The sequence below is a fragment of the Zingiber officinale genome, chromosome 8B (genome assembly GCF_018446385.1).
Source record: "Zingiber officinale cultivar Zhangliang chromosome 8B, Zo_v1.1, whole genome shotgun sequence".
In the NCBI taxonomy this organism is placed as follows: domain Eukaryota; kingdom Viridiplantae; phylum Streptophyta; class Magnoliopsida; order Zingiberales; family Zingiberaceae; genus Zingiber; species Zingiber officinale.
This window is the reverse complement of record NC_056001.1, coordinates 57,332,790-57,404,878: the sequence shown is the minus strand read 5'-3', so window position 1 is coordinate 57,404,878 and position 72,089 is coordinate 57,332,790. Positions and strand designations below refer to the sequence as shown.

Sequence of the window (72,089 nt, the reverse complement as noted above, 5' to 3'; positions counted from 1 at the left end):
CGACCGAACCTCTTTTTCGGTCGACCAAACAAGCTTTTTCCTTGTTCGTCAGAATTTGCCGTGATCTTGATTTAATGCAGCTTTAATGTTAATTAGATCAGTCGACCGATCCCTGGGTTCGGTCGACCGATCAGCCCATCTTTCCTTTGCTGCTGATCGGTGCTGATGAACTGGCTAGGCTGAGTCATCATGGTTCGGTCGACCAATCTTACGGTTCGGTCGACCGATCAGGCTTTGATCCGATTCTGGCTCAGTTTTGATCTGGACTGACTTATGTGCTGATCTTACTTGGTTCGGTCGACCGATCCTCTAGTTCGGTCGACCGATCCAACTTAACCTGCAAGACAGTGTTAGACTAAAATAACCTACAACACAGATGTTAGACCAAACCAACCTGCAACACAGATATTAGCACAATAGTATAATAATGAGAAATAAAAGAACATTAGAACTGTTCTTGATCTCAACTTGGAAACCTTCCCGGTTTCTTCAGTTGGATCAGCGACCTAAGATTGTTTCCTTTTGGAACCCGACCTCATTGTCACTCCTCCAGTTTGTTTACCTCAACCTACCTGCCAAACTTTGATCCTCCAGATCTAGTTTGGACTTTTCACTCAGTCTTGATCGGCTAACTAGGACTTTTCCTTCGATCTTCGGTCCTCTAGACCTCTCGATCACTCTGCCAAGTTTCGGGTCCCCTCGACCCACTTGGACTTGCACCTGGGTTCCACGATCTGCTAAGATTTCTCCGCCTAGCCTCCAGCTAGGACTTTCCCGGTTGAGTAAACATCCTGCACACTCAGTCAACTTGTTAGATCATAACAAGACTTAACTTGAACCTTTGACAACATCAAAACTCAGGTTTGATTCTGGTGCAGCTTGCACCAACAATCTCCCCCTTTTTGATGTTTGGCAACTAAGGTTCAAAGTTAAGTTAAAAATATGCAACAAGTAAATAAACAAGCAGTTTTAATTTTCCCTTGAATTAACTAACTCCCCCTGAATTCACTATTTCTCCCCCTTTGACACACATCAAAAATAGGGACAGAACAAAAAACCAAGTAAATTTTGAATAGACTTATCAAATAATTTACTAATATTTGGAAAAACATTACTAAAAATATACTAAGTCAAGAAATATTTTGAAAATTCTAAAAATTATATGTTGAAAAGAATAAAATTTGGAAGATATTTTGAAAATTAAAACATTTGAAATTTTATATTTTGAAAAGAATAAATTTTTAAACAACATTATGAAAAATATACTTTGAAATTTGAAAAACATTTTGAAAAAGAATGAATTTTGAAAAACATAAAAAACTCTTGAATTTTGAAAAACATGAGTTTAAAAGAATGAATTTTAAAAAATATTTTGAAAATAATGAATTTTTTAAAAAATAATTTTAATTAAGTTTAAAATAAGTTTAAATAATTTTTAAAATAATTTTAATTAAATTTTAAAATAATTTTAATTTTAATTAAGTTTTAAAAATAATTTTAATTAAGTTTTTTTAAAAAAATAATTTTAATTAATTTTTTTTTCAAATAATTTTAATTAAGTTTTTTTTAAATAATTTTAATTAAGTTTTAAAATAAGTTTAATTAAGTTTTAAAATAATTTTAATTAAGTTTTAAATAATTTTAATTAAGTTTTAAAATAATTAAAAATAATTTAATTTGATTTTAAAAATAATTTTAAATAATTTAATTTGTTTTTTTTTTAAATAATTTTAATTAAGTTTTAAAATAATTTTAATTAAGTTTTAAAATAATTTTAATTAAAAATAATTTTAATAATTTTTAAAATAAGTTTAATTAAGTTTTAAAATAATTTTTTTAATTTTTTAAAAATAATTTTAATTAAGTCTTAAAATAATTTTAATTAATTTTTTTAAAAATAATTTTAATTAAGTTTTAAAATAATTTTAATTAAGTTTTAAAATAATTTTAATTAAGTTTTTTTTAAAAAAATAATTTTAATTAAGTTTTTTTTAAAATAATTTTAATTAAGTTTTAAAATAATTTTAATTAAGTTTTAAAATAACTTTAATTAAGTTTTAAAATAATTTAAATTTAGTTTTTTTTTTAAAAAAATAATTTTAATTAAGTTTTTTAAAAATAATTTTAATTAAGTTTTAAAATAATTTTTAAGTTCGAATTAGATTTGAATTAGATTTTAATTAATTTTGAATTTTTTGAAAGAGATTATTGAACCCATGTTAAATTCAAACTTAGCTTTGGGTTAATCAAGCAGGCGTCCTAAGGATAAGCTTTCAGTTCAGTGGTGAGGCGTACGACCTACTTGAATATCATTAGACCACTTGCTGAAGGCTTTCCAAATTGTTCCCACTCAAAAAACTTAATACTAAATTTTGGTCTAACTAGCCCATGTTTGACTGGGATAGCTTCGGTCAGATCCACTAAGTGTAGTGCACTAGATGGAATTCCATATTCAGCCTAGACATGCCTTCGACAAAGTTTCCTCGACGTGCTATCATCTCAATCCATTCCGGTGCTATGTTGTAGGGTTTGGTAAACCTTTTTCATCTAACCGTTCTAAGCAGAAAAATAATCCTAATCCTAAGTATTGAGTTTGGTTTAATCAAGTTGGTTGGATTGTTTTTCTAATTGCTCCCCCTGAGTCATAGCTTAGATAAGGTCTATCTAAGTAATGGATTTGACTCTTAGGGACCAAGTAGTGGTTTGGTTTAATTGGTTTGGTTAACTGTTTTGTTTGAACCCATGCTTGGACTTGACTTCTAACATTTTGACTGATTAGAGACATGTATGATTTGTTTGTTTTGTTCAGTTTATAGCCAAGCCCCGATTTGTTGTACACGGCTCGTTGCGATCCAAGTACCATATGTAGACACTTGGATCCCATTTCGAACCTTTCAAAAGTTTTCTTGAGTCGCTCGACTTAACCTTTTAAATCGGAATTTTCTTCCTCAAGTTTTTCAACTTGAGTCGAAGTTCCGACTTGAACTTGGTTAGTTGAGTCACTCAAGTTAACTTGTTACTTAAGGTGGTCTATTTCCTTAAGTAACAAGTCATTTTGTTTTTCCGATTTTGCTAATTTTTTAAACAAATATTTAACTACTTTAAGCAAATTAGACTTGGAATCAATTGTTACCATATTTGGATCTTCCGATCCGGGGCTTCTCTTGGAATCGAGGTCGATCTCGAACTCGTATTCTTCTTCGGACTCGGAGTCGGAATCTTCGTTTCTTTCCATAAATGCAAGATGACTCGAGTGCTTCGTTTGTTCCGCATCGGATTCGTCGGAAGAGGTTTCGTCCCATGTCGCTTGAAGAGCCTTCTTCCGTCTTGTCGATTTGGGTCTTTCTTCTTTTCGATTTGGGCATTCATTTTTGAAATGCCCCTTCTTGTTGCATCCATAACAAATCATTTCTGATTTGTTTTGGATCTGGTTCGGTGGAGTCTTTTTAGTGCTTCTTCTAAACTTTTTCTTAGTCAACAGTCCTCGGACCATGTTGACTAATTATTCTTCGTTAGTTGAGTCAGAGTCTGACTCGCTTTCTAACTCGATCTTCATTTTTGATTTTGTCTCCTTGCTCGGCCCTACATACAAAGCAACACCTTTCTCGCCATGGCTCATGTTAGATTGCTCGTGTAGTTCTAATTCACAGAATAACTCGTCTAACTTAAGAATTGAAAGATTCTTAGAAACTTTGTAAGCATCTACAATTGATGCCCACAAAGCATTCCTCGGAAAGGCGTTTAGAGCGTACCTTATTGTGTCATGATTTTCGAGATTGTGTCCGATCAGGTGAAGACCGTTGAGGATATCCTTCAGTCGAGCGTGTAGTTGCGAGGCCGTCTTTCCAGGAAACATTTTTATATTTAACAAATTGTTTAAAAGTAGATCTCGTTTGTTTACCTTCGAGTCGTCCGTTCCTTTGTGTAGTTTGACTATCGAGTCCCACAATTCTTTGGCGTTGTCGTAGGGACCAACTCTATTCAACTCCTCCATCGTGAGCCCGCACTGAATGGTATTGATTGCTTTGTAGTTCAGTTGTGCCTTCTTGATCATCTGAGGAGTCCATTCTTCTGGTTCTAGAGTTGTTCCGTCCTTCATTGGGGGAGTATAGCCTTTCAGAACTGTGAACCAGAGCTCAATGTCGGACTTTAAGTAGCACTCCATCCTATTCTTCCAGTAACTGAAATTCTCTCATTTGAATAGTGGAGGTCGGACCGTACTATAGCCTTCTTGATATGAGTTCAACATCCTTGCAAGAAAAAATTAAGAAAAATATTTCCAAGACTCTCGTCTTGGGATTAGTAGTGCTTGAAGAAAAAAATATTCTAAAAGGAAAAGAAAGAGTTTTAAAAATGTTTTGAAAATCGGTTAAGAAATTTCAGAGCTAACCTGCTTTGATACCAATTGATAGATCGTTTGGAGCGATAAAGGGGGGGTGAATATCGCGCTTTTTAAAACTATTCTTTTCTTTCAAATCAAAGTCATGCACAACGGAAAGTAAATAGAGATAGTTTGTTTACTTTGTTCGGAGTCTAGCTCGACTCCTACTTGAAGGCTCGCGGTTCTTGACCGCACCGGTGAGCAAACCACTATAACTCTTCTTTCCGAAATTCTTCGGAAAGAAGCAGATCGTACAATGGAGTAAGATAGTAACACCCTACTATCTTGCTTAAATGAATTACAAATGCAAGCTTAAAATAAATTTTACCAACAACTTAAAATGAAGATATAGCTTAGGTCGGCACTTCCGGATGGTGTAGCTTGCTGCACGGATGAGGACGAGTTGCTTGCAGAGTAAGAATTTTTTAACAGAAAGTTGTTCTTCCGGCCTCTGTCTTCGAGCCTGATTTTATAGATGTACTGAAGGTTCGGTCGACCGATCCCACTGTTCGGTCGACCGAACCTGCTCCCTTCCTTCTTGGCTGAAGTTCGAAGCTAGCTCGATCTTTTGCATTTACTGGTCTTTAATGATTCGATCGACCGAACCCCTTTTTCGGTCGACCGAACAAGCTTTTTCCTTGTTCGTCAGAATCTGCCATGATCTTGATTTAATGCAGCTTTAATGTTGATTGGATCGGTCGACCGATCCCTGGGTTCGGTCGACCGATCAACCCATCTTTCCTGTACTGCTGATCGGTGCTAATGAACTGGCTAGGCTGAGTCATCATGGTTCGGTCGACCGATCTTACGGTTCGATCGACCGATCAGGCTTTGATCCGATTCTGGCTCAGTTCTGATCTGGATTGACTTATGTGCTGATCTTACTTGGTTCGATCGACCGATCCTCTGGTTCGGTCTGTTAGGATCCTTCGTACGGAGGCTAGAGGGAGGGTGTGAATAGCCGACCCCAAATCGTCGTTTCTTTCTACAAAACGTGTTAGCGCAGCGGAAAATAAACACAGAAACGAAAGGGAAAGAAGATAAACCTCAAACAAACCGATGTAACGAGGTTCGGAGATAAACTCCTACTCCTCGGCGTGTCCGTAAGGTGGACGAAGCCTATCAATCCGTCGGTGGATGAGTCCCCGGAGAACCGGCTAATAAATGTTTCTTGTGGGTGGAGAAACCTCGCCACAATATTTGTAACAACAAGAAAGGAGTACAAGGAAAGCAAGAAGCAAATACAAACAACAATATGAATGCAACACTCGCTTGCCTTCTCTGTCGACCGGAGGCGATGAAGCAGCAACTTCACAACCCAACTGTAGCAGCTGATCGACGACTGGAAGCTCACGCGAAGCTTCGGAAGCGAGCTCAACAAAGCTCAGAACCTCAGAGCACAGAAGCAGAAGCTTCAATCCAAGGAAGAAGAAGAAGAAGTTCTGTAGAAGCTCTCAGCCTCCTTTTATACCTACGGAGAAAGAAGCACAGAAGAAATCTAGCCGTTGCGTCGCAACGGCTAGTGCCCTGATCGGTCTGTGGACCGATCAGGGAACTTCCTGATCGGTCCAGGTGATCGATCAGGCTTTGTGCTGATCGGTCCCCAGACCGATCAGCCCCTCTTGCGCCTCGCTCCTGTTCGGCTTCTGATCGACTCCTGATCGGTCAGTATGCTACTGATGTGTTACTGATCGGTCACCAGACCGATCATAATATTCGTGATATCACTGGATCGATCACCAGATCGATCCAGCTCATGGTTTTCGCCCAAACCAACATCCGGTCAATCTTGACTTGTTGGTACATTGCGCCTAGCATCCAGTCACTCCCTTGACCTGCTAGGACTCCCCGCTAAGTGTCCGGTCAATGCCTTTGACCCACTTAGACTTTTCTCTCCGTACCAAGTATCCGGTCACGCCTATGACCTACTTGGACTCCCCATCACCAGATGTCCGATCACCCTTGATCCATCTGGATTTTCCCTTGCCCGGCTTCACTCACCAGGACTTTCACCTAGCTTCACTCACTAGGGTTTTCACCTGGCTTCACTCACCAGGATTTCCAATCTGCCTGGCTTCACTCACCAGGACTTCCCAACTGCCTGGCTTCACTCACCAGGACTTTTCCAACTGCCTGGCTTCACTCACCAGGACTTTCTAACTGCCTGGCTCCACTCACCAGGACTTTCACTTTCACCTAGCTTCACTCGCTAGGATTTTCACCTGGCTTCACTCACCAGGACTTTCCACATCCGGTCCAGAGAACGAGCTACCGAGCCCTCTCTGACCACAGTCCGGAGAACGAGCTACCGAGCCCTCTCCGTCTTCCCATGTGCCAAGCTTCCATACTTGGACTTCTCCGTGCCAAGTCTCCATACTTAGACTTTCTCCCGTGCCAAGCTCCCTGCTTGGACTTTTCCGAGTTAGGTCAACTCACCTCGGGTCAACCAGGTCAACCTTGACCACGAGTTGCACCCACAATCTCCCAAGCTTGTATCCTTGTCAAACATCAAGATACAACTTTTCTGTTCACGTCAAACATCATCATAACTCGTCAAACATCAAAACATAACTCGAGTCAAGTCAACTCGAGTCTGGTCAACTAGGTCAACCTTGACCTAAGGTTGCACCAACACGGTCGACCGATCCAACTTAACCTGCAAGACAGTGTTAGACTAAAATAACCTGCAATACAGATGTTAGACCAAAACAACCTGCAACACAGATATTAGCACAATAGTATAATAATGAGAAATAAAAGAACAATAGAACTGTTCTTGATCTCAACTTAGAAACCTTCCCGGTTTCATCAGTTGGATGAGCGATCTAACATTGTTCCCTTTGGGAACCCGACCTTACTGTCGCTCCTCCAGTTTGTTTACCTCAACTTACCTGCCAAACTTTGATCCTCCAGATCTAGTTTGGACTTTTCACTCAGCCTTGATCGGCTCCCCAGGACTTTGCCTTCGATCTTCGGTCCTCCAGACCTCTCGATCACTCTGCCAAGCTTCGGGTCCCCTCGACCCACTTGAACTTGCACCTGGGTTCCACGATCTGCTAAGATTTCTCCGCCTAGCCTCCAGCTAGGACTTTCCCGGTTGAGTAAACATCCTGCACACTCAGTCAACTTGTTAGATCATAACAAGACTTAACTTGAACCTTTGACAATATCAAAACTCAGGTTTGATTCTGGTGCAGCTTGCACCAACATTAACAACCTCCTTGGTTGTAACCAAGTAAATCCTTTTGCCTCTTCCTTTCTTTAGTTTCTGTTCAATTTATTTTATGCAAGTGTTTTGTTGAAAGTTCGTGAAGGGTATTTTTGTTTTTGTTTTACAGGGCTATTCAACCCCCCCTTCTAGCCAGCCGCCAGCGGTCCTACAAGTAGTCTCCCGAGCGGTCCGCAATTGAACCTGAGTAGGTACAGACAGCGCTATATGACAATAGTATTAGAGAATCATAACCGCTTGTCAGAGAATAACTATCATCAGCCAGAGAATATTCCAGTGGTCGGCCATTCCCTGAGAATGGAACATTCTTTCAACCAATGAGAGGGCACCACGTGTCCTTCATCACCCAACAGGCCCTGACACCTGATATTCTCGGACATCGATCAGGCTCCAGAGGTCATATAAAAAGGGAGGTCCTCTCCCTTGAGCAGGTACGCGCACATTCGCACTCGTCTTCTATAGTTCTTTTTTCCTTCGTACATTGTTCTTCGGGGAAAAAGTACCTGACTTAAGAGTCGGAGGGTCTGCGCCGGAGACTTTTTCCCTGGTGTTAACTCCGAACCCGACTCGACCCAACCCGAAACTTTTTTACTCTCCAACCCTCCAACCCGAACCCGAAAATGCCCAACCCCCACCTGATTTTTTTCGGGTCGACTCGGGTTGGGTCGTCGGGTCGGGTTCATTTTTGACACCCCTAAAAGTATCCCAAAAAAGTCGTTTTGAATAGGATTTTCGGGTTATATGGGTCGGGTTCGGGTTGATCGGGTTGGTCGGGTTTGGGTTCGGGTTGAGGTGTTTTGGGTTGAACTCGGGTTCGGGTTGGGTTAAAAAAAAAAAACTCAACCCGACCCAACCCGACCCGACTCACCCGAATTGGCACCCCTAGTTGCAGAGTAGATCTCATTTTGCGAACTTTGTTTCGGATGTTCCTTCGTGCAGCTTAAGGAACTTCTCCCAAAGTTCCTTCGCGGAGTCGTAGTTGCCGATCCGGTTGACTTCTTCTGGCAGAAGAATGGTTAGTAGATGATACTCAGCTTTGCCGTTTGCCATGTAATCGGCTTGCTCTATTTTCGTCCAGTGGTGTTTCTCCTTACCTTATGGTGCTGTAAAACTGAATTCCATAATTAACATTAAATCAAAATCGGTTTTAAAGAATACCTACATTCGCTTTTTCCAGCTAGCGAATTCCCCTTCGAACTTCGGCGGGTAGATAGTTGGTCCAGCCATTATCTTTGCTTTGATTGGCGGTTAGTCCTCTTGAAGCGCCTTGGTTCTGATACCACTTGTAGGACCGATGGCGGCCGGCTAGAAGGGGGGTTGAATAGTCTGAAAAAAAACAAAGCACAAACCCTTCTCGACCTCTTAAACTAACTCTTGCATAAATTAGCTAAAAGAAAATAAATCAAAAAAGACAAGGCACACCAGAATTGACTTGGTTACAACCGGGGAGATTGTTAATCCAAGGAAGATGATCGCACTAAAAACTCCTTCGGGCGGAGAAGCCTCATACAACGATGAAGTGCACAAAAAGAAGCTAAACTACAGACGAAGTACACAAGTGTTGAAAGAATTGCTTGAGTTCTGATTGTTTTAAAAGCTTCTGGACCAAGGCTATATTTATAGCCTTGGTCGGGGCACCCTGGGGGGAATAAACTTTATCCCCAACGTTTAGATCAAGTCAAAACTCGATCTTGTGAAAAAGTCAACTCCGGGCCCCCCGGAGGGGTCCGGGTGCCCCAGAGGGGTCAGGCGCCCCGGACAGCTTCGGGCACTCCGGAGGAAAAAGTCAACCCTATTGACTTTTTCCCGCGGGGGTCTTCTGCTCTGGCTCCGTTCGTCTCAGATTGAGTCTTCTACTCGTTTGGGTGATCTCTGCCATCCGGAATAGGGCTCACCCGATCGAGCCCAACTTCTAGTCTGCTCGAGCAGGCTTCCGCTCTGGCTTCTCATCCATCGGAATCACCCCGTGCTTCCTTCTCGTCTGCCAGCGTACTCATCCGCAGTCTTCGTCCCTCTGTCGCACCCCGTGCTGACCTTCTCACTAGCTGCATCTCTTGCTCCTCGAGTATTCTTCCACTCCAACTTTTCATCCCTTGGAACCACCGCACGCTTCGTTCTCGTCCGCCGGTGTACTCTTCCCCAGCACCTCGTCCCTCGGACGCACCACGTGTCATACTTCTCGCTAGCTACGTCTTCTGCTCAACTACCTGTGCTCCTAAGCTCCTACACACTTAGACACAAGGTTAAAAACACACAGGACCTTAACTTAACTTGTTGATCACACCAAAACAACCTTGGGATTCCAACACATCTTTGCCTGGTTTCCCAAGGAGTTACCGCCTGAGATAGCTGAGCACAAGCTACATCTCCTGCCTGACTCCCGGCTGATCAAGCAGAAGAAGCGAAACTTCTCGGCCGAACAAAATATGATTATTCGTGCTAAAATTGATCAGCTCTTTAAAGAAGGACACGTTAGAGAGGTACAGTTTCTGTCCTGGCTCTCTAACATAATCTTAGTGTCTAAACCTAACAATAAATGGAGGGTCTATATCGACTTTCGAGACCTCAACCGGGTCAACCCTAAAGATTGCTATCCATTACCAATGATCGATCAGATGGTGGACTCAACTTCGGGTTGCGAAAGAATCTGCATGCTCGATGCTTACCAAGGATACCACCAAATCTCTCTCGTTCAAGAAGATCAGGAGAAAGTTAGCTTCATCACGACCGACGATACTTTCTGTTATATAATTATGTCATTTGGGTTATGGAACGCCGGAGCTACTTATTAGAGGATGATGGATAAGATCTTCTGGGAGCAGATAGGGCGAAACGTGGAGGTCTACGTAGACGACAGCCTCATCAAATCAACTGTGGCAATAAATTTGATTTCTGACATAGAAGAGGCCTGTGGCATGCTACGACAATATGGGATAAAATTATATCCATTGAAGTGCCTGTTTGGAGCTCGAGAGGAAAAATTCATGCGATACCTCGTTACCGAGCGGGGGATTGAGGCCAACCCGGAGAAGGTTCAAGCGCTCCGAGATATGCAGGCACTTCAGAATCTGAAAGAAGCCTAGAAGATGGTGGGCAGGATAACTGCACTATCCATGTTTATATCCTAATCAGCAGACCAAGCTCTCCCCTTCTTTAAGGTACTCTAAAGAGCTGCTAAGTTTCAGTGGGATGAAGAATGCAGCAAAGCATTTGAGGATCTGAAGCAACACTTGGAGACATTGCCTTTATTGTTTAAACCTATTGCAGGGGAGCCGTTCTGGGTGTACTTGTCAGCCACCCCTGAGGCCGTGGGGGCGGTTCTGGTGAAAGAGCAAGATGATGCACAACCGTCAGTGTATTTCTTCAGCCATCTATTGAAAGGGGTTGAATCTCGATGCACAACTTTTGAAAAGTTGGTTTACGGGTTGGTTCTCATGGCTCGCCGCAATTAGACCTTATTTTTTTAGCACACCCAATCATTGTTTTGACTAATAGCACCATGGGGAAGACCCTTACCAACATGGAGATAGCCAACCGTCTTATCAAATGGGTGACCAAGTTAGGAGAATATGACAGGCAGTATCAGCCCTGAATATTGATCAAAGCACAAGCCTTGGTCGACAACCTTGGGGTTCCAACACATCTTTGCTTGGTTTCCTAAGGAGTTACCGCCTGAGATAGCTGAGCACAAGCTACATCTCCTGCCTGACTCCCGGCTGATCAAGCAGAAGAAGCGGAACTTCTCAGCCGAACAAAATATGATTATTCGTGCTAAAATTGATCAGCTCTTTAAAGAAGGACATGTTAGAGAGGTACAGTTTCTGTCCTGGCTCTCTAACATAATCTTAGTGTCTAAACCTAACAATAAATGGAGGGTCTATATCGACTTTCGAGACCTCAACCGGGCCAACCCTAAAGATTGCTATCCTTTACCAAGGATTGATCAGATGGTGGACTCAACTTCGGGTTGCGAAAGAATCTGCATGCTCGATGCTTACCAAGGATACCACCAAATCTCTCTCGTTCAAGAAGATCAGGAGAAAGTTAGCTTCATCACGACCGACGATACTTTCTATTATACAATTATGTCATTTGGGTTATGGAACGCCGGAGCTACTTATTAGAGGATGATGGATAAGATCTTCTGGGAGCAGATAGGGCGAAACGTGGAGGTCTACGTAGACGACAGCCTCATCAAATCAACTGTGGCAATAAATTTGATTTCTGACATAGAAGAGGCCTGTGGCATGCTACGATAATATGGGATAAAATTATATCCATTGAAGTGCCTGTTTGGAGCTCGAGAGGAAAAATTCATGCGATACCTCGTTACCGAGCGGGGGATTGAGGCCAACCCGGAGAAGGTTCAAGCGCTCCGAGATATGCAGGCACTTCAGAATCTGAAAGAAGCCTAGAAGATGGTGGGCAGGATAACTGCACTATCCATGTTTATATCCTAATCAGCAGACCAAGCTCTCCCCTTCTTTAAGGTACTCTAAAAAGCTGCTAAGTTTCAGTGGGATGAAGAATGCAACAAAGCATTTGAGGATCTGAAGCAACACTTGGAGACATTGCCTTTATTGTTTAAACCTATTGCAAGGGAGCCGTTCTGGGTGTACTTGTCAGCCACCCCTGAGGCCGTGGGGGAGGTTCTGGTGAAAGAGCAAGATGATGCACAACCGTCAGTATATTTCTTCAGCCATCTATTGAAAGGGGTTGAATCTCGATGCACAACTTTTGAAAAGTTGGTTTACAGGTTGGTTCTCATGGCTCGCCGCAATTAGACCTTATTTTTTTAGCACACCCAATCATTGTTTTGACTAATAGCACCATGGGGAAGACCCTTACCAACATGGAGATAGCCAACCGTCTTATCAAATGGGTGACCAAGTTAGGAGAATATGACAGGCAGTATCAGCCCTGAATATTGATCAAAGCACAAGCCTTGGTCGACTTCCTGACGGAGATCCATCAATGTGATGCTAAGGAAATATGAAAAATATATGTAGATGGGTCGTCTACTCAGCAAGGAAGCGGAGTGGGGATACTCCTTATATCTCCTCAAGAAGACATCATGTAACTAGCCGTTAGGCTAAACTTCCGAGCTACTAACAGCGAGGCAGAGTATGAGGCACTACTGGCTGGATTGCAGGCAGCTCGGCATGTAGGGGCAACCTGGGTAATTATTTACTCAAATTCTCAATTGTTGGCTCAGTAAGTGGCTGGTAACTTTGAAGTCAACAATGAGAAGCTACAGCTATATAGAGAAGTATATGAGAAAATGAAGGAGGGTTTCAAGGAAGTTACAGTGACCAAGATTCCTCGAGAGGACAACCAGAGAGCAGATGAACTAGCCAAAATGGTCAGTTCTTTGACTACTTGGGTGCTGGATAAGTCAATAGCCCAGAGCTTCCTAATAGCTCAGATTGACTTACAGAATAATTTGGAAGAACCAATCGACTATAGAGCCCCAATGATCATTTATCTTCAACAAGGAGCCTTACCTACCGATGCTGAAGAAGCTAGTTCAATTAAGAAGAGAGCTCATGCATATACACTGATCGGGGATCAATTATACAAGTGGATATTCTCTCGACCACTGCTCAAATGCCTAGGTCTGGACGAGGTGGAGTATGCCCTGCAAGAAGTTCACCAGGGATGTTGCGGTAGCTATGTCGGAGAAAGGATGCTAGCCCGAAAAGTACTGCTGGCCGGATATTTTGGCCTACTTTGCAAAGAGATGCCCAACGGTTGGTGGACACTTGCCTCTCTTGCCAAAAGCATCAAAACTTGACCCATCGACCGACTGAGATTTTGAAGACCTCAATAGTCTCTTGTCCCTTTGACCAATGAGGTATGGACTGTTGGTGCGGTTAGCACTAACGGTCTAACTCAAGTTTTGATGAATGACAAAGTAGGTTAAGTTAGTTTCGTTGTTATCTAATACTCTGGTCGAGTGTACAGGAGAAGCCCAGACAGGTCGACGGGCTGACCTGATGTCTAGCATGAAGTCCAGCTAGGTCGACGGATAGACCAGATAGCTGGCACGAAGTCCAAACGGGTTGATGGGCTGATCGGACGTTTGGCACGAAGTCCTACTAGGCCGACGGGCTGACCGAATAGCTGGCACGAAACCTAGACGGGTTGAAGGGCTGACCGAAAGTCTGACAGGTAAGTGGAGGTAAGTCATTGGAGGGGAGTGACTGTGAGGACGCGTTCCCGGGAAGGGAATTTAGGCGCCGATTCAACTTAGAACCATTTCGGAACTCTAAGTCGATATCTTGACTAGATTACGGTCTCGGAGAGACAGAATCTAATTAATATTCTGTTTAATTTTAAACTGTGCTAATACTCTGTGTTGCAGGATATATCTTATATTTGCCTCCAGACTAACGTTTTCTTGCAGGAAGGAATCTGTTAAAAACTAAGGGTCCGGGCGCTCGGGAGGGGTCCGGGTGCCTTGAGGTGAAAAATGATCCTCAACGTCATTTCGCCGCGTGGAGCTCCCTGGTTAGCTCGGCTACGTCATAATCAGGGCGCCCTGGAGGTTCCAGGCGCCCCGAACCTCCTATATAAGGAGGGTCAAGGATGAAGCTCCAACATCAACTCAGAGTTTACTCTTTTATGCTCCTGTGACGCTGCGAAAATATCTCCGACAAAGTTTTTTCTTTCCTGTCTTATTTTCATAATTGTCAGTTTTTCTTTTATACATAATTCCTGTACTTAGTTTGTAATAATTTTTTGAATTATTAGTAATTGCCCATCGAAAGCACCCTTGTGTGCGAGTCTTGGAGTAGGAGTCGCCAAAGGCTCCGAACCAAATAAATCCTTGTGTTCTCTTTGGTTTGTTTACTTTTTCGCTGTGCTTACTCTACGATTTTTTTTTTAAAATCGCTATTTACCCCTGTCTAGCGAACCAAGTAACTTTAAAAATTACTTTAAAAATTATTTTAAAATCTTTTAAAAAATTATTTTAAAAACTTTAAAAATTATTGTAAAAACTTTTAAAAATTATTTTTAAAAAAACTAAAAAAATTATTTTAAAAAATATTTTACAAACTTTTAAAAATTATTTTAAAAACTTTTAAAAAATTCTTTTAAAAACTTTTACAAATTCTTTAAAAAAAATTTTAAAAATTATTTTAAATTATTTTAAAAATTCTTTTAAAAAATTAACTTTAAAAACTTTAAAAATTATTTTAAAAACTTTTAAAAAATTCTTTTAAAAACTTTTACAAATTCTTTAAAAAAAATTTTAAAAATTATTTTAAAAAATTATTTTAATTTTTTTTTAAAATTCTTTTAAAAAATTAACTTTAAAAACTTTAAAAATTATTTTAAAAACTTTTAAAAAATTCTTTTAAAAACTTTTAAAAATTCTTTTTTAAAAAAAACTTTAAAAATTATTTTAAAAACTTTACAAATTATTTTAAAAATTGTTTTAAAAACTTTTAAAAATTATTTTAAAAACTTTTAAAAAATATTTTAAAAACTTTAAAAATTATTTTAAAAACTTTAAAAAATTATTTTAAAAACTTTAAAAAATTATTTTAAAAACTTTTAAAAAATTGTTTTAAAAACTTTAAAAATTATTTTAAAAAAACTTTAAAAATTATTTTAAAAACTTTTAAAAATTATTTTAAAAAACTTTAAAAATTATTTTAAAAAACTTTAAAAATTATTTTAAAAATTCTTTCTAACTTAAAAATTTATTAAAATTAATTTTAAAATTAACTTAAATTTGTTTTAAGATTTATTTTAAAACTAACCTAAAAATTTTATCAGCTTGAATTTAGACTAATTTTAGTTCCTACCTATTGTAGGAAACCATGTGGATTTTGGACAGTGGTTGCTCCAAACTTATGACTGGAGATTACACCAAATTCACCCAACTTACTTACAAAAGCTTAGGAACGGTTGCCTTTTGAAACAATGGTAAACTCAAGGTAATTGGTATAGATAACATTGAGCGAAAATTTGACTTCATTATTACAAATGTCTTACTTGTTGAAAATTTCAAGTATAATCTCTTAAGTATCAGCCAATTGTGTGACATTAGGTATAAGGTTAGGTTCTTGTCTACAGAATGCTTAATCAAACACCTAGATAACCCTACTATAAGTCTAAAGGGGTTTAGAAAAGACAATATCTATGCAATCAACTTAACCACTTCTTCAATCAAGTGTTATTTAACACAAAAAGAAGAAACTTGGTTATGACATAGAAGAATGTCACACACAAATTTAAGAAATATAAGCAAATTAAATGGATTAGTTAGAGGCTTACCAAAATTACCTAACTTAGTCTCAACAATATGTAATGCGTGTCAACAAGGCAAACAAACAAAATCTACCCACAAACCAATTAATCAATCTCAAACTAATTCAATACTAGAACTTTTACATCTAGACCTGTTTGACTCCCATGGGGTCAAATCAATAAACGGTAGTTTATATTGTCTAGTAATAGTAGATGACTACTCTAGATTCACTTGGATAAAATTCTTAAAAAATAAGGATGAAACCCTTGAAATTTTTACAAACTTTTATAAAAAAGTTGAAAACGAAAAAGATCTTAAAATTAAGAGAATTAGAAGTGATAATGGGGGAGAATTTAAAAATCATAACTTTAATAAATTTTGTCTTGAAAAATGACTATCATCATGAATTTTCGTGCCCTAAAACTCCTAAACAAAATAAGATTGTAGAAAAAAAAATAGAACTTTACTTGAAGCCTCTAGAACTATGTTAAATGAATATAATCTTCCCAAATATTTTTTGACAGAAGCTGTTAGTACGACCTACTACGTACAAAATAGAACAACCCTAAATAAAGTACATAATAAAACATTTTTCGAAGTTTATTATAATAAACAATCCAATATAAAGTATTTTAAAGTATTTGGGTACCCAGCCTTCATCTTGAACACTGGGGAACATTTAGGAAAATTTACTTCTAAAGTAGAAAATGACATTTTTGTGGGATATTCACTCAACAGTAGGGGATACAGAATATATAATAAGGTTACATTAAAAATTGAAGAAACCACTAATGTAAAATTTGAGGAATCCAAACCAAACCTAGATCAAACCCAACTTCAGCCAATTGAGTTCATTCAAAGCAATAGTAATCAAGAAGAAACCAATCAAGACTTAAATCATGAAGAGGAAGAAAGAACTCAAGAAAATCAACTTTTGAGAACCATAAGAGTCAACCCAAACCATCCAACTGATCAAATAATTGGTGATCCAGACCTAAGGGTTCAAACTAGGTCATCCTTTAGAAACCTAAGTCAAATTTCTTTAATTTAAAAAATCGAACCTAAAACCATAGCTGCATCCTTACTTGACCCAGACTGGGTCATAGCTATGCAGGAGGAACTAGCTCAATTTGAGCGAAATGAAGTTTTGGGATTTAGTACCACCGCCTAAAAATAAAAAAGTAATAGAAACAAAATGGGTATTTAGAAATAAACTAAGTGAAACTGGGGAAATTACTAGAAATAAAGCTAGGGTAGTTGCTAAAGGGTTTAGTCAAGTAGAAGGACTTGACTATGATGAAACTTATGCTACAGTAGCTAGATTAGAGTTCATTAGAATGTTACTTAGTTATGCAGCCCATAAAGGGTTCAGATTATATCAAATGGACGTTAAATCTGCCTTCCTAAATGGATTAATAAAAGAAGAAGTTTATGTAGGACAACCACCTGAGTTTGAAAGTTTAGAACATCCTGACTATGTATTCAAATTAAAGAAAGCTTTATATGGACTTAAGCAAGCACCTAGAGTATGGTATGAAAGGCTAACTTCTTACCTAATATCCAAAGGGTTCAACCAAGGTCAAATTGACCCAACCCTATTCGTTAAGTTAATAAACGAGGATATCTTTATAGTCCAAATCTATGTAGACGATATAATTTTTGGTTCAACTAACTCAGAATTTTTAGATGAATTTACAACTCTAATAGAGCAAGAATTTGAAATGAGTCTAGTAGGCAAATTAACTTACTTTTTAGGATTACAAATCAAACAAACAAATGAAGGTAATTATATTTATCAACAAAAATACACAAAAGAATTACTTAAAAAATTTGGAATGTAAAATACTAAAGAAATAAAAACACCTATTGTAATAAACACAATCCTAGATGAAGATGTCAATAGAAAACTAGTTGACTTAAAATACTATAGGAGTGTCATAGGTAGCCTACTGTATTTAATTGCAAGTCGACCCGATATCTTATTTGTAGTCAATATGTGTGATAGATACCAAACCTGTACTAAAGAATCATATTTGACTCAAGTCAAAAGAATCTTTAGATACCTTAAAGGAACAACAAATGTAGGTATTTGGTATCATAAAATTAATAATTTTGAATTAATAGGGTATTTTGACTCAGATTATGCTGGGTGCAAATTAGACCGCAAGAGCACAAGCGGTGGATGCCAACTACTAGGTCCATCACTTAGCTGATTTAGTAGAAAGCAACACTGTGTTGCTCTATCTACAATTGAGTTAGAATATATAGCCATAGGAGAATGCGTATCACAACTATTATGGATGATGCACACTTTAAAAGATTTTAACTTAAACCTTACAAATATAAAAGTATTAATTGACAATATTAGTTCAATTAATTTAACAAAAAATTCAGTGCATCATTCCAGAACCAAACACATTGAAATTAGACATCACTTTATCAGGGATCATGTCACTAAAGGAGACATTGAACTCAAGTACATTGAGTTAAAATCTAATTTAGCTGACATATTTACTAAACCCCTCCCTGAAAGTGAGTTTAGCAATCTACGTAGAAAATTAGGGATGTGTCTAATAGATTAGGAATTTTAAAATTGTTTTCTAAAATGATTATTTTCAAATTTTAAGGTAAAATGCTTTTATGTTTTCAAAATTTCCTATTTTGAGAATTTCGAAATCAATTTTAATCTTAAACTAGGACAATCCCTTAGAAAGCATGTTCCCCTAGGGATAGTACTTGAGTATCTCACCAACACCTTAGGATTCCCTTGTTTGTGATTGCCAAACATAGAAAGGGGTGAGATGCATAGGCAAATTGCCTGGACTTAAGATGCTTATGTCAGTGCATCGATATAAGTTTGGGCGTTAAATACCAAATAAATATTAATCAAATTAAGTCATTCAGTGTAGTCAAACATTAACTAATGCTTAGACTTAACTTGACTAACCAAGTGAAAGCTGTTATCCTCTAATAGTCAATGAGTAACTAACTGGTTAGACAGATTTTTGTAATGTCAGGTTCAGGGGGAGGTTAATCATTTTTATACTTATTTTAAATTTAATTTTTGAAAAATACCTCTTTTAAAAATTTCTTTACATTTTTCAAAATTAGTTTTGAAAGTTAAAATCATTTTTGAAAATTAGTTTTATGTTTTTAAACTTTTCAAATTCAATTTTGAAAATGACAACTTCGAAACTTAATTTTGAAAATTGATTTTGAAAATTCGATGTTACTTAGTTTTGAAAATTAGATTTTTTTAAGTTCAAACTTATTTTTAAAATTAAATTAATTTTGAAATTTGGAACTTATACACTTATGTTTGAAAATTAGAATTTCTAAACTTGGCTTTTATGAAGTTAGCTTTAATAAATTTATACTTTAAAATTAGCTTTTATAAATTTATGGTTGCAAAAATTATCTTTTGAAAATTAATCTGCAAACTTATTACTAAGTTATTTTGCTAAATCAACTATTTTTTCAAAACTTAGCTATTTTACAAAGGTTAAGAGGTAAATGGAAAATTGTCTAAATTTAAACTCCCCCAAGACAATCCGACTTACATTTCTAGATTATTTTTACTTTGCATTTTTTTTTCTCTATGCTAATTTTTTGATGAATACCAAAAGGGGGGGGGGGTTAGGTGGTTAAGTCAGTTAAAATAGAAAAAATAATAAAACAACAAAAATAATAAAATTTAAAAGATAACTTAACAACCTATGTTTGTTTTTACTTGCATATTTTTTCACAAACTTAACCAGGTTGTCATTGCATCAAAAAAGGGGAGATTGTTGGTGCGGTTAGCACTAACGGTCTAACTCAAGTTTTGATGAATGACAAAGTAGGTTAAGTTAGTTTCGTTGTTATCTAACACTCTGGTCGAGTGTGCAGGAGAAGCCCAGACAGGTCGACGGGCTGACCTAATGTCTGGCACGAAGTCTAGCTAGGTTGACGGGCAGACTGGATAGTTGGCACGAAGTCCAAACGGGTCGATGGGCTGACCGGACGTTTGACATGAAGTCCAGCTAGGTCGACAACCTGACCGGATAGCTGGCACGAAGCCCAGACGGGTCGAAGGGTTGACCGGACGTCTGGCAAGTAAGTGGAGGTAAGTCACTGGAGGGGAGTGACTGTGAAGACGTGCTCCCGGGAAGGGAACTTAGGCGCCGATCCGACTTAGAATCATTTCGGAACTCTAAGTCGAAATCTTGACTAGATTCCGATCTCAGAGAGACGAAATCTAATTAATATTCTGTTTAATTTTAAACTGTGCTAATACTCTATGTTGCAGGATATATCTTATATTTGCCTTCGGACTAACGTTTTCTTGCAGGAAGGAATCTGCTGAAAACTAAGGGTCCGGGCACCCGGGCGCCCGGGAGGGATCCGGGTGCATGGAGGTGAAAAATTATCCTCAACGTCATTTCGCCACGTGGAGCTCCCTGGTTGGCTCAGCTACGTCATAATCAGGGCCCCCTGGAGGTTCTAGGCGCCCCGAACCTCCTATATAAGGAGGGTCAAGGCTGAATCTCCAACATCAACTCAGAGTTTACTCTTTTGTGCTCCTGCGACGCTGCGAAAAGATCTGCGACAAAGTTTTTTATTTCCTATCTTATTTTCATAGTTTTTCTTTTTCTACATAATTCCTGTATTTAGTTTGTAATAAGTTTTCGAATTATTAGTGATTGCCCATCGAAAGCACCCTTGTGTGCGGGCCTTGGAGTAGGAGTCGTCAAAGGCTCCGAACCAAGTAAATCTTTGTGTTCTCTTTGGCTTGTTTACTTTTATGTTGTGCTTACTCTATGAATTTTTTTTAAATCGCTATTCACCCCCGTCTAGCGAAACTCTATGATCCAACATGGAAATCGTGGGACCTTTCCCCATAGCTCTCGAGCAAAGGTGATTCTTACTCATCGCAGTGGATTACTTCTCCAAGTGGGTGGAGGCAGAGACCCTAGCCAGGATAATATAGAGAGTCGTTATCTAGTTCCTATGGAAGAATATTTTATGTTGATTCAGAATCCCTCACAAATTAATCTCGGATAATGGTCGACAGTGTTGGAGCAATCCCAATGGTCCGTGTGACCATATGTTTTGGTGTTTGGGCAAAGGGTTTAAGTTAGGTTCACCCTTGTATTTGATATGTGTATTTGAGTTGTGCAGGTTTGCAGGATACACATGTGACTCAGGTTGATGGCTTCGGGTCCGGTGAAGGATGGAGCATCCGAGGGACCGTGGACAAGGCAGCGAGGACAAGGGCCGAGGGAAGCGACTTCGAGGCATACGCAAAGGATGGCATTGGGGACGAGCCGCGGGCTTGAATGCATCCGAGGGACAAGAGCCAAAGGAAGTAGGCTTGAAGGCAAGAGGTCAAAGCTGCAAATGAAGTGTCAAATGAGTCATAAGGGTGAGGGTACGAGTGCATGAGAGATTGTACTCGGAGTAAAATCCTAGTTTTAGGGTTTTACTGTAGCAGCACTGTAGCGTCACTATAGCAGTACTGTAGCGCTACTGTAGCAGTACTGTAGCAGTCGACTGCATGTTTTAGCAGTCGACTGGTGCAGTCGACTGGGGCAGTCGACTGGCAATGAACAGAATGTGTGGAATCGAGCCGTTGGGATGTAATGGTCGAATTTCCACAGAGGGCAGTCGACTGGTAGGCGAGGTTTTCCAACCCGTGACCTATATAACCAAGCCTTGGGAGCTTGGTTGAGGTTGACGAAATAGAGGTGGTTAACCCTTATTAGTTGTCTACCTGTGCCCTAGCTTGTAAAGAGTCCTTGGTGAGAGTTGTGGTGAGGTTTCTCCACCCACAAGGAGCTACGTGAGCTAGCCGGAGGTCTTCCGGGGAGTAATCCACCGACGGATAGGGATCGTCCACCTTACGGACACGCCGTGGAGTAGGAGCTTTATCTTCGAACCACGTAAATGATCGTGTAGCTTGGTTTGCATTCTTTCCTTTAGTATTTAGCTTTCTACTTGCTTTGTTTGCATTTCCGCTTGCGCACTAACGTTGTAGAAAGAAGCGAGTATTTGGGGGTGCCGTCTATCCAACCCCCCTTCAAGCCGGCCGTCCGATCCCCAACAGACAGTTCCTAGGGTGCAGGATCTAAGAATGGTGTTGAGGGTTTGGCATCACCCAAACCTTCACTTCTGTGGCGTATCCACAGAGCAATAGATAAAGTGAAGTCACTAACAGGGAGATAGTTCGCAGGTTGAATGTCAAGCTGGATGATGTGGGTGACAATTGGGTTGAAGAGCTCCTTAGCATCCTGTGGGCATACAAAATGACTACACGGGAAAGTACAGGGCTCACTCACTTTCATCTCATCTATGGCAACGAGGCAGTCGTGCCGATCGAGGTTAGGGTTCCATCCATCTGTCGTTTACTGTATGACCCTGAGAATGCTGAGTGGCAGTTAGCGGCTTCTAGAGTTAGATCTTATTAGTGAAACCCATGAGAGGACGACTGCCAGGTTAATCGCTTATCGATAAAGGATGCGGCAACACTATGATAAGAAGGTAATCCCATGCTTCTTTGGAGAAGGGGACCTAGTATGGAAAAGGATTAGAATAGTAAGAGAGAGGTAACTAAGTTAGCACCTCAGTGGGACGACCCTTATAAGGTTATTAAGAAATTAGAGTTCGATGCCTAACGAGCTCCGCCTCACTTACACACACGGATCTAGCCTAAGGAAATTAGGAAAACTCCAATGGAGAGTAGGAACTAAGGAGTCAGAGACAAGCGTTTATAAACAGGGGAAGTAAAAAAAAAACAAGACAATAAATGTGCTAGATAAGGAGTCATTTAAATTTAAAAAAAAACATCATTGGACATTTCTTTAATGATCCGATGATGGTTTAGGAAATTCTCAGGAGGTTTGGACAACAAGTACCCTCCCTCTTGGAGTTGTCGGACTACTCCTACTCCTCTATAGGTTAGCGATCGGACGAAGCGATTTCCTACTTGAGAGCCAAATTTCAGAGAGCGCAGGTACTCTGCTCGATTGGCTAAGCGACACTCATTCTCCCCCATCTTATAAGTTTCCAAGGCTTGGGCTCAGTGAGACAAGGCAGATCGGGCTTGAGACAGCTCTGCCTGTAAGGAGCCCAACTCTGCAGCTTGAGATTCCATATCCCTTCTATGGTCTATGAGGAGCACGTCCTTGGAGTTAAGTTCCTTGGTCGGGCAGTCCATCTCTTGCTTGTGCATGAGCTTGAAGTTCTCCAGGGCCGTAGTTTATTGAGCCAACTTTGACAAGACCTTCTCCTTAAGGGTCAACTCCTCCTGATACTTAGCATCAGCTGATTGATGGAGGGCCTCAAGCTTCTTCTTGTCATCCCTTAACTGACGAGCCTCTAGTAAGGCCTCACTTAGGAGCTATTCCTGGGAAGCATTCAACTTTTTTAAGGACGTCACCTCCACCTTTAGTTGGAGCACGAATGGAGAGGAGTCAGGAGGATGAGATTCCAGGTCTTCAATGTGCTCCTTCAAGATCTTATTCTGCTGATACATGTCCACGGATGTCTGACTCAAGAACAACATCGTGGCATAGAGCTAGCCATAAAAAAAGACAGTTAGAATCGGAAGGGAGGAACAATAAAAGTCAAGGACTTATCGCAGTAGCATCTTCAGCGAACAAGTCCGCCAGACCATGAACTGGGACATAATCTGTATGATCCGTAGAATCTTTCCAGGTCGTTGCCAACTTCCCCCATAGTAGGACGGTACCAGCATGAGAAGAAGGGTCATAATGTATCCCTCGCTCGGAAGGTACAGTGGAGTGAAAGTGGAACACCCAAGACCTAGACGGGAGTGGTCCCACTGGGGGTAGGATGAGTGGAGGTGGATAGTTGAGGAGAGGAAGACCCGACCGATGCAGCTAGTATGGATCCCTCCTCCGGATCGATCTCTTCTTTAACAACAAGGGGTTTTCCCTCGGTTGAGCATCTGAAGGAATAGAGGCTTGCCTTGGGATTATGGCTTTGGAACAGAGGCTTCCGATGACAGGGGCACCTGTGTTGTAGGGGAGGCCCTGGCCCCATGGCTGGCCTCAGCAGGCCTGTGCCTCGGCCGACGTGAAAGCGGTTGATCGTCTGAGTCTAACCCCTCTTTCGAAGGAAAAGAGCGACAAGCGAAGGAACATGAGGAGTTTGCTGAGCTAGTTTAGGGATAGAGGTACCAGGATGTGTCTCGGGAGGGGCGATAGGACGAGATGAAGTACTATCCGCGACTATCTTGGGAGCGGTTGGATTGGAGGATGAGGGGCGTAACCTGCTTATGATTGTTTGCCCTCGACGATTTATTTCCAGAGCGTTCATTGGAAAAGGCCTGATCAAAAACGCCCTAACAAGAGTGCCTATTGCAACAAAGTAAGGGTCAGGATAAGAAGACAAAAGCAAATTAGGACAAGGGTAATACTTACTAAGGGAATGTGGAAGCTCCGAAGGAACGACACTCAATCTAAATAGGTACAATACATCCTCCGTCAGTAGCACGTGTAGGTCGAAGCGCCAACCTGCCAGTTGTGCCTTTGCTTCCATAAACGTAGGGTATGCACGATAATTGCCTAGGAAAGGCACTGAAGCAGGCGAGGACTTTTGCTCGGTGGGCCAGTCTACGGAAGAGGGAAAGTGAAGGAATAAGTACTTTGCTTTCCACTCGGATCCTAAAGAGGGTAAGAGAGCGCGAAAAGAGTGGTCCTGATGCGGGCTTGGATGAGAAAAAAGCCCTCAATAGGGCATTGAGGGAAAAAGAAGTAGTAGAACAGGCGAGGGGTACAACGGAGGTCACATAATTCATAAACAAGAACGAACTCACATAGAATCCGAATGGAATTAGGGGTAAGCTGACAACGGGGAATGCGGAAATAGCGACTCACTTCAGAGAGGAAAGGGTGAATAGGAAAATGGAGGCCAGCTACAATTTATTCTTTGAAAAATGTCATATAACCCTGAAGAGACAGGGAAAGTTGATGAATCTCAGAGGATATGATGATGTGCATGACTGCAGATACTTCGTAGTTGAAGCGAAGATCGTCCAGATCTACGCCGCTGAAGGTCAACATGCTAGGAATGGGCCTAGGTATTGAAGGATCCATGGAGAGTAAAAGGAGGATGAGAAGGCAAAAACACGAAAGGAAGAATAGAAGGGAGGAGGGCTCAAGCTAGCAGTAAGGAGTCCGAAGGAGATGTAGAATATACTATTTATAGCTGTCAGGAGGGACGCCAGGAGAAATACCTCGATATCAATACCAATCATGTGATCCATAAATGATGAGTGTGGCATCAGGTGTAGGCGCATAAGTGATGTTGGTCATTGGATTGCCTTAGAATACCGTGTAGAAGGGTCTTGCCAGAAAAAGCTGGGTTGAAGGACACGTGGTAAAAAAGGAGTTGGAAGCTTTTGTGACATCGGAGACAGGAGATGCTACAGTAATCCCTACTTGGGCAGGTAGGGAGGACTCTGGAATCACTGTGGCTTGTGACCGATTGAGTAGTTATACTACGTAACTCGCTCGGGGAGATGGAATGACCAATACAGATTAACACCCGATTAGGTAAAATGACCCTTGCTGATGTCTGCTCGGGTGATAAGCCGGACTAGGCATCCACGAATGGGGCAAATACTTAACAGGTTACTTAATTATATAAGGTGAAATGTCTAAGGGTCCTGGACAGACCCAATAGACATTTAAACATCACATTGACACTGATAATATGTTCATTTACACAACACTTACACAACATCTTAAAGAAATTTCAAGTTCAAAGTCACAGAGAGGTTTGAAACCTTATATCATCATTCAAAATGGAAGAAGATAGTTACAAGATAGCACAAACTACTCAAAAAGGGGAAAGACCCCTTTCTTTCAAAATATTTTTTGTATATATTTTTTAGTAAAAACTAATTTAATAATTTCTATATTTATTGGAAAAAATTAAAAAGATATAATTATAAATTTTAAAATATTATGTTTTTTTTTTAAAATTTTGTATCTCCTTCGCAAGTCTTTTCCTATTTATATCTCCCTAAATAATAATGTTCTGAAATCTACTTTTGTTTACCTTCAAACTCTTTACCCATATCGATAGCCATCGTCAAGCGCAATTGTCGTCACCTCACCCACTGATACTACACAGTAATGGATGCGCTTAAACCTTTCGATTTGGATAAATATTTTTTACTTGAATTAAAGGATTTTTTTTATACTAGACTCTTTAAAGTCTACGACCGACCTTGCCAATAGCGAACAAATTGTTATGGTATTAATCGAAAGTTTTGGTATACCGATAACATGATTCGATATATTTTGATATAGTAGTATAGAATATTAAATTTTCAATATTTTTTCATCTTCACTTTATATTCTATATTTCATTCTTCATTTTAGAATTTTTTTTTTCTATCAACAAATGTTTAACAGAAGAATCGAGTAGGGATGCAAAAAGTTGGGATGTTGATAATTAATTGCAAAACAAACAAAATCCAGGAACTAATAAATATTTAAAATTTTATGATTGATCAGTAAATATTACTTAAACAATTGACACACTAAAACTATTTTGTATTAAACTTCTATGAAAAATTCATCGACATACCAATTTAAAGACAAAAAGACATAATGATGGTAAAAGATAATGATGGTAAGAGAAGATAAGAGGCTGTAGTGTTTGGCAATGAACATAAAACATATGTGACTGTGGTGCGATAAACAATCAGACAGTGACAATGAGCACGACCAGCAGATTTGACCTAGAAGGTAGGTGTTTTACCATTAGTACTTAAGTAGATGAATTTAATGCACTAATTTTTCCCTAACGCTTCAAACTCCCAGCAACATGATTCCTCTTGCTTGTACTTCTTTTAATTCAAATATTATTTTTTATTCGTTTTTTTAATTCTAAATTTTTTTCCCTTAATTGTGCCATTAAGTTACTCTAACGCCTAGTGCCAAATTACTCATTTACTCCAATACGGCAACACTACATAAAAAAAACATAGCGCTAACTCCATACATTCTTGTAATTATACGAAACTTGAAGGGTAAATTTCCGGCCGAAGTGGTCCTCTCCTCCTTCCATATAGGCGCAGCTCATATGACCGTTGCCTTTCCCTCTTTTCATCTTCTGCAGCTCTCTCTCTGTGATGAAGCTTCTCGCGTGAGTGACGCAGAAGTGATTCCAATTCCATGCGCAACGGGCTTTGATTCTTCTCGTGTGTTGAGAAGGTGAAGGTAAAATAGAGAGACGAACAATTTGCTAAGTTGAATGCATACCTATTCGCAGAAGTGGGATCTCCCTATCAATATCTTTGCTGCTTTTGTCATATTTCTGCTTGTTGTTTACGCCTGCAGAGTTCGGAGTTCTACTACATTGTCCTTTTTCTTCACCTAGTGATGGTGGAATCCCTCCTCCCAAGCCAGGTTTATCGTTGTTTTGATCGATTTTCTTTCTTAGGTTTGTTCATTTATGTTATTCCAGTCAAGTGATCTACATGGATGTTTTCTTTAGCCTGTTGATGTGTTAAATACATTTGTGTGTGTGTGTGTTTTTGGGGACTTGTCTTCTCTTCACAATTCACATCATCTGATCATTTTTTTTTTCTGCCCTAAAACCATCAGATCACCATCATCATCATCATAATATTTTCTTTTTCGTAATCATTCCAGGGAAGCATCACAAATATCTATGAATCAACCAATATGAGAAAATGATGGGGGATCCATTTAACACTGCATCCATCACAAATAAATCAATCTCAGGGAAGCATTTTCCATGTTTCGAGATATTTGAGATCGGGGGCAAATCCTTCGGTTTCCGTTGAAGAGTTTCCTCAACCATCAGAGACAGTGAGAATCGACACTTATTACCCTACGGAACCTTATGGAAATGATGCATTTTTTTTTTCATCGAAAAACAAAAGACAGTTTTTTTTTTGATAAAAAATTAATACCAAAGTAATTCTTAATTAAAAAAAATTCCAGTCAATTTGTTGCCCTCGTCCTTCTTATTCCTTCATCCCTTTTTCCCCCCTTTCGGCGTTTTGGGCACCGCTCGCTCTCGCGAGGACAAATCCGGCGATTGATCGGAGAACGATCGAGCTTTTACGGCACCTTCCTCGTGTCATTGTCTCTCTTCTGCCACTCTTCTTGGTGATGAATCCCTTCTCTATTTTCGGTTCCTTGGCTTGTCGCAAAAGAATTTGTTCTTCATTAGATGATAAAATGAGATTCTTTGCCTTTTTATATAGTCCTAATATCGGAATCTGGACTTGGTTTGTTGAATGTTTGGGTGAGCTTCCGATCTGGATCGAGCTCCCGAGTGATGCTTGTGTTTTAGGGTTTTAGCCTGCGATTCCGAGGAATGATCCTTGGGATAGTATGCTTGAGCGATCTGGCGCTGTGAGTCATTATTCTATGGAGTGGCCGATTCGTTTCTTCATTAGGTGCTTTATTTTTCTTGTAGTTGTTGTTGTGAAATTTAATCCAGACACTGAGGATTTGACGTGGTTTGACCTAATTAAGACATCCACTTGAAGAGGATTTTTTTTTTTTTTTTATCAAACGGGGAAAAGTATATAAAATCCTTCTTACCACCTCTTGCTTTGTCTTTTATTCGAATCAATCAATTACAAATACAATATCAAGCCCAATTTCTTTCTCAATCTCTACGTAAATTGTCTGTGGAATCCTAGTTGAGACCACTTTTAAATAAAGCCATTCATCAATTAATCTGTGCTTAACAACCCAAATACAAAGGACTATTCTGTTATCCAAGCACAGAAAATATTGTGCTTGTCTAAATATTGATGATGCTGCCCTCACACAAGTGCTTACAGCCACTACACAAAATATTGTTGGTAGGTTGAGGCAGGATATCCACATTAGTCTCATATGAACATATATGGTGGTTATTGGTGTTCAGATAACTAGGTGATATCATCATCCTAAATGGCTAGTAATTTTGAAATGAATAGAGAGTCCCTCCTCATTTATGGGCCACTTGGGTTGTACCAAAGCTGCATTGTACCTCTACTACTATGGAGTGACAACCCAGGCGCAATCATGTGCATGCTAATTTGCGGTGCTTTATCTTACCTGAGTGCTTCATCAAGAACACTAATTCAAACGTGTAATCATATGACCATCCTCTTTGGCTTTCTTTATTCTTCATTTTGTTTCTACTTCCTTTGCAGTGTTCTTTATTTTCTGCTGATATGATGTTTTTTCTATGTCATTTATGTTTTAGTTCTTTTAGATTAAATACCTTCTCTGTTATGCTTTCAAATGAAAATATCAGAAGGTTGCACTCATATTTTTGGTTAAAATGAAAAAAATGAAGCTTCTCCTAATTTGACTAGTTAAAAAGTTAAATGTAGTTAAACTTCATGAGCATAAAGCTAGAGAAATACAAACATCTTTTACTACTATTACTAGGGTAGGGCAAGAAGCACTTGGAAAAGGTTACTACTGTATTCAGTATAAAGCCATATTAAAGTTCATGTAAACATGGATTCTAATTGTATTTCTTAGGCTAGTTTGTGACTTTCAGGAGGTGATGCAAGATATGTTTCACCATTTTGGAAGCAGTGGTATTACCTTAGACGTAGGAGACATGACAAGCTCAATGACATGAAACTGTTCACATTGTCAACTGCAAATAGTTTGAACTTGAATTGCCTGTTTTTTTTGTTGTTGTTTGTTGTTGTACTGCAATATGTCAAGGAAAACCTTGTATATGGTATTATTCATTTAGAGAAGTTGCTTTAACTCATTTTAAATGAAGCATTTTCATTATTCATTATTCTTTGTTCTGAAGTTTTGAATACTGCTAACCTAATGTTATAGTTTTGTTTGTCAATATCATGTTGTCTCTTTCAATATGTTGACATGTGAGTTTTTGGTTTTCCTCTCTTGGAAATGTACCCTTCATATTTTGTATGTATCACCTTGAATTGAAACTGATACAGGTAATGATGATTCAGTGTTGTCTTGGTTGCTATAGATATATGACTTGCAGAAATTTTATATTATTTGACATGTTGGTCCATCATCATTATTTTCCTTTCCTTTTCCTAATCACAATTAAAAAGATGACCTTTAGTGTGATATTTATGTTTTACTGCTCTAGCTAGAAAGACATGAGATTATAATTTATAGGATGTCCGTACTTGTATGTTCTGATAATTCCTTGTTCATAATTGAAATCACAAGGCTAACATGCACTGAATCATCATTTATAGGATGTTTGCGTCCACAAACAAGTTGATGTCTGCATATTAGCTTAATGTAAAGTATAAATAATAGATTATTTTATTTTAAATTTTTTTTCCTGTATAAAAAACATTCTATATAATTTCAATGTTATCAAAATATTCCTTAAACTTATGAACTCTATAATTTCGTCGTCCAAAATCTTAATATTATTAACGGCTAGCCTAAAATCTTGCAGGTATTACTGGGATAAAGTTAGTAGAATTAATTAGTTTTAAAGTAGTTTTTATTACTTTTATGTGGAAAATGACAGATAATAATTTGGAGAGTGTATAATTTATTAGCGATATTTCACTATAAACTAAAAAAATGGAGGGAAGATAAATAATGTAGGATCTTATAGTGAAAATAATTTATTTATTTATTAAAGAAAAAATGAAAGTTAAGTATATGCACTTAAATTACAATAATAATAAAAAAATACAAATATATTTTAAAAAAGAGTATATCAAATGCACGAACACATTTATAATGCATATTTATGGATGGATATATATAGACATCATGAGAAATTAACAGATAGGAGTTGTACGACGAACACATATGTGATGCTTTTTAAACCCATTCATACTTGTAAATTGTGATAACATATAACAACACTTGGCAATTTTCTAAATCCCAAAATCTTCATTGGCAATAAAACTTGATTTCATGTATTGCAATTTATATTGATCTTCTGCTTTAGATATTGTAGAGCTCTTAATGTTCATAATATGTGAGAATACATTACATTTTGGTTTTGTTCTTTGTTTCTTTATTTTTTGTAGTTTTTGGTGATGAAGTTTGGTTTGTTTGGATGTTTACCTGGGAACTACTAGTTTGGTTTGTCACTAACTTGAGAATATTTATGGTTGTGATAAAAAAATCAAGGTTATTATGGAATTTCCAGAACAACCAGGGCTTTCCATAAAACGACCAGTAATTACACCTAAGGCTGTGCTTCATCAGAAATTTGGTAGTTCTGCAAATTATAGGATTGAGGAAGTAAAGGAAGATGTTGAGAATGGCTGCCCTGGATTGACCATTCCACAGCAGGCAAAGATTTTATATCGGTGTCATCTGGATCTACCAGGTCTCTCTGTTACTTCTGAACCATTCAGTAGAAAGAAAGATGCTGAGCAGTCTGCTGCAAGAATTGCTGTTGAAAAAGTATGGCAATTCTCTATGCTCATTTAGATAACTTGCATCATCATTTTATGTTGATAATTTCATTCAATAAAACTACACAGCTATTTGTTAGATTGATGCTTGGAGGAGTCGTAAACAGAGTGACGAGAGAATTAAGCTTATGTGGCTTAGCTCTAAAAACCCATGAATACTTAGAATGTTTTGATTTATTATTTTCCTTGATCATGTGACAGGAGAATACTGGTCGTGAGTTCTTTCTCATGGTTGTATTCTGAGGACGTGACCACTATTTGACAATGAAGTTTTGAGGATCAACTTCGAATAACAATGACTTAAGGGGATGAGAAGAAAAAAACCTATGGTTGCGCAAGGGCTTTTATTAAATCTAACTTCTTTCATTATCTATCTTATTATGAAAAACATGAAAGTTATAGTCCATCATATCAATTTAAAGGATCTTCCATATCATTCCAAGATTGTCTTTAATCACGTTTCTTGTGTTATATTTATTCACATATTTTTTTTCTTGTGCTTAATAATAACATGGATTTATTATGTTAAACCTAAATAGTTTTATTGGGGCACAGTGACATGGCACCTAAGTATTATTATTTTTGATTTGTTTAATTGAAAGATTTGAAGATGCTACTATGTTTAGATAGATTCCACCTTTTCCATATGTTTTTCTTCTCTGCATAGATGCCTTCTTAACTTGAACTACTTCAACAGCTGAGTGCTGCCCTATTTTTATGCCTACCCAACTTGGAACCGATTACATTCCATTTCTGTATGCCCTCTGTTGACAAGATTATGTATACATTTGAAAGTCTAAATTCTCAAATGTTGTTCTTTTGTGTTGGTATTGTGACATCTATAATGAGCAGGACACTTATATGTCATAACCATTTATATAATAATACCCAACGTTTTCTTTCATGCTATATTCTTTCCATTTTGTATGTTCAGTCTTGCTGTTGTTTCCTCCTTTCCTCCAGATATTTTTCTTTTTCCAGACTTACAGCAATAAAAAGACATCTTTCAGTGTGAGAATAAGCATGTTTTATACAGAGTGTATGCCAAGTTAGTAATAGGCCTCAATACACTGAGATGAATTTATAGTTTCTTCATAAAAAAATTGAGTTACCCAATAAACAACTAATGAGAGTCATTTTGGTGATTGAGAATGTTTCATTTAGTGTAGAAATGCCATTCATTGATTACCATAAATAGTGAACTTAAATACCCAATCAAAAACTAATGAGAGTCATTTTGGTGATCTAGAATGTTTCATTTAGCGTAGAAATGTCATTCATTGATTACCATAAATAGTGAACTTAAATCTGTGAATGTTTCATATACTGATTTGGTTGTTTCATTTTATCGCATTTATTCTCCTACATAGGCAGCCTTGGGGGTGAAAACTATGTAAAACCTCATCTTATTCCTGTTCTCTTATGCATGTACCATGCAAATTTATGTGTTATTCTTGATAATTAAATGCGTCCTAAGATTGTGATAGCACTGCTCTATATAATAGTAATAATATATGGTAAAACATTTTACCATAATATGCCTTATGCTGCGTTTCCTTATTTCTGTGAATTCTATTTATTGATGGTTGGAAAAAGGTATTCTTGCATATGTTTTGTGTTATAATTTGTTCTGAAGAGGTTTGTCAGATGATACACAAGCTTCTTTATCTAGCTATTTGATGTTTTTGTGTTTAACTATTGGTTCTTAGCAGCTGCATATTCAGCCTTCAACAAGTGATTCCACTCCAGAGGAAGCATCAAAAGAATTAGTTGAACGTATCTCTGGCTTTTTCACTGATGGGGTAAGCTGTGGACCACATTTTTTTATGTTTGCATTTTTGACAGAACAACCTTGCAATTTCGTAGAACATAATTTATCTAAAAATTGTTCTGGGTTGCAAGAAGTATGCTGATTATGTATGTTAGTATCATACTAAGTATGCTGATTATATATGTTAGTATCATGCTAATTTTGACTCTGTATGAAGCTTATATAGTGGCACATGCACTATCACTTATGTGAAAAATAGCAAACCAATCACATTTCTGAATGATATAGCATAATCCCCGTTCTTCTTTACTTAAAATCACTTTGATTTTTCTCTTTACTGCCTTCTAGAATCCTAATCAAACAATATTTCCATGACCACTATAGGATTAGCACAATTTGTTTTGCCTGGTCATCTTGTGGCAAAAGGTGACTCACTCATTTTGCCCCATCATCCTGATTGTAGTCTTAGTCAGATTGGAGAGTAAGAAATTAATATTGCTGTCATGCCATTATTAGTTCCCTAGTTTAGTCCATCATTTCTCTTGTAGGTTCGATTTCATTTGTTATATTTAAATTTTCTCCTGAATAATGCCTTTTTTTTGGTAATTGCTAAAAAGAAAGTCCCATCATATGTTCCATTTTTCTTGCTATGTAAATTACTGTAATTTTATATCAAATTTGGATAATTTGTTGAATAGGTCAATTATGTAACTTGTAAACAATGTATGAAATGCTTGGTATCATCTTCCCTGAACCGTTCTGTTTTTTCTTGATATATACTCATTTATTAGGTGTTGACTAAATTTCTTTTTTTTTTCTATGATTTTCTTTCTGTGAACTGTTAATCCCTTTGAATGTACGTTAAAAAAAAATCATTAACATTATCATTCTCTTCATGGATCTGGAGTCTATAGCTACTAACACATTTTACAACTTATGACAGTTCCTTTCATCATCTCATCCATTAATTGGGCATTTTGGTGTCGCACTTAAAGCAAATAGAGAACATTTTGGTATGATTCCCATATCTGCCATTGCCTCATGTGATGTGAAGGTTAATAACCTTTGCAAAATCATTATCTGTAAAGCAGAATCAGATCCTCTTTTGGTTTCATCACTTATTTTCAATGCTGCCAGAAAATCATCTGAATTGTGTACTGCTGATGATGGACTATGGATTTGGAAGAAAGTTCCATATTCTCCTGAGACTATAGCATCTGTAAATAGTTGTGATTCAGATTCTCTTGGGTTTACAAAAATACAATCACTACATATTCCCTGCTCCATCGAGGAAAATGTTGAACCACTTACTCTTGATGTCTCTGATGATAATTACTACCTTGATTTAATTGCTCAGAAGTTGAATGTTAGGGATTCTTCTCAAATTCTTGTCTCAAGGTTTGAAACATACTGCAAATTGTTTTTTCTAGTTTCGATACCTTTTTTCAAGAGTTGGCATATTAATGATAGATAATCTTGCTTACGTAGATTTTTACTATTTCAGGACAGTTGGCAAGGCTTCTTCTGAGCTGAAGTTATACTTCCCTTTGCCACACGTTCCTTACTGTGAGGCCTCATCATATCTATATAGACGCACAAGAGGAAATGTTGAGTTGATGCTAAATCAAAGGGCTTCATATCTCTCAGGGCAATATATTTATGGAAATGCCATCTTAGCTAATATTGGATACTCATGGAAGACCACCAGTCTATACCATGAAAATGTCTCTATCTGTTCTTATTATAGGTTTGTCTTGCTTACCAGATGCTTCTTTTTCATTCTTGTTTTGTTACATGTTTCATTCTTTTTCTCCTGTCTAAATTTTCTTTAGTTTTTTAGTAGCTAAATTTGCATCATATGGTGTTAGAGAATCTATATCTTGACTACACTTTTTCAAAATCAGCAATTTACATGAATATGGCTGAACTTATCTATATGGGTAAATGTTATGGGTTTAAACCAAAATCATCAGACTTCAGCCATCATTTCGACATGTTATATAATACTGGCATCATTTGGGTAGATGAGATTCCAATTTTTGTTGACCATTTGTTTATCTGCACATGTTCTGATATCTCTTTTGTGACCTTTACTCCATTCTGCTATTTAAACTATGCTTGTGATCTGCTATCGACACCAAGTTTCATTTTTCTTTAATAACTACTAGCTTGTTTTGTTGTCATATGACTTTCTGGGGGATGTAAAATTGGCTTTTATTTATATTCAGTCTCTCCAACAAAGTATCATTATTCTTTAGAATATATTGTACTGATTTTGGTTTTTCAGAATGCTTCTTGCTAAGGTCCCTGACGGGTATTACAAGTTATCCAGAGAGGCAATTCTTGTATCTGAGTTACCCACTGAATACACCGGGCGTTCAAATTGGAGGGGTCCTACCCCAAAAGATCTTCTCAGTGCATTTTGTCATCAACATAGGTTACTGGAGCCTGTTTTCTCTGTTACAAGTAATGACACAGAATCTTCTGTATCACATACTCTAGTGACATCTAGTCCACTGAGCTCAACTGAAGTAATTGATAAAATAGGAGGAGATCGACTTGATGTTGGCCACAGGAACCTGGATAATTCTGATATTTTCAGATGCAAAGTAAAGATCCTGTCGAGAAAAATGCAATTAATACTTGAGGGTTCTTTTGCTGATACTAACAGGAAAGAATCTGATGTCATTCACTCTTCTGCACTAAGAGTTCTTCTTTGGTTTGATAAGTATTTTAAACAATTAGATATTCCTGTTGAGACATTATCCTCTTTTGGATCTGCTCATGGTATTACTGTGAGTGTGGAAAATGTCCGCAAGGAATTTTCTTTGTATCTATCTACCTTAGGACTGAAGCAGAATTACTGCCTTGAAAATAGTTCACTGGAGTCATTCTGCAAGAATCATCCTGACAGCAAACTGGAGAATGGAATGGTTATGTTAAGTATTGATGGTCCAGAGTCTGGTATATTCCCATCACATGGATCTTTGATTTGTATTGGTTGTGCCGTTGCACTGGTGAAGATAGGAGATCCTGAAAAATATTATTTAGAAAGTAAAGATGAGTTTGAGTTTGAGGTAGGGACCGGTGCTGTAATTTACCAGATTGAAGCATGTGTTACTCAGTTGTCTGTCAACCAAACTGCACAATTTGTTACAGACATTCCTTCTAGAGATGTTATATTGGTTGCAGCAGGCGAGACTGCTAAACATCTATTAGAAATGCCTCTTCGTGAGTTCTAAGCCTTTTTCTGTAGTTGTAGTTCTTTTGTCAACAATCATCATCATCACCATAATCATCAAGCCATCAGGCCAACTATTTTAGATTGGTAACATATATTCTCTCACTGGAGTTTCACCTAATATTGAATATTAGTATTTTGTTTTATCTTTTCCAGTAACTTAACACATTCATCTTAGCTTTCTAATCTCTTCTATATTAAATTCTTGGATATGTTATTTCCTAACAATTCAAATCTCTTATCAATTAGGTATGGCAGGTCTTACACTATCCAATAGATACGGTAATCACATAAAACTCTAAAAGGATCATTTATTTTTTTAATCCTATTAATTACATCTTCAACAATTTTCTTTCATGTTGAATAATGGATCCCAGATAACTTCTAGTAGCTGTAACAACATTATTGCACATATTTTTCACATCAATATAATTAGATGTTCCGATCTTTTCCAAAATGCATTAAAATAGTTGTCTTGAAATTCTATTATCATCTTTTTCTGATCAATAAAAATCAATGGAAATCCTTTTTATCTATAAATATACATTTTTTAGTTGTCTTATTAAATAAATAATTTCTATGGTTATTCTTCCAGATATGAAACTAAATTGATCTAGAAGTGTTACTCTCACCTTCTATTGTTCTCTTGATAATTCTTTTCAAAATTTCAAAGCATGCCTCATCAACTTGATACTTCAATAATTAGAATAATATTGTACGTCATCTTTCTTCTTATAAATAGGCACCAAGTCTTTTCTCCATTCTTCAGGCATCTTATTATTATTATTTTTTATTGACCGACTTAGTTACCTGAATTACACCTTGATCACTTAAAATTTTCCAAACTTCAATAGGAATATCAAGTAAATCTGCACTTTTTCACGTGCTGTGATTTTCTTTTAAAAAAAAATTTAAGATCACATGATCTATCATTAGGAACAAAGCTATATTTCTCAAATCTACCATAGTTTTTAATTTTCAAAATTAAATTATCCATTGAATCATTAAACAGTGTATCAAACTTTGATTTCATCTTATTTAATTGCATTTTTGTCAAATTGTTTTTTTTAATCTTTTATGCATTTAACATTGCCTAAGTCTCTATATCTCCTATCTGTAGCCTTCGCAATCCAATAAATAGTTTCCTCCACGTTCTTAATTCCTAGATTCCAATCAAACTTATGATACAGTTTCCTCACTTTGCTAAGTTTATAATTGTTGTCTCAATTTTAGCTATTTTGTCCCTATTCATACTATCTTCATTTTTATAATTTTTTCAATATTTAAAATATAATTTCCCTTCTTATTTTTACCTCTACCTTTTCACTCCAAGAATGGATGTAATTACATTATTAATCTTACTTGTAGTCATAACATGACATCTATATTGTCAAACTTCTTTAGTGACGACCAAAATTTGTTATACTTATTATCATAGACAACTGCTTGTTGGAGTACACGCTGAAGGTTTTACAGGTAGCTGAACCATTGGAAGACAGAATGGAACAAGCGCTTTTCAATCCTTCTCTTTCGAAGCAGCGGGTTATGTTTGCAGTTAAGCACATTAACGAGTCGAGTGCTGCCACTTTGGTACTACTTTACTTTGTTCCCTTTTCTTGTCAAGGTTTTCAAATTGTAATGCTTGTGCAAGTTAACATCCTTTTGTTTTCCATAATAAAAGATTTGACAGTATTTCCTTATGAAGGTGGATTTTGGATGCGGATCTGGTAGCCTTCTTGATTCTTTGTTGGATCATGCAACGTCTTTAGAGAAGATTGTTGGCGTGGATATCTCTCGAAAGGGCCTAACACGCGCTGCAAAGGTATCACGTTATGTCTGTTGTTGCTGTCTATACAAGCTGAATTTATGGACACAAACTGTGAAAGTCTTTTCAGATTCTAGTAGTGTATACGAATGTCATGCTCAAGTTTGAACTTTAAGAATGTTTTTCATCTTTCTCTGTCGATTGTATTTCCAGTCACTTAAACTTTCTGGTTTTTCCAATTTCCAGATTATTCACCAAAAGCTAAGTCAAATTTCAGGCATGTCAAGCATCAAACATGCTGTTCTTTATTATGGATCAATCACAGTTCCCGACTCCCATGTTTTTGGATTTGATATTGGCACTTGCTTAGAGGTACTAAATATTTAGATTCCTCCATTTTAAATTTTTCATGAGACAAAAATTATGTAAGACACATCTTGTTGAGTTTAGATTCGGTGAGCTGACATAGAGGTTTTCTCTTCACTGTTCTTGTCATTATGAGATGGGACCAACATAATATGCAGTAATTAGGACTCACTGTATCTGTATTCGGATGGAATTTCTAGATCATGTTGTTCATTTTTGAAGTATATTCATACAGCCGACCCCACCTAGTGGGAAAAGGCTTGGTTGTTGTTGTTGTATTAGAAGAACGATCCCAAGGATGATGAAAATGTTGAGCAAATGGAAAATAGTCCGAACAAGTAAAATTATAGCTGACAATAGAATGCTTATATTAATGATTAACCACTACTATTTAGCTGGTGTCTTGACTATTAGCTGCATAATCTCTTATCCATCGAATTATTTGAATGCAGGTAATTGAGCATATGGATGAAGATCAAGCATCTCTGTTTGGCAATATCGCATTAGGCACTTTCTGTCCTAGAATACTGATCGTTTCGACACCCAACTACGAATACAATCCCATTCTGCAGAGGTCAGCTGCACCAACTACGGAAGAGAAAACAACACCATGCAAGTTCCGCAACCACGACCACAGGTTCGAGTGGACGAGGGAGCAGTTCGAGCACTGGGCCATTGACCTTTCGGCCAGGCATAACTACCGTGTTGAATTCAGTGGGGTGGGTGGATCAGCCGACGTGGAGCCTGGTTTTGCTTCCCAAATTGCTGTTTTCAGAAGAAACTCAAACTTGTGTCTTCCAGCAGAAGAGAAGCCAAAGATGGAGGAGGATTTACCCCGACCTTACGAACTCATATGGGAATGGTCCAACTCTTAGATATCCAAATCCTCATTCGAAGGCTTTGCTGAGTGCATACGATTTTAGTCGAGGCTTGCTATAGCACTTAAGTCGGGAAGTCACAAACCACTCCGGTAGAGGTAGATTGTTAATAGACTCCCGATATGAGCATGGAATGGAGTTTTTTTTTTGTAATCTCCATGGCCTTGTGGTTTAATGATCATCTACCTCAGTGGGCAATGAGGTATCTCTGCTGTCAAATTGTTAACCACTTTACCATTTTTGTCTCTCGTTTAGTACCTAGAAGAATATGTCGATATACATCCAACAGTTACCAAAATTTATCAAGGTGATTAATGTGTATGATTTTACTTCATGGATACACTCGTTCTTAATTTTCCTTCATCCGTTAACATAATCAATTTATCATTGAGCTAGCTACATTCGCATCACTTGTACAAATATAATGGCAGCTGAAGGTTGTCGTTTAAAATATCATCGCTTGTTTGACTCTAAGTTAATAAAGTGAAATCTGCTGATCGTAGAGATGAAATTGAATGCTATCGAATTATAATACCTCAACTTATATATCATTCATCGAAATGTTTTCTTCTTTTTTGCAGCTACGAACATAAATCATAAATTAGCGGTATTAGAGAAAAGAAGATTAGTATTCGATTATTTTTAGGCAAATATATATTTTAAAAATAGTCTACGATTTGATTTACTACCTTTTATATAAAATTTAATATATTTAAAAAAATCACAACAAATAAAAAGCCAGCAACTAACATGAATGCTTTCGTTTACAAGAAGATGCACTTGAATTTGTCCTCCCAAGCGTGTAAGCTAGTAATATCCTACCTAAGCATTCATAGTTAGATCCTTAATTATAATATATATTTATAGGATTTTTTTTTAAAATTATGTTGAAATCATGAGATGCTAGACTTCTGATCTATTTAGCACGAGTATTTCTTGATTTATCTTGATAACTAATAAGAAATTTTTATAGAACTGAATCCATGGTCTCAAATTCAATATTATCAGTGATATCCGTACGCAGGGGCCATGTATCGTTTCAATTTTATCGAATGTGACCTATGAGATTGACCGTGCTATGCGTATGATCTTTTTATGGAAATATACAGAAATGGTTACAGTATAGATCAATGTTCTTGCTGAACTCTTTCAGATTTCTATTCAACCCATACTCATCTTCTACTACTTTTATTACTTCTTTTTCTTCTTCTTCGTTTTCTATAAGTTCCGTCAACTACAAATGGAATGCGGTTGAGTTCCGAGCCCATCAACCTTTGTCCCTCCTCATCATATTGACCACCTCCACGTCCTCCTTCAACTTCAGCTGCGAATAGTGGTATCGAACCACCGGAGGACGTACGACGAGGAGTGTCTTCTGATTGCCGAAATATTGGTATCCTTCAGCTCCCGGATTCGCTGAGAATCATCTCCTTCAGCCGGAGATTGGGAAGAATCGGCGGAGCGTGGCAGAGCAGTTTCGTAGGGGTTGATGAGGGGTCGAGTCAAATCCCTTTTGATGGGTTCTTGAAGTCGAGAGATTCGTAGGGGTTGATGATCCTTGTCGGCGGCAAAGGTCATGGCGACGGCGCTCCGTGAAAGTGTAAATCAGTCACTAACGTTGTCACGTACGGGGAGTCAGGCAACATATTACCAAAAGGCGTATTTGAAAATTTGAATTTACCAAAAGGCATATACTACTTTGGTATTTATCAAAGAGCGTATTTTTTTAAAAGCATTTCCTATTTTACCCTCATGATAATTTGACTTTTTCTATTGTTTTTCTTTTCTTCATTATATTTCTCACACTTCTCTCTCTCCTCTGTCGGCAGAATATAGGAATAACATTAGTTAATCTTTAATCACATTTTAATACATTTGAAGAAGCCAAAATAAATAATGGACACCAGATTTGGACTCCTTGTAATTTTAGAAATCCACAGGAACTTAAATGGGTGGGCATCGGAGGTCGATACCAAACCCACCGATGGACCCAGTTACTCATTTCTATGGATTTCTAAAATTACAAAAGTTCAAATATTTTTTTTTTTGGCTTTTATAGATGTTAACAAGCAAAATCAAAGAATCGGCATACGTGGGCCTGATATTCAACGTGGGCCTGATATCATTCCATATCGGCTCACGTTGGGCCTGATTTGAGTCCATATCATTAAATAATGGACGTATTTGAAGACTCCATATTTAAATCCATAGAAATGAAATGGGTGCAGTCCATCGGAAACTCACCGATCGATCTGTAAAGCTCCGATGCACCCATTCATTCTAAAATTACAAGGAGTGAAAATATGGTATCCATTATTATTTTTTGCACTGGAACAGAGGTTTTGAAAACCCTAAATCTCTCTTTCTTTTTTCTTTTTTATTTGTTTAGGCATGATATGAAGAGATATCATGCCCGTGGGGCTGATATCTCTTCATATCGGGCCCAATGTGGGAAATATCCCTAATACAAAAAATAAAAAAAGAAATAAAGAGATTTAGGATTTTCAAACCTCCGTCCTGATTAGAGTGTTAAAATAATAATGGATATCATATTACTCCTTGTAATTTTTTAATAGAAGCTGAATCGGATCTTTCTAGGTCGATCAGTGAGTTTCGGTCAAAACCCACTGATGGACCTAGAGAGCTCTGATTGTACCCATTTCAGTTTATATGGATTTCTAAAATTACAAGGAGTTTAAATATGGTGTCCATTATTTATTTTGGCTTTTTATGAATGTTAACAAGCAAAATTAAAGAATCGGCATAAAAGCCCACGTTGGGCCTGATATGGAATCATATCAGGCCCAACGTGGGCCTGATTCATTCCATATCAGGCCCACGTTGGGCGTGATTTGAGTCTATATCAGGCCCAATGTGAGTTTTTTTTACCGATTCTTTGATTTTTACTTGTTAACATATATAAAAAGTCAAAATAAATAATGAACACCATATTTGAACTCCTTGCAATTTCAGATAAAAACCGAAATGGGTGCAATCGGGCTCTGTTAATCGGTGGGTTTGGTGAACCCACCGATCGATCTAAAGCCTCCCTGATCATGAATGAATTTCTAAAATTACAAGGAGTGAAAATATGGTGTCCATTATTATTTTTGGTACTCCTAGTGGTAGACCAGAGGTTTTGAAAAACCCTAAATCTCTCTTTCTTTCTTTTTTTCCTTTGTTTTTGTTTAGGCTTGATATGAAGAGATATCATGCCCACGTTGGACCTGATATCTTCCCATATCAGGCCCAATGTGGGCCTGATATGAGAGATATCAAGCCTAGTAACAAAAAAAAATAAAAAAATAAAAAGAAATAAAGAGAGATTTAGGGTTTTCAAAACCTTTGGTCCACCATTAGGAGTGCCAAAAATAATAATGGACATCATATTTTCACTCCTTGTAATTTTAGAAATTCATAGAAACTGAAATGGGTACAATCGGAGCTTTCTAGGTCGATCAGTGGGTTTCGGTCAAAACCCACTTATGGACCTAGAGAGCTCCGATTGGACCCATTTCAGTTTCTATGGATTTCTAAAATTGCAAGGAGTTCAAATATGGTGTCCATTATTTATTTTGGTTTTTTTATAGATGTTAACAAGCAAAATCAAAGAATCGACATAAAAGCCCACGTTGGACCTGATATGGAATGATATCAGGCCCAATGGGTTTTGACCGAAACCCACTGATCGACCTAGAAAGCTCCGATTGTACCCATTTCAGTTTCTATGAATTTCTAAAATTACAAGGAGTGAAAATATGGTGTCCATTATTATTTTTAGCACTCCTAGTGGTGGACCAGAGGTTTTGAAAACCCTAAATCTCTCTTTATTTTTTTTTTTATTTTTTTATTTTTTGTTGTATCTAGGCCTGATATCTCCCATATCAGGCCCACATTGGGCCTGATATAGGGAGATATCAGGCCCACATTGGGCCTGATATGAAGAGATATCAGGCCCAACGTGGGCATGATATCTCTTCATATCATGCCTAAACAAAAAAAAAAAGGAAAAAAGAAAGAAAGAGAGATTTAGAGTTTTTCAAAACCTCTAGTCCACCATTAGGAGTGCCAAAAATAATAATGGACACCATATTTTCACTCCTTGTAATTTTAGAAATTCATAGAAACTGAAATGGGTGCAATCGGAGCTTTTTAGATTGATCAGTGAGTTTCGGTCAAAATCCACTAATGGACCTAGAGAGCTCCGATTGCACCCATTTCAGTTTCTATGGATTTCTAAAATTGCAAGGAGTTCAAATATGATGTCCATTATTTATTTTGACTTTTTATAGATGTTAACAAGCAAAATCAAAGAATCAGCAAAAAAACCCATATTGAGCCTGATATGGACTCAAATCAGGCCCAACGTGGGCCTGATATGGAATGATATCAGGCCCAACGTGGGCTTTTATGCCGATTCTTTGATTTTGCTTGTTAACATCTATAAAAAGCCAAAATAAATAATGTACACCATATTTGATCTCCTTGTAATTTTAGAAATCAATAGAAACTGAAATGAGTGCAATCGGAGCTCTCTAGGTCCATCAGTGGGTTTTGACCGAAACCCACTAATCGACCTAGAAAGCTCCGATTGCACCCATTTAAGTTCCTGTGGATTTCTAAAATTGCAAGGATTCCAAATCTGGTGTCCATTATTTATTTTGGCTTCTTCAAATGTATTAAAATGTGATTAAAGATTGACTAATGTTATTCCTAAATTCTGCCGACAGAGGAGAGAGAGAAGTGAGAGAAATATAATGAAGAAAAGAAAAACAATAGAAAAAGTCAAATTATCATGAGGGTAAAATAGGAAATGCTTTTAAAAAAGTGCACTCTTTGGTAAATACCAAAGTAGTGTACGCCTTTTGGTAAATTTAGATTTTCAAGTACGTCTTTTGGTAAAGAGTAAATCTTGTTGGCCATAATCTGACCAGCTAGAAATTTTATCTACCAATCATAATGCATGCATGTAAATGCATGTAATTAATATGTATATATGATATTACTAAAATGTCTCTACATACATATACATGTATATATTCTGGATGGCTAAATTCTAGCCATTTAGTATTATCCTTTGGTAAATTGCCATTCTATATATAATTCGATATGATGTCCGATCCACATGCACGACTCAATGTACGAGGCGTCCGGAAGTGATCAAATCTCCCGGAAGTGTGAGTCAGTCACGGAATGAGTCGCACACGAGGAGTCAAACATCATATCATCATTCTATATATAAAATTTGATATTCGGTTCGATTCCTGTGCCCAACTTAGTGTGCGGGGTGGGCGTCCGAAAGTCATCTAGGTGCTTGGAAGCGTGAGCCAGTCACCAACAGAGTCACACACAAGGATTCAGACAACATATCATTATTCTATATATATAATTTAATTGTTACCTGATTCCCGTGCTCGACTCAGTATATTGGGCGCTCGGAAATGTGAGTCAAGTCACAGATGAAGTTGCACACAGAGTCAGACAACATATCAGCATTCGATAAGTGTGAATCAGTCGTGGATAAAATCATGCATAGAAATCGGACAGCATATCATCATTCTAATAAGTAATTTTTTAAAATTTTGATATTTATTTATTCTAAGCATGAAACTTAGTATTTGGTCTCATCAATTATTATGTTATATTTTTATTTTAAAAGTATTTTTATTCTAATATTATTATAGTAGTTTTGATAAAACTTTTATAAATTTAAAAATAATTTAATATTAGTTAAATTTGTTTTAATATTAGACAATATAGTAATTTTAGCCAATGTAACACTTATTATAATAGCATTAAAGTAATTTAAATTAATTTTAAATAGTTTTTATTTAACCTAAAAAGGTTTTCATATTTTTTGGTAGATATTTGACAAATACCGTTGTACTTTTTTTTAAGGTTTAAGAACGGATTTATATTTTCAATTGGTTATTTATTCATTTATTTATTTATTTATTTATGTAGTTTATTGAGTATTTATGCATTAGTGGATTCAAATGAATTCATTTAAAATCTAAAATATTTTTAATTGGATATTTCTTAGATTTTTTACGTGATTAAATTTCTTATTTGATTTTTAAAAAGTAAAAAATAAATTAATTCTATAAAGTAAGTGTTTTTAGATAAACAAAAAGGAGAAGGGAATTGAGGTGTTTTAGATTTAAAAAGTGTAAGGGCACAATTTTTTTAAAAAATTATAAATAATTTAAAATTGCTATTTTGGTAAGAGACCTTTCTTAGCTTAAATGTAGAATGATGATAATAAGTTTTTAGCCCAATGTAGCAGAGAATTCAATTCATTGGGTGATTCTAAAAATTAAATTAACTTTGATGCTCAACTAAATAGTAGTACTGGTGCAATATGATAATTGAGATATGATATATTATCATATGAGATGTTAGGATGAAACTAGACGCGTTTAAACATATCTTTCTTCATGCCTCTGACTACCTGTGTTTTGATTGCCCTTAGGGACTTGATGCTATGGTAACCAGATGAACTGTTTTTAAACAATGAGAATTCAATTCACATGTGATATAAATAAATATATGTGGCATTCGAATTACTCATGGTATTGGACCGCTCACCATAGTCCCATATTTACCTAGGTTGGGTCTCCTCGGATGAATCTAGTGGCTAACGCATGAAGTGTTGTCATTATGAGATCTGAGATTCGAATATCGACAAAGTCGAGATAAATGTCTCCCTTATGTGCTAGTCACTATTCCAAAGATTAGTAGCCGCCCGTAATTTACCTTCTCTGTGTTGACTCTGGGACGGATTAACGGGGACACTGGGGGCAAACGTATTTATCTTTTACCATCATATTTATCAAGGTTGGTGACAAAATTCTATGGGATTGATCGATCATCTCTAAGTGAATAAAAAATATAAATATTTGAACATCAAGATTTACCCAGGCCGATGAGAAAATTCAATGGACCGATCATCTCAAGATAAATATAAAAAAATAGAAATATCTAAACTTCTAAATTCTTTTACTTTAATATTGTGTTTTGATAGGAGAACACTTCTTTGAAAATCCCTTCTTTGTCACTTTTATTCATAGATAATAGTCATATTAAAATTAATTAATGAGATTAACTGAATTTATTTTTTATTCAATAGATAGATAGTAGTCACACTTCTCTTATGTTTTACTTCAATCGGTTAGAAATGTAAATAAAAATTCATTCAATATAAATGTAAACTAGTTTTATATTAAATTTTTTTAAAAAATTATATTAAATTTCATGATGTGAATATTAAAATATAATTCATATCTATATTTAAATAAATTTTAATATATTTTATCATTATTAATAATTTTTTTAAGTATTTAATAAAAATATCACATATCATTTTTAATTTTGCTCCTTCTTTTTCATTTATGGCACCAATGCTGAGTCACGGATATTATCCTATTTGAAGACTCCAGTCAGTAGTTTCATTTTCAGTAATCGGAAAAATGACAAGATAAAATGAAATGACTCTCATAAATCATAAATTTAAAAACTCTCTACACCCTAATTAACTATCTATAGCTTTTTAATTTATCTTTTTATAATTTTATAATTTATCTCTTTACGGAAGATGAATGTACGATAATTTGATAAAGGACGCATATGGATATTTAAATTTATCAAAAAGGTATACGTTATTTTGATATTTATCAAAAAATGCACCTTGTTAAGTGCATTTTCTATTTTATCCTCTTGATAATTTATCTTCAGTTCTATGTATTCAGATCAATTTTCAACTATTATTGAATGTATCTCCAGTTCTATGTATCGATATCAACTTGTTTTGCCAACTGTAGACTCTAGCTCAATAAGGATATTGTAGTTTGAGGAGGTTAGATATCTTGCAGATAGCATTGTCACTAAGAGGGCAAGACTTTTCTAATTAACTCTAAAAAGTAGACATTGATCTTTTGGCTAGATAGAACTACTACAGCAGGCAAGACTTTTGAAGCCCACAATCAGAGGGAAAGAACATGCGATTAAAGTCTGATGGTATATCTATAGATATGAGCAAGACATATCACTTTGATAATATGGAGTCCAGTATATGGGCAAAAAAGGTTATACTAATTAACATGCTTACATGTCACAAATATGAGGCGATATGAGTTATACAGATCTTGCACAAGCAATATGAAGCTTAATGTAGGTGGCAAAGAGACTAATATGAGCGGTATAGATGTAAATGCAATACAAAATTCAAAGTACCTAATATAACCAATGATCATGCCTATCATGCATGCACGATAAACATAAAATCCAGCTCGGTCCTAGATAGCTCCTTGCAACATCAGGCCCACGTTGGCTCTTGTGATGGATCCATGTCATTTTTTTTTATTTTTTAAATACATCTTTTTCTCTTTCTCTTATATTTTTTTCTTTCGTTCTCCTCTCCTTATGAAACCGCTCGCAGTTGTGCCAACCGCGCCTGCCTTGCCATTGGCTACCCGCCCACCGTGCCTACCTCACTGGGATTCTAGTCGGATCGTAGTCAAAATCCAGACCACAATGCGATCAAAATCTGGCCACGATCGCAGTTGCTAGCATGGCGGCCTGATTGCGGCTAGATTTCAGCAGAATTCCGGTTGCAATCCCCCCACGACCAGCAGGGGTCTGGCAGCTACCAGATTCCGACCGATCGCGACGGATTCTAGCCATGATCGCACCGGCTGGAATCCAACAACGATCGAGCCGGATCGTGGCCGAAATCCATGTTGCGATTTGTTGGTACAGCGGGACCGACAAAAGGGGGGTGAATTGTTTGTCGAAAACAAAAACTCCATTCTCGATCCTTTGATTAGATTAGACCAGCAAAGTAATAATAATAACTTAATTGAACAACTAAATAAAGAAAAGTAAGAGGACAATACTATTTACTTGGTTACAACTTAGGTGGTTGTTAATCTAAGACGTTGAAGAAAGCTTCACTAGAATTCTCCTTTGCTGCAGGCAGAGAAACCTCTTACAGAAGTTAACAATTCAAAAGAAAGACTAGGAAAGTGTACAATACTTGTTGTTCAAGTTGTTGAATATTTCCTAGCTCCAGGGGCCTTTTTATAACTCCTAGAAAATCCTATCCATGGGTGGAAGGCGCCTTCAAAAGGGTTCAAGGTGCCTTCAAGTGGATAAAATTTTATCTACAATTCAACAACAACAAACAGTTACTTTAAGCTGGTACTATTCACTGAAGGCGCCTTTAAAGGTTTGGAAGGCGCCTTCGTACTATTCATGGAAGGCGCCTTCCAAGCCTTTGAAGGCGCCTTCAACATTGTTCATCTGAAAATGGTTAGCTTCCCTTATTAACAATTTTTGCTCCGCTCGCTTGGGTGATGCTCCGGCCATCCAGAATTGAGCTCACCCGAACCCACTCTGGCCTTTTACTCGAGAAATCTTCCTCCTCGGCTTCTCGTCCCTCGGACCGTCATGCACATTCTTCTCATCCGTCGATGCACTATTCCGCAGCATCTCGTCCTTCGGATGCATCGAGCCCGTCGACTCCCTTCTCGTGTCATCCTTCTCACTAGCTGTGTCTTCTGCTTGACTTCTTATGTTCCTAAGCTCCTACACACTTAGACACAAGGATCAAATACAACAGGACCAAACTGAACTTGATTGACCACATCAAAACTACCTAGGGGTACTTACAATCTCCCCCTTTTTGATGTACATCCACCCAAATTCAAGTTAGGGTTAAAAATGCAATAACATAACTAAAGTAGATCACAAATTCTTTGTAAAATAAGAAAAAATTCTAAATTAAAAAAATATCCTAACTTCTCCTTAACTTGTACTTATTTCTCACCTTTTGATCACATCAGAAAAATAGATTAACAAATTTGAAAAAATTTCTAGGGGTACATTACTAATATTACTAGTATGCTAGTATTTTTCATAATTAATTTTCAAATATATTCTATTTTGAATAACTAAGTATATGTTTTGACAAAATATAATTTAATAATTACTTTTCGGTTTCAAAAAATCTTGAAATTTTTTTTTCAAATTTAAGCAGAGTAAGGTAAACTAGTAGAAAATTTTTCATAGAAAGATATTATTTAGTCTAACAGAAATAATTTATTGTAGTAAAGTAACTAATTTTTAATACTCAAAATGCCATATTCGTTAATAAATTCTTAGAAAATTATCTAACGGTCAAAAAAAAAAAGTTAAAATTTTTTTTCATAGTTAAGGAAGATAATATTATTTCCCAAAAAAATAAGTTTTTGCAAAATTAAATCTGCAAAATATTTTTTAAATTGAACAATATAATTTTTTTGTTAAAAAAATTATTGAACAAAAATAAAAAAAAATTGAAATAATTTTCTGTTAGTAGATCAAATCATCAGATAAGACGGTAAAAATTAAATCTAAAAAAGATTTTGGAATCCAATATAGGTTCCTACCTACTAGATTTTTTAAGAATTTTAGTGGAACATAATTTTTATAGATTTTTCTAATTTGACCCCTATGATTCTTTATATACCAATTTAGCTATATGTAATTTATAAAATTTAAATTTGGAGATGAACATGCATAGTCACTTTTCAAAGATTCTATTTGTTCTTTTAATTTAACATTTTCTATTTTCAAATTGTCAAACCGTTCTAGTGGACATGCGTTAGCTAATTTTCTTTTTAAATTCACATTTTCTCTTTCTAATTTGCACAAATTTTTAGAAAGTATTTTGATAAAATTAAAAGACTGTTTTGGAGATAGTGCATGTACCTCACTTACTTGGTGATTTGATACTCCCCCTTCATTGCAGCTTTCCTATGATGATCCTTCCCCTTCATCGATGCTTATCTCTAAGCTACTTTCATCTTCTTCTTTGTGGTCGGCTAGTAAGGCTAGTCCGGAGAAAGCTTCAATCTCGGACTCAGAGGACGATGATTCATCTCATGTAACCTTCAAATTCATGTGCTTGGATCTTGTTGGTCTATTTTCCTTGTCCTTGTCCTTTTTCTTTAATTCTGGACAGTTGTCTTTGATGTGCCATTCCCCTTGGCAGTTGTAGCATCGGACCTTTCTCTTGCTTTGAAAGTGCTTCTTTGCCTATGACTTATTAAATTTATTAGATTTAATAAATTTACTAAATTTTCTTATCATTAGAGTCATTTCATCTTCATCAAATGATGCTTCAAAGTCTGGATCGTCCGTTCTTTCCTTCAGGATAATGTTCTGACTAGGCTCCCTTTTCGTTTCTGCACATCTAGATTCGTGAAGTTCAAATGTGGAAAAAAGATTTTCTAATGAACTGGCTTCGAGGTATTTAGATATATAAAACGAGTTAATATAGATGTCCACTTAGGTGTCCTAGGAAATGCATTTAAAGCGTATCTTAATAAATCTCAGTTCGTTACCTTTTCTCCAAGATTTGTTAGTCCGGTAATGAGTTCTTTGATCCTCGAGTGCAGGTGTGCTATTGTTTCACCTTCTTCCATTCGGAGGTTTGTCAGTTGGTTCCGAAGTAGGTCTCGTCTCAGGAGTTTTGCTTCGGAAGTTCCTTCATGCAGTTCCAGGAATTTCTCCCAAAGTTCCTTTACTGAGTCGTAATCTCTGATCCGATTTACTTCCTGGGATGGAAGTACGCTGAGTAGGTGGAACTCGACTCTTCCGTTTGCCATGAAGTCTGCTTGCTCCTTCTTGATCCATTGATATTCTTCCTTTTCATTTCTTTGGGAGTCTTTGGGAGCTACAAAACCATATTTAATGATTAATAGTATTTCAAAATTAGTTTTCAAAAATACCTCTATGCGTTTCTTCCAAGATGCAAATTCTCCCTCGAACTTCGGTGGGAGATCGTTGGTCCAACCATCGTTTTAATGCTTCAGTCAGTGGTTAGTCCTTATGAGACAGTTGGGCTCTGATACCATTTGTTGGTGCAACAGGACCGACATGAAGGGGGGGGGGGGTGAATTGCCTATCAAAAACAAAAACTCCTTTCTCGATCCTTTGATTAGATTAATAATAACTTAATTGAACAACTAAATAGAGAAAAGTAAGAGGACAATACTATTTACTTAGTTACAACCTAGGTGGTTGTTAATCCAAGGTGTTGAAGAAAACTCCACTAGAATTCTCCTTTGTTGCAGGTGGAGAAGCCTCTTACAGAAGTTGACAACTCAAAAGAAAGAATAGAAAAGTGTACAATACTTGTTGTTCAAGTTGTTAAATATTTCCTACCTTCAGGGGCCTTTTTATAGCTCATAGAAAATCCTATCCATGGGTGGAAGACACCTTCAAGTGGATAAATTTTTATTCACAACTCAACGACAACAAACGGTTACTTTAGGTTGGTACTATTCACTGAAATCGCCTTCAAGCGCCTTTAAAGGCGCCTTCGTCTGTTCATGGAAGGCGCCTTTGGTACTGTTCATAGAAGGCACCTTCTAAGCCTTTGAAGGCGCCTTCGACACTAGTCATCCGAAAATAGTTAGCTTCCCTTGTAAACTATTTTTTCTCCGCTCGCTTGGGTGATGCTCCGGCCATCCAGAATTGAGCTCACCCGAACCCAACTCTGGCCTTTTCCTCGAGCATCCTTCCTCCCCGGCTTCTCGTCCCTCGGACCGCTGCGCATGTCCTTCTCGTCCGTCGGTGTACTCTTCCATAGCATCTCATCCTTCAAATGCACCTAGCTTGTCGACTCCTTTCCCATGCCATCCTTTTCGCTAGTTGTATCTTCTGCTTGACTTCTTATGTTCCTAAGCTTCTGCACACTTAGACAAAAGGATCAAATACAACAAGACCTAACTGAACTTGGTTGACCATATCAAAACTATCCTGGGGTACTTACACGATCCCCTAAGGGTTCACCTTCCCCCTAGTCTAAAGTTGGGGTGGGGTCAGGCGGCCGAAGGCTGCCGGTAGTGCGCAGGCAACTACCGGCTGGGCAAGTGGTCGGCAAACGAGGAGGTGCGGTGAGCATGGTGACCAGTTCCAGTGAGAATGAAGAAAAAAAAGAAGAAGATGTATTTTATTTTATATTTTTTTTAAAAAAAATGACATGGACCCGCCACGAGGGCAGTCCATAGCAATCCATAAAAAATGGTCCGTAGTATAACAATTCTCTCTCTCTCTCTCTCTCTCTATAATATTAAAAAAATCATTACCTTGGTCATCTGTGCAGCTGTATAGCTGCCTATGACTACATGATTGCCTAGCAACTCGGTCAGGTGACTCTCGAACTACTTGGTTGGTCATGTAGTCGCATGGCCGCTTGGCTGGCTGCGCGACCTTTACCCTACAAAAATAATGCTCTTGAAGAATACACATAAATATTTTTATAGTATATTTTTAGTGACATTTAAGTTATCATGACATCACTGATAAATGTCATATAAAATGATATTGTCTTAGATCCACTAGTATTCTTATATTTTTATAATGTTATTATAAAATATTAATACTAATTTCAAAAGTGTCTCAATTTAGAGATATAATGACATTATATATGCCTTATTATTATCATAATAAAGGAAAAAAAATTAAATGTCACATAAACTAATTTATATAGACAATTATAAGACAATAAAAATTGACACAAATGATAATTTATATGGTCATTTTAAAATGTCATCTTAATTAATTTATAATGACACTAATAAATTGTTGGGACTTTTGACATCGACTAGAGGAGGTGAGTAGATAGTCACCCACTTCTATCACTTTCCTATACTCGTTAGTGCAACGGAAATACAAACAACAAGTATAAACGAAAGCTAAACCTAAAGACTAAGAAGACACGAAGTAAAACAAACCCTAACACGTTCGTTTAACTTGGTTTAGAGATGATGCTCCTACTTCACGGCGTGTCCGTAAGGTGGACAATCCCTCAATCCATCGGTGGATTAGTCCTCAGCATACTTTGTGTTAGATTCGACAATTAAATAACATTTAAATAATGATGTTAATTAAGAAAATGCCTTGTAAGAATTTTTTAAAAATTTTCAAGATTTAATCCGAGTTCGGATGACAAGTTTTAAGGGATAGATTTATTAGACTAAGAGAGAGCATGTTTAGAATGCTCATTTAATTGGGAGTTGATTAATTTGATCAACATAAAGTTGGATCAATTAACCTAAAAAGTACAAATAGAAAACCTTAGTCTATCTTCTTATTTTTCACCGATCCTTTCCCCTCTCCCATGCGTCATGATCTCACGCGATCCATTATCCAGACGTGTCACCGTTGCCGACTGTTGCCAAGCTCCGCCACTGGCATAGCACGTCCTTCACTCTTGCCACGAGACTCACCTTCTTCTCTCTCTTTGCGTCTCTTGCCCGCATGAGGCCGGCCCGACGATGCGATTGGCTCTCTTCCGCCACGAGCAAGGATCCATCGATCTCCATCTAGTCGATCGCCATCTGTTCTTCCCTCTCCAACCAACTACTGCCGATTTGCCCCTTGCCAGTATTCTTCAAGCACAAGCATAGAACGCAGTCGTGTCCTAAATCCTTGCAGATTGCCTTTTTCTCGTCCCTTCTTCCTTCGTCAACAAGATCAGCGTTGGCACAATCTCACAGTGTGTCGCCATCTCTTCATCGGTGCCAAATTTAGCCACTTCATTCACTACCATGCCGCGAGAACAACTCGAAGAGGAGAGCCCCACCTCCTTATAGCTGCATCTAGGATTTTTATCGAGCAGCTACAGATCTAAGTGGAGAGCTCCATTTTCATTGCAGCTGCATCTGATTCCTCACTGAGCAGCAGATCTGATTTGGGTCAAGAGCCCAGATTAGAAGACATTCAGCGTGACCAACACATAGAGGCGAGTACTTTCTTCCCTTACTTTCATAGTTCATTGACTTTAGTGTATGACTTATTATTCTAGTTGATAGTTGTATTTGTTGGAACCCCAAGGTTGTTTTGATGTGATCAACAAGTTAAGTTAGGTCCTGTGGTATTTTAACCTTGTGTCTAAGTGTGCAAGAGCTTAAGAGTGTAGGGAGTCAAGCAAAAGACGCAACTAGCGAGAAGGACGACACGGGAGAGAGTCGACGGACTCGGTGTGTTCGAGAGATGAGGTGCTGCGGAAGAGTACGCGGGCGGACGAGAAGGAGGCGTGCGATATTTTCGAGGGACGAGAAGCCGGAGCGGAAGGTTGCTTGAGAAGGCCGGAAGTTAGGTTCGGGTGAGCCCTATTCAGGATGGTCGAGATCACCCAAGCAAGAAGAGCTGGAGCGGAAGACCCGAACCGAGGCGAGTTGAACCGGAGCAGAGGGCTCGGACTAAAAAAGTCAATATTGTTGACTTTCTTAGTTTGGGCACCCGAAACCCTTCCGAGCGCTCGAACCGAGATTTCATCCAGATTGCGGTCAAACACAATCTATGCGAAAGGGATAAAGTTTTATCCCCTTTCCAGGCGCCTGGAACCCTCCAGGTGCTCCGACCAAGGCTATAAATACAGCCTTGGTCCAGAAGCTTTTTAATTCATTCAAGCAATTAGCAAACCAACACTTGTGCCCTTCCATTTTTAGTTTAGCTTCTATTTTTTGTACATCATTGCTGTAAGAGGCTTCTCCGCCTAAAGGAGATCCTAGTGCGGTTCATTCCTTGGATTAACAACTCTCCGATTGTAACCAAGTAAAAATTCTTGTGCCTCTACCTTTTTAGTTCTTTATTTAATTGATGCAAGTGTTCTTTTGAAAGTCCGAGAAGGGTAGTTTTGTTTTCATTTGTGCAGGCTATTCAATCCCCCTTCTAGCCGGCCAACGCATTCCAACAAGTGGTATCAGAGCCAGGATGCTTCAGGAGGACTAACCGTTGATCGAAGCAGTGAATCAATGGTCGGACCAAGCATATACCTGCCGAAGTTCGAAGGAGAATTCGCTAGCTGGAAAAAGCGAATGCAAGTATTTTTAAAACAAACTTTGAGTTACTTTTAATTATGAAATTCGGTTTTGTAGCACCCGAAGATAAGGAAGAATACCAGTGGATAAAAAAGGAGGAGGCCGACTACGTGGCAAACGACAAAGTAGAGTTTCATCTGCTTAGCGTCCTTTTGCCACAAGAAGTCAACCGGATCGGCACCTACAATTTAGCAAAGGAACTTTGAGAGAAGTTTCTTGAACTACACAAAGGGACGTCAGAAGCCAAACTCGCAAGATGGGACTTACTTCGCATCCAGCTCACCAACCTGCGACGTGAAGAAGATGAGACAATTGCACATCTACACTCGAGAATTAAGGAGCTCATCACCGAACTTTCGAATCTCAGAGAAAAGGTAAGTAACCGAGATTCACTAAGGTACACACTCAATTCTTTTCCTAGAAATACTAAATAGGTATCACTAGTAGATGCTTTTTATATTAGATGCTTTTTATATATCTAAGGACTTAGAAACTATTTCCTTAGAAGTATTATTTTCTAGATTTGAAGTGCATGAATCGATATGTGCAGGTACTAAGGAGCCGAAGTACAACATCGCCCTAAAGGCATCGAGAGACGAACAAGAGTCAGAATCCTCTCTCAACGATGAAGCTGGTAATGATGGTGAGACATTTTAAGAAATTATGTAAATTTAGAAAAACTAACCATCCACAGGGTAGAAAGAAAAGGATGATCCAATGCTACCATTGCAACGAAGAAGGGCATGTCAAAGACAATTGCCCTAAGCTAAGAAACAAGGACAAAGGAAAGAAGCCTGTCCAACCGAACAAATTCAAGCCACTAAAAGCGACGTGGGATGATACATCGTCCGAATCGGATGTCGAGACCTTCTCCGGGCTTGCATTAATGGCAAGTCATCAAGACGAGGACTATGATTCAAGCTCGTATGAAATGAGCATCGAGAGCATCGATGAAGGGGGAGCTACGTCGGAAGAAAGCAACAGTTCAGGGGGAGACACAGATAACGAGATCGACAAGGTAAGTCAGGTACGATCTCTTCCTCCCGATAAATTATTTAAGTTTGTTAAATTATTAACTAAAGATTATTCTAAGTTAGAAAAAGAGATTAAAAATTTAAAAGTAATTCTAGCTAAATCTTGCCCATTAGAAGAATTAGAAAGTAAAATTAGAAAATGAAAATTTGAAAATACAAGTAGATAACTTGAAAAATCATACATGTTCATCAAATACAAGCTATAGAAAATTCACTAATTTAAATTGGTATTATAGATATCACAAGGGACAAATTAGGAATATTCCAAAGAGATATGTCCCTAAGAAATTCTTAGGGGGAGACATAGATAATGAGATCGACAAGGTAAGTCAGGTACGATCTCTTCCTCCCGATAAATTATTTAAGTTTGTTAAATTATTAACTAAGGATTACTGTAAGTTAGAAAAAGAGATTAAAAATTTAAAAGTAATTCTAGCTAAATCTTGCCCATTAGAAGAATTAGATAAAGTAAAATTAGAAAATGAAAATTTGAAAATACAAGTAGATAACTTGAAAAATCATACATGTTCATTAAACACAAGCTATAGAAAATTCACTAATTTAAATTGGTATTATAGATATCACAAGGGACAAATTAGGAATATTCCAAAGAGATATGTCCCTAGGAAATTCTTAGTTAATTCAGATGGATGAAACATATATTGGGTTCCAAAGTCTTGCTTAAACTAAACTTTGAATTACACTTAGCGCTTTCAGCGAGAAAATTAAATGTTAAATTTCTTTACGAGGCTTTGTCTAAAAAAATGGTTGTTGCTAAAATAACCAAGAAGGTCTAGTGCCTCGAATCCAAAATATTAAAATAAAATGTTTAATTAACTTACTGATAAAACATTAAAATTGAAATTATGATTTAAAAAGTTTTTTTCAAACATTTTTTTTCTAAAAATTAATTAAAATTCTTTTTAAGCATAGAATTTTTAACTTAGAAAATTTTTCTTGCTTTAATTTTTTTAAAAAAAGTTCTCAAAAATATTTATGCTTGTAAATTTTTCTAGAATATTTTTTTTTTTGCAAAATTGTCTAAACTTAGAATTTTTTTAACTTAGATTTTTTTTAAAAAAAAAATTACTTAGAATTTTTTTTCTAAGTATTGAAATAAGTTATTGTAAATTTTTGATGATATCGATAATTTTCAAAAATTACAAAGTTTTCAAAGTTATTGCCCTTAGAGTTTTTTCTTGGTATCCCATTTTTTTATGTGATCAAAGGGGGAGAAGGAAAATGTTAAGTCTAGGGGGAGTTAGATTACAATTTTTTATTTTTTTACAATTTATTGCAATATTATTTGTTTTTCATGTATGTCTATTTACCTTAGCTTAACTTAGGTTGCTCACATCAAAAAGGGAGAGATTGTTGGAACTCCAAGGCTATTTTGATGTGATCAACAAGTTAAGTTAGGTCCTGTAGTGTTTTAACCTTGTGTCTAAGTGTGTAGGAGCTTAGAAGGACAAGGAGTCTTGCAAAAGACGTAGCTAGTGAGAAGGACAGCATGAGAGAGAGCTGACGGGCTGGGTGCATCCGAGGGACGAGGTGCTGCTGAAGAGTACGCGGGCGGACGAGAAGGAGGCGCGCGTCGTTTTCGAGGGATGAGAAGCCGGAGCGGAAATTTGCTCGAGAAGGTCAGAAGTTGGGTTCGGGTGAGCCCTATTCCGAATGGCCGAGATCACCCAAGCAAGCGGAGCCGGAGTGGAAGACCCGGACCGAGACAAGCTGAATCGGAGTAGAGGGCCCGGACCAGTCCGGGGCGCCCGGAACAGTCCGGGGCGCCCGGAACAGTCCAGGGCGCCCGAACCAGGATTTCATCCAGATTACGGTCAAACGTGATTTATGCGAAAGGGATAAAGTTTTATCCCCTTCCCAAGCGCCTGGAACCCTCCAGGCACCCCGACCAAAGTTATAAATATAGCATTGGTCCAAAAGCTTTTCAATTCATCCAAGCAATTAGCAAACCAACACTTGTGTGCTTCCATTTTTAGTTTAGTTTCTATTTTTTTGTATGTTATTGCTGTAAGAAGCTTTTCCGCTTGAAGGAGATACTAGTGTGGTTCATTCCTTGGATTAACAATCTCCCTGATTGTAAGCAAGTAAAAATTCTTGTGCCTCTACCTTTTTAGTTCTTTCTTTAATTAATGCAAGTGTTCTTTTGAAAGTCCGAGAAGGGTAGTTTTGTTTTCATTTGTGCAGGCTATTCAACCCCCCTTCTAGCCGGTCAACGCGTTCTAATAGTATTTACCTTGACTTTATTCGCTCTTGCTTCTTGAGCTTAATCTTTTATTACTTGATTTGGTATATTGATCTATTTTGATATCCTTGTAGTCTCGTTATTATCCATACTATTTATGACCATTTATACTCGTACCATTTTTGCTAGCGACACTATACCATAGCTTAACGGTAGAATATTGAACTAAGTTACCAACTCAATAATTATTCATGCCCGGATATTAGTAGGACCATACTGTATTGTAGGATATCGAGTATCCTATTAGACTTTGATTATTATTTAGGCTCATGCCTAAATGCTAGTGAGGTTAGACCTACATTGTTATACCCTGTCGATCATTATCTTCCATTCATGGTTGAAAGAGTCATTAGCGACCCTTGATATATCCTGTCGACCATTGTCTCCCATTGTGGTCGAGAGAATCGACAGTGATCATGATACATACGTCTACCTACGAGACATTCGTGGTAGCGAGTTCACGTGCAGTTCAAAGCTAGATAGCTATATATATACCTTTTATGGCCACGAGATCATTCGTGGTAGCGAGTTCACCTGCAGGCAGCGACTATCTACTTACCCTAACTGCCCACGGGACCATTCGTGGTAGAGTTTTTGTTGGTGCAGTTTACACTAACGGTCTAACTTAGGTTTTGATAAATGACAAGTGAGTTAAGTTAGGTGTTTTGTGATCTAACTACTTTACCGAGTGTATAGGAATTGACGAGTCCGAAGGATTAAACACCGGGCTGGAATCTAGCTAGGTCTGCAGGACCTAATAGCTGGTGAGAAGACCAGATAGGACAACAGGCTGATTGGATATCTGACAGGAAGTCTGGTTAGGTCCATAGGACCGGATAACTGGCAGAAGTCCAGTTGTATCCGCGGGACCGGACAACTGACATGAAGACCTGGTGGGTCAAGAGGCTAGTCAACAAACAACAAATTGGTAAGTAAAGGTGGGTCACTAGAGAAGAGTGATTAGGTGAGGATGCGCTCCCCAAAGAGGGAATAGTAGGCGTCGGTCTGACCTAGAGTTTCAGCAAAACTCAAAGTCAGGATCGGACAATCTGAAGGCTATCAAAACTTATCTTTACATATTTTATTATTTGTTATTCTAACTCTGTTTTGCAGGAAGACTAATATTTGTGCAGGTTAGAATTTTACTGGAATCAGTCGACCGAATGTCCAGATCAATGACTGAACCCCGGAGATCATATCAGCTTGTGTAGGATTGTAGACGTGCTAGAGGGGGGGGGGGGTGAATAGCACTCGTGGCTTTCACGTTCGTTTCAGAAAATACACAAAATATGCAGCAGAATAAAGACTGAAAAGACAAGCAATGCTAACAAGCTTTCTTTTACTTGGTTCGGAGCCTGTGGTGACTCCTACTCCAAGGCTCACACATGAGAGTGATTTCAATGGGCAATCCACCATCTGTTCTGAATAAGTACAAGAGTGAACTTATAATATTAAAATAAGTATAAAATAAAGAATACCAACAACTTCAGATTTGAAGATTCTTGTTCTAGGTCATCAGAGTAGCGTTAGGGCATCGATGAGGCATTTTCTGATCAGCACGCAAGAGCAGAAGTCGTTCTGAATGTTGCTGTTAAGCTCCTGGTCGAAGGCTTTATAGGCTGTTTTGGGCACCTGGAACCACTCCGGGCGCCTGGACCATGTGGTTCGGCCAATCGACGCATGCCACATCAGCTTGTAGATAATTTTTGGGTTCCGGGCGCCTGGACTGACTCCGGGCACCCGGACCAGCTCCAGGTGCCCTGGCTAGTTCCGACCACCGAGGCCCCTTCCGGGCGCTCGGACAAGCTTTTTTCAGCCCCTTATTTTTTACAAATTAAAGTTAGTCCAAATAAAAAATAATATATATAATATAAAATTTGATAGCTTTTGACTATCCGGTTCTGACTTTGAGTTTCGTCGAAACTCTTGGTCGAACCGACGCCTATTGTTCTCTCTTAGGGGAATACTTCCTCCCCTACTCCTCTTAGGAGATTTTACCTTTTGCCAGACCGGTCATCTAGACAGACTGGACTTTTGCTCAACGTCCGAGTCTTCAGGTCTTCTCCGCTGGGCGCCCGATCTCTGACCCGTCCAGTCTTCCACCTGGTCTGTGACCACTCGGATTTCAACTTAGAATTCCCGACTCTAGGATTTTGCCGGAAGTGCTCGACCCGCCAAGACTTTCCACCTAGGGTTACCACTCCCTAGGACCTAGGGTTACCACTCCCTAGGACCTAGGGTTATCGCCCCTAGAATTTTTCACCTGCCTAACCGCAGCTAGGACTTTTCATCACCTAGGGTTACTACCCCTAGGACCTAGAATTACCACCCCCTAGGGTTTTCTAGCTGCTTAGAATCTACTAGGGTTTTAGTCTAAAAACAGTTAGGACTTTTCCTGCAAGCTCAATCAGCCTTGTTAGATCACAAGACAACTTAACTTTAGACCCTTTGACATAATCAAAACTCAGGTTCGATCGTCTGGTGCTCCCTACACCAACAGCTTATGACTAAGGCTTAACCAATGGATCAGTCGACCAAATAGTGGATATGCGGTGACCGAGATCAGGCCAAATTGATCAGATCAGACCAGCTAAGCGAGCGAGGATAGCGGTATCAATCGACCGAACAAAGACTCATCCGAAGCTGAATCTGGATGGGAAGATGGACTGAATTAGGCAGGAACGATCGATTGAACAGTTGGATCAGTCGATCGATCAACGTCGAGTCAAATCCTGCTCCCGAGATCAGTGGATCTGGATCAGGTCTAGCTCGGCTATATAAAGGGCCTCAACCAACACTTCAAAGACACGAAAAAAAATAAAACTTAAGACTGAGCTTCTACGATTCTTCTACTGCTTTAACTTGTCTGCTACTTCTACACTACTACCCCATGATATCTGACCGCTACCGGCAGACCAACACCAACACGAGCATGTTTAGATTCCTATATTCTAAAGTGTTGGTAATAAATTTTTATTTATTGTTTACTTGTCATACTTGTAAAAAGGAAGTGTAGATTGTTACACTGTCCTACTTTCATCTTGTATTCGATAACTTCTTCCGGAGGTACCGGAAGAAGCGTTTAGTGGATTACCTATCGATAGGTTAACGGGACTTGGATCTTGAAGTAGGAGTCGTCGCAGGCTCCGAACCAAGTAAACTGACTGTGGTTGCGTACTTCCTTGTGTGTCTTTTCTACTTCGTTGTCTAACTTAGTTTTCCGTTGCGTACTTTGATCTTAGTTTTAAAAAGAAAAGATAAAATCTCCAAAATCACATGATTCCCCCCCCCCCCCCCCCCTCCACATGTGACTCGATCCAACAAGTGGTATCAGAGCAAGGTTCTGCTCTGAATTGGTGCAACCACCAATCAAGTTGGGGGAATCATTTTATTTTGGATTTTTGAAACTGATTTGAATTAGTAAAATTTACCTTTTCAAATAAATCTTTTTCGTATGGCTTTACTCGAAGTTGGTGCAACACCACTCGAATCATCTATAGTTATTTTTTTCAAGCACTACTAATACAAGACCAAGTCTTGGTACCTCCCTCTAGTTTTCTTTTTCAGCAAGCTTCATGGTCCAAAACGAGAACTACAACATTGTTCGTCCACCACTCTTCAATGTGGACAATTTCCCATATTGGAAGAAGCGGATGGAGGTGTACCTGAAGACTGACTTCGACCAATGGTTTAGGGTCACCAAAGGGTACAAGGCGTCAGTTGACAACGCTGGAATTCCAATGGACCAGGAGAATTAGAATCTGGAAATGTAGAAGAAGGCCTAGATCGACTTCAAGGCCCTCAACATAATCTAGTGCGAGTTAACAAAGAAGGAGCTAAATCGCGTCGGTCTACACAAATATGCCAAGGTAGGCGAGATCTATATTTAAATAAATTATTTAATATAAAAATACAGGAAGGTGAGACTGCTAGTTAACTGCACGCGAGGATAAAAGATATCCTCAACGGACTTCACACAATCGACCACCAGATGGAGAACCGGGATCTTATAAGGTACGCTCTAAATGCATTTCCTAGAAATGCATTGTGGGCATCCATCGTGGATGCCTATAAGATTTCGAGCAACTTATCCAAATTGAAATTAGATGAAATTTTCTATGAATTAGAGCTGCACGAACAGACTAACGCCAAACCCGAGAAAAGTGTTGCTTTTATTGCAAAAATATTAAAAGAGAAAGCCAGAGCCAAACCAAAACCTGAAGTTAGGTTTGACCAAGACTCCGATGATGAAGAACACCTGGTGAACCTTGTAAGAAAGATGTTCACTAGGAGAAAGAAGAACTTCACTAAAAAGGACCTGCAGAAGATCAACTTCAACAACAACAAGACGAACGTCACGTGTTTTGGATGCAACAAGAATGGACATTACAAGAATGACTGCCCAAATATAAAGAAAAAGAAAGCCCTCAAAGCAACGTGGGATGAATCATCCGTGGATGAATCGGACAACGATGAACCAAAACACACCAACTATCTCACGCTAATGACATATGGACTAGGATCGGAAAGCGAATTAGAAGACGGGTCCAAATCTGAATCAAGCCACGAGTCCGCACTCATTTCTGAAGGTTCTGATGAGGTACAATTTACTTTAAGCAAGAAATTTTTAAAAATAATTGCATGTTTACATAAGAGATTAACCCTGTATGAAAATCAAGTAAATGAACTAAATTTAGAAAATAAAACACTTAACGAATAATTAAAATCAATCTCTATGATCAAGTCGATTCAATCTAAAACTCCAACTCAAGTTGCAATACTTTGAAAGGAGAATTTCAGTTTGTAAGGAGAAGTAATTGAACTAAAACAACTACTAGAAACAAATTCACAACTCAAACCAAGTACCTTGATATGATACTGGGATCACAAAGAGCGGTGTACAATAAATCCAGACTCGGATACGAGTCTAGCTCAACTAATAAAACATTTATATTTCTAATCACTCAAAATAAAAATCAAACTAAGGTCTGGGTTCTAAAAGCTTGCTTAACCACGCAAGTAGGACTCAATCTATACTATGTACCAAAAAATAACATTCACTACATAAAGAAAAATAAACCAAATAACTCACCCTCAATTCCGAAAATTAAAACTTTAAACCAAAAGAATAAAATCAAATCTAATAAACCTAAATTAAATAAAATCAACCTAAACTCAATCTATTATAACTATAGAACAAATTGACATAAACCTAAATTAAATAAAAATAAAATTAAATCAAACCAAAACTATAACCAAGTCTATCATAACTATAAAATAAATAGACACAGAACCAAAACCTAAAACTCAAGTCTAATAATTCAGGGGGAAGCTCCAAGCTAGTTGGCACCTCCAAAATCAATAAACATATCCAGATGGGTAATTAAGACTAGTTTAAAAAGGGACTAAAGTTTAACTTAACTAACGGTATTGGTGAAGTTTTTGGATGATAGTGAGTTAGGGAAACTCTGCCTATGCATGTCTAGGAAGATATGACTTCGACCTGATGCATTTGACTTAGTGGAACTTGTTGGGATCTTAGATGGTTAGAGGGGGGGGGGTGAATAGCCTCTTTGAAAACTTAAACACAATCTTTCTTAAAGAAAAACTTGTTAGCACAGCGGAAGTAGAAAACTAAAACGGAGGAAGAAAGACACACACAGCAGACACACGGATATACAAGATTCGGGGATAACTTGCCCCTACTCCTTGGCGTGTCCGTAAGGAGGACGACTCCTTGATCTTTCGGTAGATCACACCCCGGACAAAATCCGGCTAAAGATGTCTCCTTCTCGGTGGAGCAACCTCTCAACAGAGTCTCAGTTGATTATAGAATTAAGCACAAGACTTACAGTGGCTGAGAAGAATAATCAGATGAGCTTACAACCACGCGGAGAAGAAACAGAGCAGAGAGCGCACAACAACCTTCTTAGCAAGGAGCTCACAGCTTCACCAACTTGCTTTCTCAAGGATTGATCGCAAGGAAACAGAGAATCAGTTACTTTTCTGAACCTCTCTTCTTCCTTCTTATGTCTCTCTGCTTCACTGGCTCGAATCACCGCTGCCTGCAGAATCGCTGCTGCCAACAAGGCGTAGCCAATCACCTCTCCTCCTCATCTGGTTCTCTGAACCCATGCCAATGGAAATCATTGGCGTCTCTGGATACGAACCAATAAGTAGAGGTCAAACTGAGCGCAGCCCAATCGCAATCAGAAACCCAGTGAACGTTGATGCCTCAAATGCATCTGTTGCAGCAAATCACAGTGTAAAGAGCACTTGTCTTCTTCTCTTAATGAAGCTTAATTTGAATTCAACCATGAGAGTGTGACCTGCAACCTGCAAGCTAAAAAGACTCACAGCAGATGGTTAAAAGCAGATGGGTGAAACAAATACGGCAATCAGAAAAAGTACATGCAAAACAAACAATACCGTGGGTGGTGCGGACCGATCCACGCTTGAATCATCGCTGATCGGTGCGGCGGACCGATCAGAACTAATCGATCGGTCTCGGCCGATCGAGATGTCGCCGCGACGATCGATGCGGACCGATCAGCACTATCTGATCGGTCCCAGACCGATCGATGTCGCTCTTCCCAAGCGCTTACGGCCTCGATCGGTCTCGGACCGATCAATAAAATCACGATGAACTCGATCGATTCTGATCGGTCGCACCGATCAGGTGTCCAAGCTTTGGATCGGTCTGCCGACCGATCCAGTTCTGAACGAGCTCCGAGCCCTCTCTGACCTAGTCCGGAGAAACAAGCTCCCTAGCCCTCTCCGACTTCATCTGGTCCTAGAGAACGAGCTACCGAGCCCTCTCTGACTTCGCATGCCAAGTTTCCTTTCTTGGACTTTTCAACACCAGATGTCCGATCACCCTTGATCCATCTGGATTTTCCCTTGCCTGGCTTCACTCACCAGGACTTGCACCTAGCTTCACTCACTAGGGTTTTCACCTGGCTTCACTCACCAAGATTTCCAATCTGCTTGGCTTCACTCACCAGGACTTTCCAACTGCCTAACATCCCAGTTAGGACTTTCTCAATCAGGTCAACCAAGTCAACCTAGATTAGTAATCAATCTGAGTTAAATATCTGATACAAACTTAAATCAGTGTCAACAGTAAAACAACATCCAGGTCAGACTGTATCAACAATCTTCCCATTTTTGTTGTTTGACAACACGATTTAAGTTTAGATCAGAAATGCTCATATACCCATAAATTTTAGGGAAATCAGGATCCTCCCCCTAAGACGGATATACCTTAGTTATCTTCTCCCCCTTTTTCATATCGACTCGATGAAGTCAATTCATCACTTAACTTAACTTAGTCGAATAGGTGCGAATTAGGTAAGAGGATTCAAAAAGACTCAAAGTCATCCTCTCCCCTAAATCAACCTTTCATTCATTTCTAAACTTAGTTAGCTTCTCCCCCTTTGTCAAACACCGAAAAGGAGCGAACAAGGTAAGATAACTTAAAGAGCTCCCCCTTAATCCATACTGTCTTCTGCTTAATCCCCCTAGAATTCCTTCTAAGTGTATTTTAGGACAGTAAATGAATAAAGAAATAAAAGACATATGAAGAGTATAGTAACAACCAAGAAAAGAACAGCAAATATATAAGGAAGAATGAGTAGCATAACAGTAAGTAGCATACAACCAGGTCAGGCATAAGTATCTAGCAACCATCATCCAAAACATACAATCAATATGATCATCAAAAAGTATCAGTCATCTTCCTCAAGACGAGGAACATCTCCAGTGTCGGCTGGAGGAATATCTTCCGGAGGCGGGATGCTGCTGCTCGAAAGTGTATGGTTCGGGTGGTGCTGCGGAGGTGGGTATCTGGCCATCCACCCTCGAAGCAGTTGCTGAGTCACCAACTGCTGGCTGCGCAAATCGTCGTAGCGCTGGTCAATCCGTATGCGTAGTCCATCGAACTCAGCAGCCATCATCTCCTCGTGACGATCAAAGCGACTCTCCAGCTCGGCGATCTGCCAGCGCAGATCAGGATCGACCTCTCCATCGTCAGCAGCAGGAGGAGCAGCAACAGGAGCAACCTGTCGTCGAGGTAACTCACCTAATGCCCTCCCATCCTTCCACCTAACTGCCCCAGCCTGTCCTAAGATTCCAGACTTGGAAAATGCACGTTTCCCAAGTCGACAATCCTGCCTAACCATCTTTACCATCCTCCCCCTAGAGACGTCAACACCCAGGGTCTCAAGCCAATCAGTAATTACATGCCCATAAGGCATATAGATGGTGTAACCGCTTGGCTTGCTATGGGATATGATAGAAGTATAGACACTCGACATGATATCAAAGTCAAGACGCCTACGCAACCCATAAAGCATCAGACAATGATACGGTCGAATCTCTGCCAATGGTTTAGAAGTAATAGGTAGTAGACAATTTGTGACAATTTTGAAAAGAATGTAATCAGGAGCAGAAAGGCCAAGGGCTGCAAATGTAGGAAAGTCGACATCTAACTCATCTAATCCATCCGGTCTCGGATGTCCAAAGAAGTACTCATAAATCGAGTCAGATGAGACATCAAGAGGATGAGGCACGGGTTCAGGCAAAGTAGGATAGAATGAGAACACCATCCCCGAACACAAACGACAGCCTAAATAATCAAAGAAGGCAATTAAGCTGAAATCAACGGTTTGCTTAGCCACTCTTGATCTATAACTACCATCAATAGTCTGATGAAGGTTGTTATAGAATTCAGAAACTAGGTCAAGGTTGATATCCTTCTCTAAATATACCAAGGAATCAAGTTTATAGTAGGCTATGGTCTCCGTAATCGCTGGACAAAACTCATTCATGTATTTTTTATCGACTGATCTACATGGGAGCAACTTGAAGGTCCTTTCCTTAAAGGATTGTTCAAACTATTGGTTGGGAAATCTTCCCGAACTGGATGGTTGAGGTCGGGAGGTTTCTTTGGATTTGGATTTATCTTTGGACTTGGAAGTACCCTCACCTACTGGTTTCTTCCTAAGGGGTTAGGAACATGACACAGATGAAGCAAAGGAGCACAACCCGAGCACCACCCCAAATCACTGAATCAGTGAGAAATGAAACAAATGAAGTACTAATGAGAAATAGAGCTGATGAAGTTACCTTGGAGCCATTTCTCTAGTTTTCGGAGAAAGAAAGAAATGCTGAGGCAGGAGGGAGTCGTCTAGGGTTCGACGATCAAGGGGAAGAAGAAACGGGGGAAAAGAGAGTCGGCTAGGGCTTCGTAGGTAATGGGAAAGGAGGGAGTCGGGAGGAGTTAAAGCCAGGGATCGATCTATTCCCTGATCGGACGGCTGTTCGATCAGGAGAAATCCTGAACGATCAGATTCACCCGAGTGAATCGGCGACACCTGATCGGGCAGTGGACCGATCAGGGATCATCCTGATCGGTGCCCGGACCGATCAGGGGGCTTTCTTCGTGCGCTGATCGGTCATTGGACCGATCAGATACCAAACAGAGAGTTTGGCTTCGTTCTGGATCGGTCGACAGACCGATCCAGACTTTCCTGATCGGTCTGTGGACCGATCAGTGTCTGATAACCCGATTTCAGTAATTTCAGTAACTAAAATACTGAGCCATGAAGTCTGAAGAATCCGGAACTCAAGAATTCATAACTTCCCTAAGACATACCCTAGAACTTAGGAATCACCAAACACTAATATATTCGAAATATGATTTCTTATGGCCTGAACTTGTTCATAATCCAAAAGTTTCAGACTCTTATCAAACAAAACCTCACACTAACTCCAACCATATGGAGTTCTGTCTTCTTGGTCCTTAGAAGTTCAAAACATATTTTTGCTAAACTCATCTCTATGATCAGGTTCAAATTTGTCAAAATATAAACAACTTGTCCTAATTTTTTAATCAAGGCATGAAAGCTGAAATTTTTTATCCTTGTTATGTTTAGTTTCAAGTTTGTCAAAATATATCCAAGTTGCTATTATTTCCTTTAACAACCTATCGTTTTATCAATCAAAGTCATGAAATGAACCAAACAACAATACCAATCAGCACATCAACCATCAACTATAATTAGATAATTTCTAGGCAAAAGTCCAACCAAGATTCCTTGGTTGGAATATAAGAGTAAGATCTAGGAGCCAAATACACATGAATTATGTAATGGCCTTCCCCATACTCAATTAATGTCTCTTCAACCTAATTATTCAAGGGATGCATGATACATTTTGAATAATTTGGTTGATCCTAGCATCTCACCCCATATTTAGCAAATAAAAACAATTTGTTAAACCTTATAGTTTGTGTGAGATGTCCCCAAGTTGCCCAAATTAATTTCCTAATTTTTCTTGTCATTTTAATGGTCCTTATTGATCATGATGTGGTCAACATGACTTATTGAGCCAAACACATTCCCAATTCCCTCCTTAAATGACTAAATTCATTTTCCGGAAGGGGTTTTGTGAAAATGTCGGCTAAATTTGACTTTGACTCAACATATGTGAGTGCAATGTCTCCCCTAGCTACGTGATCTCTAATGAAGTGATGACGCACTTCAATGTGTTTGGTCCTTGAATGATGGACTGGATTTTTCGTTAGGTTTATTGTGCTAATGTTGTCACACAACACTTGCACTCCCTTATACGAAAGTCCATAATCTTCTAGAGTGTGAATCATCCACAACAATTGTGATGCACTCTCTCCCATGGCAATGTATTCAGTCTCGGTCGTCGAGAGAGCAACACAATGTTGCTTCCGACTTGACCAACTAACTAATGATGAACCTAAGAATTGGCAACCCCCACTAGTGCTTTTCCGATCCAATTTGCACCCAGCATAATCGGAATCGGTATAGCCTATCAAGTCAAAAGACTCTGTACGAGGGTACCATAGACCTACTCGAATTGTGCCCTTAAGGTATCTCAATATTCTCTTAACTGCAATTAAATGAGATTCCTTGGCACAGACTTGATATCTAGCACACATGCCCACAGCAAAAAGTATGTCTGGTCGACTAGCTGTGAGATATAGAAGACTACCAATCATGCTTCTATATTGCGTTAGATCAATTGGTTTTCCACTCTCATCATTGTCAATGCGAGTGTTTGTCGCCATTGGAGTGGACACTTCCTTAGAGTCACTCATATTGAATTTTCTAAGCATCTCTTGAGTGTATTTTGTCTGATGGACATAAATTCCATCTCGAGTTTGTTTGATTTCAAGTCCGAGGAAGAATGTCAACTCTCCTACTAGACTCATCTCAAACTCACTTTCCATGTGAGAAATGAATTCATTCAAATAGCCCTTGTTATTTGAGCCACAAATTATGTCATCGACATACACTTGGGCTACAAAAATGTTTTCACCATCTCTACGCAGAAATAGTGTTGGGTCTATTTGGCCTCTTACAAAGCCCTTTTCTAATAGGTAAGTTGACAACCTTTCGTACCATGCTCGAGGTGCTTGTTTAAGCCCATAAAGAGCTTTCTTGAGCTTGTACACGTGGTTTGGAACTTCGGTATTCACAAACCCCGGTGGTTGTTCAACATAGACCTCTTCTTTGATGAATCCGTTTAAGAAGGCTGATTTAACGTCCATTTGATAGAGCTTGAAACCTCTATGTGCAGCAAAAGCTAGCATCAAACGAATGGACTCTAATCGGGCCACGGGAGCATAAGTCTCATCATAATCGAGACATTCGACTTGACTATAGCCCTTGGCTACAAGTCTTGCCTTGTTTCTTACAACTTCTCCGTTTTGATTTAACTTATTTTTGAAGACCCATTTAGTTCCAATAATGGTGGTCTTCTTAGGTCTAGGAACTAAGTCCCACACTTGGCTCCTTTCAAATTGACCTAACTCATCTTGCATAGCTAAGATCCAATCAGGATCGTGCAATGCCTCATCAACTATTTTTGGTTCAATCTCTGAAATCAATGCGACTTCATTAGACTCATTTCTAAAGAATGACCTAGTCCTAACCCCTTGTTGGATGTCTCCCACAATTTGGTCTTGGGGATGACTAGTGGCTAACCTAGACTGCCTTGGTGTTGGCGGTGCCTCATGAGTGGTCTCACTCGGCACAGGCAAGGACTCAATATCAGGCAAAGGATCAGATTGAGTTCTTTGTTGCCTTTGCTCATCAACATCAGAGTCAACTTCGACTCGTTCTTCATTTTGATCATTCAAACTTAGATTTCTAAGTTCAAATTGAATTTCTCCTACATCCCTTGGTTGATCATTTAAGTTAGGGATTTCTTCAAAAGCTACATCAGAGGACTCTTCAATCAATTTAGTCCTATTGTTGTAGACTCGATAGGCTTTGCTGGTAAGAGAGTACCCGACCAGTATCCCTTGATCAGCCTTAGCCGTGAACTTCCCAAGATGATCCTTGGTGTTCAAGATAAACACCTTACAACCAAACACCCTAAGATGTTTAATTGTAGGCGGTTTCCCAAACCAAAGTTCATGGGAGTCTTTCCTAAAACCTATGTATTAAAACTCGATTTTGCACATAGCAAGTTGTACTAAGCCCATAAGTAGCTCGGTAGTGAGTACTCATTGAGCATGCTTCAACCTCTTGTAGGACTCGGTTCTTTCTCTCCACAACCCCATTTCTTTGTGGGGTCCTTGGAGTAGAGAACTCATGCCTATATCCCTTTTCTTGACAAAACTCTAAAAACCTATGATTTTGAAATTCCCCACCATGATCACTTCTAATGGTTTTAATTGTTGTTGATTTTTCATTTTCAGTTCTTCTACAAAAGGAAATAAAAATATCTATAGTTTGGTCCTTATGTTTCAAAAAGAAGGTCCATGTGTATCTAGTAAAATCATCAACGATTACCAAGCAATATCTACTTCCATTCAATGATATTATACTACTGCAATCAAATAGGTCCATGTGCAATAAATCTAAAGCAGTAGATGTACTTACAGTGCTTTTACCTTTATGAACAACTTTTGTTTGCTTACCCTTTTGACATGCATCACATAGTTTGGTCTTGTGGTACTTGATGCTGGGTAAGTCTCGCACTAATCCTTGGTTGGCCAACTTCCGGATGTTCTTCATGTTTACATGTGCAACCTTCTATGCCATAGCCAAGACTCTTCTTCTTTCGACATGAAACACTTAATCAAAGCATTAGTAGCACTTTTAAACGATACTTGATAAATATTATCAACCCTTGTGCCTATTAGTACTGTGTCAAGTGTGTCAATGTGTTTAACCAAACATTGACTTGAACGAAATTCAATTGTGTAACCCGTATCACACAATTGACTGACACTTAGGAGATTAAAAGTCATCCCCTTGACTAGAAGGACATTCTTGATATGGAAACATTCGGATATATGAATGTCTCCAACTCCTACAACCTTAAGGCTACCATTATTACCAAAAGACACATTACTTCTACTTTTGTTTTGAATGGTTGTAAACAGTGATTTGTCCCCGGTCATGTGCTTGGAGCATCCACTATCAACAAACCAAGTTGATAGATGCTCCCCCTCGACCAATGCCTACAAGACACGGAAGATAGAGGTTTTAGGTACCCAAATCTTGGGACCTAATGCTTCTACAACGAAAGACCTAGAAATCCATACCTTGG

At 38.1% G+C, this 72,089-nt stretch overlaps 1 protein-coding gene across 1 annotated transcript; it reads left to right on the top strand.

Moving 5' to 3' along the window:
* The first annotated feature begins 27,861 nt into the window (after nt 1-27,861).
* LOC122017089 (small RNA 2'-O-methyltransferase-like) lies at nt 27,862-39,662 on the top strand. The gene is made up of 10 exons (XM_042574586.1): nt 27,862-28,022; nt 31,014-31,292; nt 33,016-33,105; nt 34,018-34,472; nt 34,579-34,821; nt 35,362-36,305; nt 37,754-37,905; nt 38,021-38,137; nt 38,327-38,452; nt 38,899-39,662. The coding sequence occupies exons 2-10, from the start codon at nt 31,020-31,022 to the stop codon at nt 39,319-39,321; spliced, it is 2,823 nt and encodes a 940-aa protein (XP_042430520.1). The 5' UTR covers nt 27,862-28,022; nt 31,014-31,019; the 3' UTR covers nt 39,322-39,662.
* The last annotated feature ends 32,427 nt before the right edge of the window (nt 39,663-72,089 follow it).

Bases quoted from the DNA above. Each gene is read 5' to 3' on its own strand.
- LOC122017089 (XM_042574586.1), top strand. From the start codon at position 31,020: ATGGAATTTCCAGAACAACCAGGGCTTTCCATAAAACGACCAGTAATT. The intron at 34,473-34,578 runs GTTTGAAACATA...TTACTATTTCAG, and splicing joins TCTCAAATTCTTGTCTCAAG to GACAGTTGGCAAGGCTTCTT. The intron at 38,453-38,898 runs GTACTAAATATT...ATTTGAATGCAG, and splicing joins ATATTGGCACTTGCTTAGAG to GTAATTGAGCATATGGATGA.